Genomic DNA, 72,089 nt, shown 5'->3' with positions numbered 1-72,089 from the left:
TGGCAATAACAAAGACAATGGAAGTTGATAACAACGACAATTAAAGTAGATAAAGAAGACACAAATTTAACGTGGTTCGGTCAAAGTGACCTACGTCCACAAGCGGAGAGGATCAATTTACTATAACAATAAGAGTACAAAAGAGAGTACAAAATTAGAGTAAACACTCTTTTTAATCCCAAATACCCTAAGAGAATAACCTCACAAGATCACTCCAAAGAAAGGGTTCACACAAGTGCTTTCCAACACTAACTCTCATACAAAACACTCTTAATAAAGGAAGAAACAAGAATTGAAGACAAGTCTTGTTGGTGTGTCTACAAATGAGGAGAAACTCCTCTATTTATACCAAGAAATCCTTAGCCTAATAATGGATATTATGTCATGGCAAATGTCATGATCCACAAATTTGTTATAATGGATATTATGTCATGGCAAATGTCATGAACCACAAATTTGTTATAATGGATATTATGTCATGGCAAATGTCATGAAAATTTGGCCATATTACAAATCTCCACCTTGGCCTAATTTTGGTTGATATAGTAAATTTGCTCCACCTTCTCCGCAAAAGCCCCAATGGGCATATGTCAAAATTTAATGCCATCAAAATCAGACAAGTTATCTGATACCGAAACTGTAGTTGGGCCTATAACAGTGGAGCCCAGTAAAGTATACAACGAACCAGATCTGTGTGCTTTCATGATCAAACGGGCACCTTGAAAATTTTTCAGAACTCCACCTTCATCAGTGAATTTGCACCCAAGGGATTCTAAAGTGCCTAAAGATATGAGATTTTTCTTCAACTCAGGAATATATCTAACATCGGTGAGAGTTCTCACCACATCATCGTACATTTTGACCCGAATTGTACCTTTGCCAATAACGTTACAAGTAGCATTGTTACCCAATTGGACAACTCCACCTGCAACTTCACCCATACGAATTGTATAAAGCTTCTGCTTCAGGTAAAATCTATTTTCTACCGTCCTCTTCATATATAAGGTTTTCAATTTTTCTCATATGCCTTTAGCTGTGGTTTCTACAGAAACTTCACGTAAAACCTCATTTGAGAGATTTAAAATGATACCGGCTTTTGCCTTTTTGTCTATGATGGCAAACTCCTCGTCCGTCATTTTATCCGGCTTCTTCTCCTTTCCTTGCAACGCCAAGTCTAAGCCATCCTGAATTAGGATAGCTTCCATCTTTAATTGTCACATTCCGAAGTTTGCACTTCGGTCAAATTTCTCAACATAGGTCTTTGTTAGAGTCATATTGGCTACTGAAACAAATCCGGTTAGATCCGGCTCTAATACTAATTTGTTAAGATCGGGAACCCGGGTAGTGCGGAATATAGCCAAACAACGGTATAATGGCAATAACAAAGACAATGGAAGTTGATAACAACGACAATTAAAGTAGATAAAGAAGACACAAATTTAACGTGGTTCGGTCAAAGTGACTTACGTCCACAAGCGGAGAGGATCAATTTACTATAACAATAAGAGTACAAAAGAGAGTACAAAATTAGAGTAAACACTCTTTTTAATCCCAAATACCCTAAGAGAATAACCTCACAAGATCACTCCAAAGAAAGGGTTCACACAAGTGCTTTCCAACACTAACTCTCATACAAAACACTCTTAATAAAGGAAGAAACAAGAATTGAAGACAAGTCTTGTTGGTGTGTCTACAAATGAGGAGAAACTCCTCTATTTATACCAAGAAATCCTTATCTAATAATGGATATTATGTCATGGCAAATGTCATGATCCACAAATTTGTTATAATGGATATTATGTCATGGCAAATGTCATGAACCACAAATTTGTTATAATGGATATTATGTCATGGCAAATGTCATGAAAATTTGGCCATATTACAAATCTCCACCTTGGCCTAATTTTGGTTGATATAGTAAATTTGCTCCACCTTCTCCGCAAAAGCCCCAATGGGCATATGTCAAAATTTAATGCCATCAAAATCAGACAAGTTATCTGATACCGAAACTGTAGTTGGGCCTATAACAGTGGAGCCCAGTAAAGTATACAACGAACCAGATCTGTGTGCTTTCATGATCAAACGGGCACCTTGAAAATTTTTCAGAACTCCACCTTCATCAGTGAATTTGCACCCAAGGGATTCTAAAGTGCCTAAAGATATGAGATTTTTCTTCAACTCAGGAATATATCTAACATCGGTGAGAGTTCTCACCACATCATCGTACATTTTGACCCGAATTGTACCTTTGCCAATAACGTTACAAGTAGCATTGTTACCCAATTGGACAACTCCACCTGCAACTTCACCCATACGAATTGTATAAAGCTTCTGCTTCAGGTAAAATCTATTTTCTACCGTCCTCTTCATATATAAGGTTTTCAATTTTTCTCATATGCCTTTAGCTGTGGTTTCTACAGAAACTTCACGTAAAACCTCATTTGAGAGATTTAAAATGATACCGGCTTTTGCCTTTTTGTCTATGATGGCAAACTCCTCGTCCGTCATTTTATCCGGCTTCTTCTCCTTTCCTTGCAACGCCAAGTCTAAGCCATCCTGAATTAGGATAGCTTCCATCTTTAATTGTCACATTCCGAAGTTTGCACTTCGGTCAAATTTCTCAACATAGGTCTTTGTTAGAGTCATATTGGCTACTGAAACAAATCCGGTTAGATCCGGCTCTAATACTAATTTGTTAAGATCGGGAACCCGGGTAGTGCGGAATATAGCCAAACAACGGTATAATGGCAATAACAAAGACAATGGAAGTTGATAACAACGACAATTAAAGTAGATAAAGAAGACACAAATTTAACGTGGTTCGGTCAAAGTGACTTACGTCCACAAGCGGAGAGGATCAATTTACTATAACAATAAGAGTACAAAAGAGAGTACAAAATTAGAGTAAACACTCTTTTTAATCCCAAATACCCTAAGAGAATAACCTCACAAGATCACTCCAAAGAAAGGGTTCACACAAGTGCTTTCCAACACTAACTCTCATACAAAACACTCTTAATAAAGGAAGAAACAAGAATTGAAGACAAGTCTTGTTGGTGTGTCTACAAATGAGGAGAAACTCCTCTATTTATACCATGAAATCCTTAGCCTAATAATGGATATTATGTCATGGCAAATGTCATGATCCACAAATTTGTTATAATGGATATTATGTCATGGCAAATGTCATGAACCACAAATTTGTTATAATGGATATTATGTCATGGCAAATGTCATGAAAATTTGGCCATATTACAAATCTCCACCTTGGCCTAATTTTGGTTGATATAGTAAATTTGCTCCACCTTCTCCGCAAAAGCCCCAATGGGCATATGTCAAAATTTAATGCCATCAAAATCAGACAAGTTGTCTGATACCGAAACTGTAGTAGGGCCTATAATAGTGGAGCCCAGTAAAGTATACAACGAACCAGATCTGTGTGCTTTCATGATCAAACGGGCACCTTGAAAATTTTTCAGAACTCCACCTTCATCAGTGAATTTGCACCCAAGGGATTCTAAAGTGCCTAAAGATATGAGATTTTTCTTCAACTCAGGAATATATCTAACATCGGTGAGAGTTCTCACCACATCATCGTACATTTTGACCCGAATTGTACCTTTGCCAATAACGTTACAAGTAGCATTGTTACCCAATTGGACAACTCCACCTGCAACTTCACCCATATGAATTGTATAAAGCTTCTGCTTCAGGTAAAGTCTATTTTCTACCGTCCTCTTCATATATAAGGTTTTCAATTTTTCTCATATGCCTTTAGCTGTGGTTTCTACAGAAACTTCACGTAAAACCTCATTTGAGAGATTTAAAATGATACCGGCTTTTGCCTTTTTGTCTATGATGGCAAACTCCTCGTCCGTCATTTTATCCGGCTTCTTCTCCTTTCCTTGCAACGCCAAGTCTAAGCCATCCTGAATTAGGATAGCTTCCATCTTTAATTGTCACATTCCGAAGTTTGCACTTCGGTCAAATTTCTCAACATAGGTCTTTGTTAGAGTCATATTGGCTACTAAAACAAATCCGGTTAGATCCGGCTCTAATACTAATTTGTTAGGATCGGGAACCCGGGTAGTGCGGAATATAGCCAAACAACGGTATAATGGCAATAACAAAGACAATGGAAGTTGATAACAACGACAATTAAAGTAGATAAAGAAGACACAAATTTAACGTGGTTCGGTCAAAGTGACCTACGTCCACAAGCGGAGAGGATCAATTTACTATAATAATAAGAGTACAAAAGAGAGTACAAAATTAGAGTAAACACTCTTTTTAATCCCAAATACCCTAAGAGAATAACCTCACAAGATCACTCCAAAGAAAGGGTTCACACAAGTGCTTTCCAACACTAACTCTCATACAAAACACTCTTAATAAAGGAAGAAACAAGAATTGAAGACAAGTCTTGTTGGTGTGTCTACAAATGAGGAGAAACTCCTCTATTTATACCAAGAAATCCTTAGCCTAATAATGGATATTATGTCATGGCATCTTTGGCTACCCTGCAAGAGCAGTGTAGAAGCTCTTGAAAATTTGGTTCTGGTTCCTACTATTTTCAGTCAATGGGGTGTTTTGATGGAAGATGGAAGTAAATATATATTCAAGGCCAACTTCGGGTTTCTGTGTCTAGCTCATTCGAAGAGGAGATAAACTGAAGTTTACCGAAGTGATTTACTTTAAGTACTCTAAAGTAATGCAGTTCTAACTTTTTAGAGTGCGATGATTGTTTTTCTCAAATTATTTAGAAGCTTGCATGGGGAAACCCTCGTAATTTTGAAAGTCAAGCTCATCATGGCAACACTATAATGTACTTTTTATAATAATAAAGAACATATTCCACTTTTTATTGTCAAAATCACCTATATAAATATAGTAATAAGTAGCAACTAGAGTTCTTACAAGTGGAAAACCTTGCTGATATAGCCCAATGCCAAGAAGCAACACCATATGCTACAAGAGAAAATATGTAAGCTACTAATCGGTCTAGATTGATACATAAATGAAAAAAGAAAACAACATGCATACTGGTATAAAAGAAGAAAGCCTTTGACTCTCAAAATAGGAACTAGGTGAAAAGTTCTGCTTCAATATACTGATGGTGTGTGTGAGCACCTAATTTTTGACCATGCTTATAGCAATCTCGCAGTAACTTATGATGCATATGGAAAGTCATTTTTATATTTTAAACAGTTTCTATTTTTTCTACATATGAAACAAAGAACCTGTAACAACTCGGCCGGTCGTTTTGAGAATTTAAGTCTCGTTCGGTGGTATAAGGCCTTGAGCAGCTTCATATTATGTGTATTGACTTGCGTGCGTGGTTGAATTCGGTTACCAGTTATTTCGGAGTGATTTGGGACACTTAGTCCCTAAAACGGAAGCTTAAGTCTTAGGATTTTAACCGTAGTCGAAACTATATGAAGACGACTCCGGAATGGAGTTCTGTCAGTTCCATTATCTCTATCGGGTAATTTTGGACTTAGGAGCGTGTCTGGACTGTAAATCCGAGGTCTATAGCTGTTTAGGCTTGAAATGGCGAAAGTCAAATTTTTGGAAATTTTGGACTGGAAGTGGACTTTTTGATATCGGGGTCGGAATGCAATTCCGAGAGTTGGAACAACTCTGTTATGTTATTTGGGACTTGCTTGCAAAATTTGACGTCATTCCGGGTTGATTTGATAGGTTTCAGCATGAATTTTAGAAGTTGAAAGATTTGAAAATTTATAAGTTCGATTCATGGTGCGATTCATAAGTTCAACGTTGTTTGATGTGATTTGAGACCTCGAGCGAGTCCGTATTAGGGTATGGAACTTGTTGGTATGCTTGGACGAGGTCCCGGGGGCCTCGGGTGTGTTTCGGACGAGTTTCAGATGTTTTTCATGGTTTTGAACAGGTTTGGTTCTGGTGTTTTTGCACCTGCGATGCTTGGAGTGCAGGTGCGGCTCCGCTTCTGCTTGAGCCTGGTCGCTTATACGATCCTTGAGGCCTGGGAGCTTGCTAGCTTTTGTTGAGGAAAAGGGTGATTTTTGAAGAAAATTTTCAAAATGAAAAATCATGATTTAAGGGACGAAATGGTATCGGAATTTGATGATTTTAGTATGGTTAGACTCATGAGTGAATGGGTGTTTGTATTTTGTGACTTTTACCCGATTCCGAGATGTGGGTCCGAGTCGATTTTTTAGGGCGGATTTCAAAATTTTTGTTAAAATATTGATTTCGAGTCACCCCAAGAGCAAGGTGGGGAGTTCTTGGAGGGAGGGAGCCGAGGGTCTATTGGAAACAGTCTCTCTACCCCAGGGTAGGGGTAAGGTCTGCGTATACACTACCCTCCCTAGACTCACTAGAGGGATTATACTGGGTTGTTGTTGTTAAAATATTATTTTACTAATTAGATGAGTCTATTGTGGTTGTATTCATGATATGCAATTTGCGTTTGGCTAGATTTGGGCCATTCGGAGTCTGATAATCGAGGAAAGGGCTTTCTTGCGGACTTATTGAGCTTGGTTCGAGGTAAGTATCTTGCCTAACCTTGTGTGGGGGATTCCCCCCTTAGGATTTGAGTCTTCTATGTTGATTGTAGCCGTGTTCACGAGGTGACGAGTGCGTGCACGGATTTATTTGTGGAAAGTTGGCCTTTTAGGGTCCTTAGGTCCTTGTATTCATTGAATATGCAGTTGTTCTTGTTATGATTATATATCTTAATTACTAGATTCACATCTACCTGCTTAATTAGAATAAATTGCTTCATGATCCACTATTATCGTTACTTGATTCATATGTGCCTTAATTGAAACTGTTATCTCTTTTATAGCCACGCTATCTTTTCATAACTGCTTATCTTTATTTGAAATTTATATTATTTCATTCTATAGTTTGTTCAGTCTTAATTGAGGTTATGATTATCGTTCCGTTGCTTATCCTTAATTAAATTGTTGAAAATCCTTAGTAATTTCTCAACCTTAAAAGAAGTTTTAGATATCCTATATCTTCGTCGACTTGTTTTATTTGGAATTATTTGGCTCGTGTTAGTTTCCCTATTATTGAATTGTATATTGTGGAATCGTTGATATACATTAGTTTCCCTTTGTTGAGTTGTTCTCTTTACGCCTAGCATTCTTTACTATGGTTATTCCTTGTAATTTGGTCCCATATTTTCCTGTGATTTAAAAGTTCTTGAGTTGATTTACTTGTCGTACTTTATATTATTGCCATTGTTGTTGTTGTATTTGTTGTGGTGATGCACGAGGTTTCTGCCGTGCGGTTGTTATTATTATGATGCACGAGGTTTCTTCCGTGCGGTTGTTGTTATGGGGTTGCACGAGGTTTCTGCCGTGCTATTGTTACTATTGATATTTGCACATGTGGCGTGACAAGGTGGGATATATATATATGTGGGTTGCGCATCTGGCGAGAAAAGGTGGGAACATTATTATGCACACTATGGCGAGACAAGGCGGGCATTTATGTTACTATTGCACACGTGGCGAGACAAGGTGGGATGTGTGAGGGATTGATTTGTGATGATTTATGGCCTGGGGGCATTCTTGTTGTTGATATTTGTGTAGTGGTATACGTACCTGTGTGAGCTATATCTTGTGAAAGTTGTGAGAAAATATTCTACGTGTTGTCCGTTCTTCTTCTTCCTTATGCTTATTTGCTGGTATGGACTATGTTAGGACACTTGCACAAGCATACACGTAGTTAAGCACTCTTATCGGATAAGAGGTGTTCTTGATATTATTTAGCATAGATGCTCACCCTTGTTTACTTGTCTTCTATGTGAGAATGGCTTTATTGGCACGTGAGTCGTCAGTGTGGTTATGAGGTGTTATGAGGGCACAGGATGCCAAGTGTTAGGGTTCAGGTATTGAGACCCGTGAGTTGTGAATTGTTCGAGGTTCGGTATCTTGTGGAGTTGTTGACTAAAACCTGATGTAAAAGTGGTTGTAATTTTTGTGTTATTACTTGTCCTTGCTGTATTCGTGATTCCGGATCTAGGTTGTGTTCCATTCACTTTGTCTGCGTTATTTTCATGATATTCCGCGAATACTTGTTGTTTCTTGCTTTAATGCCATTACTGTATTGTGAGCCATATTGCATAGTCTTTTTGTAGACATCATACTTCTGTTATTCATGTACTTATATCTGTTCGGTTTATTAGACCAGTGGGTGTCTTGACTATTCCTCGTCACTACTCCACCGAGGTTAGTCTTGATACTTACTGGGCACCGCTGTGGTGTGCTCATGCTACTCTTCTGCACATTTTTGTGCAGATCCAAGTACTTGTTCGTTAGCTAGTTGTGTGGGTTGTTGCTGTGGAGACTCAAGGTAAACCTGCTGCTGCGTTCGTAGGCTTCGGAGTCACCTTCCAGTTTTCGTTTTGCACTGTTTATTCTTATTTCTCGACAGTTGTATTTACAGTTTTCTAGCAAACACTCTGTAGAGCTTATGACTTGTACTACCAGTTTTGGGAATTTTAAGAGATTCTATTTAATTAATATTGCTGTTTTAATTATTGTTAGGCTTACCTAGTCCCTAAGACTAGGTGCCATCACGATACCCAACGGAGGGAAAATTGGGTCGTGACAAGTTGGTATCAGAGCCCTAGGTTCATGGGTGCTACGAGTCATAAGTGAGTTTAGTAGAGTCTTGCGGATCGGTACGAAGACGTCTGTACTTATCTTTGAGAGGCTACGAAACTATTAGGACAATTTCACTTCTTTCATTCCTATCGTGCGAGCTTATTGATCTCGAGTTTGAACTTTTATCATTCCATTCTCTCACATATGGTGAGGACACGAGCTGCAGTTATCGATGACACTGCTCCCGGAGCAGGTATCGCTAGAGGCAGAGGCGGAGGCAGAGGCCAACGAGGAGTAAGTGCCACAGCCAGAGCATCTACCAGGGTAGCAGTTGAGGAGCCGCCAGTAGTTCCAGTTGGGGAGCAGGTACCGGAGGCGCCTGCTGTTACCCCCGGAATTCAGGAGACCTTAGCACAGTTCCTGAGCATGTTTGGTACATTGGCTTAGGCGGGGTTGATTCCGATTGCACTAGGTATTTCACAGACCGGGGGAGGAGCCTAGACTCCCGCCGCCCGCACCCCAGAGCAGCAAGTTCATGTTGGTCAGGTTCCAGGTGTCATGGCGACACAACATGTGGTCCCAGTTCAGCCTGTGGTCAGAGTAGCAGCATCTGAGGAAGAGCAGCTTAGACTTGCAAGGTTCAAGAAATATGACCCTCCTACATTTAGTGGTTGGGCTTCAGAGAGTGCACAGGGTTTTCAAGAGGAGTGTCACTGCATTCTCCGTACTATGGGTATTGTGGAGACAAGCGGGGTTGCTTTTACTACGTTCCATCTCAGGGGAGCGGCTTACCAGTGGTGGCAGGCATATGAGTTGGGTAGCCCAGCCGAGTTAGCTTCACTTACATGGGTTCAGTTTTCAGAGATGTTCCTGAGAGAGTTTGTACCTCAGTCCATTCGAGATGCATGGCGCGCGGAGTTTGAGCAGTTGCGCCAAGGCACTATGTCAGATTCAGTGATTTGGCCACGCATGCACCTGCTTTGGTCGCCACAGTTAGAGAGCGTGTCCGTAGATTCATTGAGGGACTCTGTCACAACCCAAACTAACCTCTGTCGTGATGGCGCCTATCGTGGAATTAGGCAAGCCGACTAATTTCCAAAACAAATCGATATTTTCATTTCAAAGATAATTTCAAGGTTATTTAACATAAAACCTCCATTTAAAGAGTTCAAATCAAAGAAAAACAGAAGTGCGGAAAAGAAATGCCCGACATCGGGGTGTCACTAGTCATGAGCATATACTACAATCTGTCTAACAATATCAAGGCTAACTCAGCCCGAAAAATAGCTAAATACAACTAGAGGAAGATAAGAGGGAGAAGAACAGAGGCTGCAATCGCCAAACAACTACCTTGCTATCTCCAAGAAAATCTGCAACCAGAACACTCAATAACCGCTACCGTGTCCAGCTACACCTGGATCTGCACCTAAGGTGCAGGGAGTAACGTGAGTACACCGCCTCAGTAAGTAACAAAAATAAATAAAGACTGAGCAGTAGTGACGAGCAATAAAGCATATAACGTTCATATCAGGAAATCTCAGTAAAATACCACATGCTCTTAAAAATTAGGATTTGAATCAAATATCTCGTTTAAACCCAGTTCTAGTAAAAATCATTTAAAGACATTTTTCCAACAGTTTTTCAAACAAAGGCTCAATGCAAAGGTGAGCAAAAATAATGAAATCATAAACAGCCCCTCGGGCAAAATATCACTCATATACAGCCCCTCGGGCAAACCTCACAGTCACTCGTGACACTCGGGCATACCTCATAATCACTCTTGGCACTCGGGCATACCTCAGAATCACTCTTGCCTCCCAGTCACTCAGCACTCGCACTCAGTAGGTACCTGCGCTCACTAGGGGTGTGTACAGACTCCGGAGGGGCTCCTTCAGCCCAAGCGCTATAATCTGCACGGACAACTCATGTGCCATAATAATAAAGTATACTGCAGGCGGGCAGCCCCGATCCATACTCATCCTCACAAATCAGGCCCTCGACCTCACTCAGTCATAAAGTATGCTGCAGGCGGGCAGCCCCGATCCACACTCATCCTCACAAATCAAGCCACTCGGGCATTTTAGTAAAACAGGGCATTCGGCCCAAAACATTTATGTGCATCAAAATAGAGTCATAAAACTGAGTTATGCGGTAAACAAGTATAAACATGATTGAGTATTGATTTTCAATCGAAAACAGTGAGAGGATGATAAGAAACAGCCCCTAAGGATCCAAACAGTATTGGCGTAAGGCCCAAACATGGCATTCAGCCCAATTTACAGAAAATCTTTCTAAATCATATAAGTATCAATGGTTTCAACAAAGTATGCAACTTTACAGTTGCTACGGGACAGACCAAGTCAAAAATCCCCAACAGTGCACGCCCACACGCCCGTCACCTAGCATGTTCGTCACTTCAAAATAATAGAATGATACGAAATCCGGGGTTTCATACCCTCAGGACTAGATTTACAATCGTTACTTACCTCAAACCGGTCAAATCTCTATCCCGCAATGATCTTGACTCTAGACTCGGCCTCCAAATGCTCCGAATCTATTCAAAATCAGTACAATACCATCAATACGCGCTAATGGAATGAATTCCACAAGAAAAACTACAAAATTAGACCAAAACCCAAAATTAGTTCAAAAATTGCCTGTGGGGCCCATGTCTCGGAACCCGACGAAAGTTACAAAATCCGAAAGCCCATTCAACCACGAGTCTATCCATACCAATTTTACCAAAATCCAACCTCAACTCGACCCTCAAATCTACAAATCTTATTTCCAAATTTCTAAGTTCCAATCTCCGATTTACACCTCAAAATCATGTAATCTAGTCGGATTATTCAATGATAATTCAATATTATGGAGTAGAAATGATCACAAAGGACTTACCTCAAGTTTTCCTTGAAAATATATCAAAAATCTCCTCTCCTCAAGCTCCAATTTGTCAAAAATGGCAAATGGGACGAAGTCCCTATTTTTATAATTCTGCCCAGACATCCTCAGTTTTGCCTCGATCTTGGCCTTCGATCGAGGTCCTAGATCCTGGTCCTCGGTCTTGTCCCTCGATCCTGGTTCTCGATCTTGGCCCTCGATTATGCCTTCGATCGTGGCCCTCGACTCTGGGCTCGATCATGGCTTCGATCGTGGCCCTCGACTCTGGGCTCGATCATGGCTTCGATCGTGGCCCTCGACTCTGGGCTCGATCATGGCTTCGATCGTGGCCCTCGACTCTGGGCTCGATCATGACTTCGATCGTGGCCCTCGATCCTGAGCTCGATCTGGGCTTCGATCATGTCCCTCGACGCTGAGCTCGATCTGGGCTCACATCTCGGCTCGATTTCTGGACAGAAGCAATTTCCAACAGAAGGAAATTGCAACAGCTGTTCTAGTTTAATTTTTGATCCGTTAACCATCCGAAACTCACCCGAGGCCCTCGAGACCTCAACCAAATATACCAACAAGTCCTAAAACATCATACAAACTTAGTCGAATCCTCAAATCACCTCAAACAACGCTAAAACCATGAATTACATCCCAATTTAAGCCTAATGAACTTTGAAATTTCTAATTTCTACAAACGACTCTGAAACCTATCAAATCACGTCCGATTGACCTCAAATTTTGCACACAAGTCCCAAATGACATAACAGAGGTATTCCAATTTTCAGAATCGAATTCCGACCCCGATATCAATAAGTCAACCACCCGGTTAAACTTCTAAAAAATAAAACTTTTGGCATTTCAAGCCTAATTCCTCTACGGACTTCCAAAAAGTATTCCGGACACGCACCTAAGCCCAAAATCACCATACGGAGCTATTGGAATCATCAAAATTCAAATCTGAGGTCGTTTACACATAGGTCCATATCCGGTCCACTTTTCTAACTCAATTTTTCAATTATGAGACTAAGTGTCTCATTTCACTCCGAGTTCCTTCCGGACTCAAACCCACTAACCCGATATAACATAATATAGCTGAATAACACAAAAAGAAGTAGAAATGGGGAAAACAGGGTTATAACTCTCGAAACGACCGACCGGGTCGTTACATCCTCCCCCTCTTAAATATCCATTCGTCCTAGAACGGGTCTAGAAACATACCTGGAGTCTCGAATTGGCATGGATATCTGCTCCGCATCTCCCGCTCGGTCTCCCAGGTGGCCTCCTCCACAGGCTGACCTCTCCATTGCACCTTCACTGAAGCTATATCCTTTGACCTTAACCTTCGAACCTGCCGATCCAAAATAGCCACCGGCTCTACATCATAAGTCATATCACCCTCCAACTGAACCGTGCTGAAATCCAAAACATGGGACGGATCTCTAATATACTTCCGGAGCATGGAAACATGAAACACTGGATGCACACTCGACAAGCTGGGTGGCAAAGCAAGCTTATAAGCCACCTATCCTATCCTCTGAAGCACCTCAAAAGGCCCAATGAACCGGGGGCTCAACTTGCCCCTCTTCCCAAACCTCATAACACCCTTCATGGGTGATACCTTAAGCAAAACCTTCTCCCCAACCATAAAAGACACATCACAGACCTTCCTATCCGCGAAGCTCTTCTGCCTAGACTGCGCCGTGCGATGTCGCTCCTGAATCAATTTCACCTTATCTAATGCGTCCTGGACCAAGTCTGTACCTAAGAGCCTAGCCTCACCCGACTCAAACCATCCAACCGGAGATCTACACCTCCTCCCATACAAAGCCTCGTACAGAGCCATCTGAATACTCGACTGATAACTGTTGTTATATGCAAACTCCGCGAGTGGCAGAAACTGGTCCCATGAACCCCCAAAGTCAATGACACAAGCACGCAACATGTCCTACAATATTTGAATAGTGCGCTCGGATTGCCCGTCTGTCTGAGGGTGAAAAGTTGTGCTTAACTCAACCTGAATATCCAACTCTCGCTGCACGACCCTCCAAAACTGCGATGTGAACTGAGTACCCCTATCTGAAATGATGGAAACTAGGACACCATGCAGGCGAACGATCTCTCGGATGTAAATTTCAGCCAACCGCTCTGAAGAGTAAGTAGTACCAAATGGAATAAAGTGCGCGGACTTGGTCAGCCGATCCACAATAACCCAAATAGCGTCGAACTTCCTCGAAGTCCGTGGGAGCCCAACTACAAAGTCCATAGTGATCCGCTCCCACTTCCACTCTGGGATCTCTAACCTCTGAAGCAAGCCACCCGGTCTCTGATGCTCATACTTAACCTGATGACAGTTTAGACACCGAGCCACAAACCCAACTATATCCTTCTTCATCCTCCTCCACCAATAGTGCTGCCTCAAATCCTGGTACATCTTCGCGGCACCCGGATGGATGGAATACCGCGAGCTGTGGGCCTCCTCAAGAATCAGCTCTCGAAGCCCATCTACATTAGGCACACATATCCGGCCCTGCAATCTCAGCACCCCGTCATCACCAATAGTCACACCCCTAGCATCACCTCTACGAACCCTGTCCTGAAGAACAAGCAAGTGAGGGTCATCATACTGATGCCCCCTGATACGGTCATAAAAAGAAGACCTGGAGACCACACAAGCCAATACCCGACTAGGCTCCAAAATATCCAATTTGACAAGCTGGCCTGCTAAGCCCTGAACATCTAATGCCAAAGGTCTCTCTGCTACTGGAAGATATGCTAAACTCCCCAAACTCTCTGCCCGGCGACTCAAAGCATCGGCCACCAGGTTGGCCTTCCCCGGATGGTACAAAATAGTGATATCATAGTCCTTAAGAAGCTCCAACCATCTCCGCTGATGAAAATTAAGATCCTTCTGCTTTAACAGATACTGCAGACTCCGGTGATCAGTATAGATCTCACAATGAACCCCATACAAATAATGACGCCAAATCTTCAAGGCATGAACAATGGCTGGTAACTCAAGATCATGGATAGGATAGTTTTTCTCATGGGTCTTCAACTGGCGCGAGGCATAGACAATCACCCTACCCTCCTGCATCATAACACAACCAATGCATATCCTCGAGGCATCACAATACACAGTGTAAGAACCTGAAGCTGATGGCAGAACTAAAACTGGAGCTGTGGTCAAAGCAGTCTTGAGCTTCTGAAAGCTCTCCTCACATTCATCCGACCACCTGAATGGAGCACCCTTTTGGGTCAATTTGGTCAAGGGCGATGCAATAGATGAAAATCCCTCCACAAAGCGACGGTAGTAACCCGCCAAACCAAGAAAGCTCCTAATCTCCGTGGCTGAGGACGATCTGGGCCAACTCTGCATCGCCTCTATCTTCTTCGGATCCACCTGAATACCCTCACTGGACACCACGTGCCCCAAGAATGCTACTGAATCGAGCCAAAACTCACATTTAGAGAACTTTGCATAAAGTTTCTCCTCCCTCAATCTCTACAATACAACCCTCAAATGCTGAGCATGCTCTTCCTGGCTACGAGAGTACACCAGGATGTCGTCAATGAATACAACGACGAATGAGTCCAAATAGGGCTGGAATACACTGTTCATCAGATGCATGAACGCTGCTGGGGCATTGGTCAGCCCAAAGGACATCACCAAGAACTCATAATGGCCATATCGGGTCCTAAAAGCTATCTTGAGAATATCTGAATTTCGAATCTTCAGCTGGTGATAACCGGACCTCAAATCAATCTTGGAGAACACCCTCGCTCCCTGAAGCTGATCGAATAAATCATCAATACGAGGAAAAGGATACTTGTTCTTGACTGTGACCTTGTTCAAGTGCTTATAGTCAATACACATTCTCATGGAACTATCCTTCTTTTTCACAAATAGAACCGGTGCACCCCAAGGTGACACACTAGGCCGAATAAACCCCTTATCAAGGAGTTCCTGAAGCTGTTCTTTCAATTCCTTCAACTTCGCCGGTACCATACGATACGGTGGAATAGAAATGGGCTGAGTGCCCGGCACCAAATCAATACCAAAGTCAATATCCCTGTCAGGCGGCATGCCCGGTAGGTCTGCAGGAAACACATCCGAAAAATCACGTACCACCGGAACATAATCAATGAAAGGAGTCTCTGCACTAACATCCCTCACAAAAGCCAAATAAGATAGGCAACCCTTCTCAACCATGCGCTGAGCCTTCAAATATGAAATCACCCTACTTGGTACATATTCTACAGAACCGCTCCACTCAACCCTCGGAATTCCCGGCATAGCCAACGTCACCGTCTTAGCGTGACAATCTAGAACAATATGACATGGAGATAACCAATCCATACCCAATATCACATCAAAGTCAACCATACTAAGCAACGATAGATCTACTCGGGTCTCCAGACCCCCAATAGTCACCACACATAACCAATATACGCGGTCCACAATAATAGTATCGCCCACAGGAGTAGATACATGTACAGATGAAACTAAGGACTCACGGGGCATATCCAGAAAATGGGCGAAATACGAGGAAACATATGAATACGTGGAACCAGGGTCAAATAATACTGAGGCATCTCTGTGGCAAACTGAGACAATACCTGTAATCACAGCATCTGAAGCAATAACATCTGGTCTAGCAGGAGAGCATAGAAACGGGACTGACCACCCCCTGATCTGCCTCCCCCTCTAGGGCGACCCCTAACTGACTGACCTCCACCCCGAGCTGACTGGGCGGATGGTGAGGTAGCTGGTGCTATAGTCGGAGGCTGACTCCTCTGTTGAGATAGACCTCCATGACGACGAGGACACTGCCTCCACATATGCCCAATCTCCCCACACTCAAAACAACTCCCTGGTGCTGGCGGCGGAAACTGAAGGGAACCCCTAGCACCAGGATGACTGGTAGAAGAACCTGGCATGGAAGAGCCCTGAACAGGTGGAGCACGGGATGAACTCTGATCTAGAAGGGCACTAAGTGATGAGTGGCCCTGATGAGAACTGTGAGAACCATGGCCAGATGATGCACCCCGATGAAATGGACGAGCTGACTGAGCCTGTCTGAAATGACGACCTCTACCCTGACCATGAGGCCTCTTGGCCTCCCGATCAACCCTCTCCTGACCGCGAACCATCTCAATCTGCTGAGCAATGTCGAGTACCTCATCAAAGGTAGTACCCGAAACCCTCTCCCTGGTCATGAGCAACTGTAGCTGATAAGTGAGGCCATCAATAAACCTCATGATCCTCTCTCTGTCCGTGGGAACCAACCAGATAGCATGGCGGGCCAACTCGGAGAACCGCATCTCATACTGTGTCACAGACATATCACCCTGGCGAAGCCGCTCAAACTGTCTATGCAGCTCCTCTCTGCGGGATCGAGCCACGAACTTCTCCAAAAAGACCACAGAGAACTGCTGCCAAGTAAGGGGTGCTGCGCCAACAGGCCTACGCCTCTCGTAAGCCTCCCACCATCTGAGTGCAGCCCCAGAAAGCTAAAAGGTAGTGAATGAGACCCCACAAGTCTCCAAAATACCAGCAGTACGGAGTATCCTCTGACACCTGTCCAAAAAGTCCAGAGCATCCTCTCTCTCTGTGCCACTGAAAGGTGGTGGCTGAATTCTCCCAAACCTCTCCAACCTACGCTGATCATCCTCAGGCATATCAGGAACCACATAAGTATAAGCAACAACAACCGGCTGGGCTGGTGGTGCCTCTGGTGTCTGAAGTCAACCTACTCGGGTGTGCGAGCGACAGGAGTCTGAGTGCCTCCCCTGGCCTGAGAAGTGGTTGCGGCCGTCGAAATAGAGACCGCCTGAGCAAGGCCAGTACACGTTGTCAGAATCTGAACTAGGGCCTCCTGAAGGCCTGGAATCATAATAGGCACATGTGGTGCCTGACCTGGTGCATCAACAACTGGAATTTGGTCCTGGTCTAGGAAAACCGGTGGATCTGTAGGTACTGCCCCAACTGATGTACGGGTTGCACCTCTGCCCCTACCACGGCCCCTACCGCGGCCTCGGCCTCTCGCGGCCCTGGCTGGTGGTACTGGTAGCTGGCCCTCCTGATCGGTAGTACGAGTCCTCACCATCTGTGAGAGAATAAAACAACAGATGTTTAGTTACTAGAATCAACAGATTCGCACGACAAGAATTCAAGAATGTGGAGTTTCCTAAAGGTTCTGCAGCCTCCTGAAGATAAGTACAGACGTCTCCGTACTGATCCGTAAGACTCTACTAAACCCGCTTAAGACTCGTGAGACCTATGTAACCTAGGCTCTAATAACAATCTGTCACGACCCAAACTAACCTCTGTCGTGATGGCGCCTATTGTGGAATTAGGCAAGCCGACTCATTTCCAAAACAAATCGACATTTTCATTTCAAAGATAATATCAAGGTTATTTAACATAAAACCTCCATTTAAAGAGTTCAAATCAAATAAAAACATAAGTGCGGAAAAGAAAAGCCCGACATCGGGGTGTCACTAGTCATGAGCATATACTACAATCTGTCTAACAATATCAAGGCTAACTCGGCCTGGAAAAAAGCTAAATACAACTAGAGGAAGATATGAGGGAGAAAAGCAGGGGCTGCAATCGCCTAACAGCTACCTTGATATCTCCAAGAAAATCTGCAACCGGAACACTTAATAACCGCTACCGTGTCCAGCTATACCTGGATTTGCACACAAGGTGCAGGGAGTAACATGAGTACGCCGCCTCAGTAAGTAACAACAATAAATAAAGACTGAGCAGTAGTGACGAGAAATAAAGCATATAACGTTCATATCAGGAAATCTCAGTAAAATACCACATGCTCTTAAAAATCAAGATTTGAATCAAACATCTCGTTTAAACCTAGTTCTAGTAAGAATCATTTAAAGACATTTTTCCAACAGTTTTTCAAACAAAGGCTCAATGCAAAGGTGAGAAAAAATGATAAAATCCTAAACAGCCCCTCAGGCAAAACATCACTCATATACAGCCCCTCGGGCAAACCTCACAGTCACTCGTGCCATTCGGGAATACCTCACAATCACTCTTGCCACTCGGGCATACCTCACAATCACTCTTGCCTCCCAGTCACTCAGCACTCGGCACTCAGCACTTGGCACTCACACTCAGTAGGTACCTGCGCTCACTGGGGTGTGTACAGACTCCGGAGGGGCTTCTTCAGCCCAAGTGCTATAATCTGCATGGACAACTCATGTGCCATAATAATAAAGTATGTTGCAGGCGGGCAGCCCCGATCCACACTCATCCTCACAAATCAGGCCCTCTGCCTCACTCAGTCATGAAGTATGCTGCATGCGGGCAGCCCCGATCCATACTCATCCTCACAAATCAAGCCACTCGAGCATTTTAGTAAAACAGGGCATTCGGCCCAAAACATTTATATGCATCAAAATAGAGTCATAAAACTGAGTTATGCGGTAAACAAGTATAAACATGACTGAGTATAGATTTTCAATCAAAAACAGTGAGAGGATGATAAGAAACAGCCCCTAAGGATCCAAACAGCATTGGCGCAAGGCCCAAACATGGCATTCAGCCCAATTTACAGAAAATCTTTCTAAATCATATAAGTATCAATGGTTTCAACAAAGTATGCAACTTTACAGTTGCTACGGGACGGACCAAGTCACAAATCCCCAATAGTGCACGCCTACACGCCCGTCACCTAGCATGTGCGTCACTTCAAAATAATAGAATGATACGAAATCCGGGGTTTCATACCCTCAGGACTAGATTTATAATCGTTACTTACCTCAAACTGGTCAAATCTCTATCCCGCAATGATATTGCCTCTAGACTCGGCCTCCAAATGCTCCGAACATCAATATGCGCTAATGGAATGAATTCCATAAGAAAAACTACAAAATTAGACCAAAACCCGAAATTAGTTAAAAAATTGCCTGTGGGGCCCATGTCTCGGAACCCGATGAAAGTTATAAAATCCGAAAGCCCATTCAACCACGAGTCTACCCATACCAATTTTATCAAAATCCGACCTCAACTCGACCCTCAAATCTACAAATTGTATTTCCAAATTTCTAGTTCCAATCTCCAATTTACACCTCAAAATCATGTAATCTAGTCGGATTATTCAATGATAATTCAATATTATGGAGTAGAAATGATCACAAGGGACTTACCTCAAGTTTTACTTGAAAATATATCAAAAATCGCCTCTCCTCAAGCTCCAATTTGTCAAAAATGACAAATGGGACGAAGTCCCTGTTTTTATAATTCTGCCCAGACATCCTCAGTTTTGCCTCGTTCTTGGCCTTCAATCTTGGCCTTCGATCGAGGTCCTCGATCCTGGTTCTCGGTCCTGCCCCTCGATCTTGGTTCTCAATCCTGGCCCTCGGTTATGCCTTCGATCGTGGCCCTCGACTCTGGGCTCGATCATGGCTTCGATCGTGGCCCTCGACTCTGGGCTCGATCATGGATTCGATCTTGGCCCTCGACTCTGGGCTGGATCATGACTTCGATCGTGGCCCTCGATCCTGAGCTCGATCTGGGCTTCAATCGTGTCCCTCGACCATGAGCTCGATCTGGGCTCACATCTGGGCTCGATTTCTAGGCAGAAGCAATTTCCAACAGAAGGAAATTGCAGCAGCTGTTCTAGTTCAATTTTTGATCTGTTAACCATCCGAAACTCACCCGAGGCCCTCGGGATCTCAACCAAATATACCAACAAGTCCTAAAACATCATACGAACTTAGTCGAATCCTCAAATCACCTCAAACAACGCTAAAACCATGAATTACACCCCAATTCAAGCCTAATGTACTTTGAAATTTCTAATTTCTACAAACGACTCTAGAACCTATCAAATCACATCCGATTGACCTCAAATTTTGCACACAAGTCCCAAATGACATAACAGAGGTATTCCAATTTTCAAAATTGGATTCCGACCCCGATATCAAAAAGTCACCCCCCGGTCAAACTTCTTAAAAATAAAACTTTCGGCATTTCAAGCCTTATTCCTCTACGGACTTCCAAAAAATATTACGGACATGCACCTAAGCCCAAAATCACCATACGGAGCTATTAGAATCATCAAAATTCAAATCTGAGGTCGTTTACACATAGGTCCATATCTAGTCCACTTTTCTAACTCAATTTTTTAATTATAAGACTAAGTATCTCATTTCACTCCGAGTTCCTTCCGGACTCGAACCCACTAACCCGATATAATATAATATAGCTGAGTAACACAAAAAGAAGTAGAAATAGGGAAAACAGGGTTATAACTCTCGAAATAACCGACCGGGTCATTACAGACTCAGACATGATATTCGGTTCAGCATGGCTCGTGAGTTAGAGTCAGATGTTTCGTTTCAGCAGGTGGTAGAAATTGCCCTCCGAGTAGAGGTTATGTGGGACCAGAAGAGAGAAGATAGGCGAGGCCACGAGAGAGAGTACATGCGAGATCAAGAGAGAGAGGACATGGAAGTGAGGAGGCCTCGTAGATCGGAGAGATCTACTGGTCCTTATTTTGGAGGCAGCGTACGACATGGTAGAGGTTTTGTGGGTCAGCCAGTTCAGTTTGCACTTCAGGCTTCGCACAGTGTTTCAGGTGCTCATGGGTCTCAGAGTACCCGTACCGCACAGTTCCCATAGCCACGCCAGCAGAGAGGTTGCTTCGAGTGTGGAGATACCAGGAAGAAAAAATAAAGAGTTGTGAATAAAGGGAAGATTAGGTGTAGAATGAAAAGTGAAGAAAGGATGGTAAAAACGATTTTACATACTCATAAGAGTAGGCATAATAATTAGCCCTGCGCCAGATGATGTCGTACAAGTATGCTTTTGATTTGTTACAGAGGGGCACCATTCGTATTTTGATTCGGTCCTGCTTATCGGGGCGAGTTCCCCCACTTGTTGTCCCACCTATGGGTGAGTTTATGACTTAGTATTATGTTTAGGTGTTTACCCCTGTTGGGAGATTCTATGAGTGGTAGCCCGTGTCTATCGTTTGTTTTTATTCATTATTACGAGACTAGAAGTGAATTCATGTTGTCCATTATAGCGGGCTTGATGTGATTCCTGAGTAAATTGGTTGTAATTTGTGATTTGATACTCTACCAGGGTGAAAGTTTAGCAAGTGTTGAGATTTTATTGGCAGAATTGAGTTAGTGGAAGATTTTCATTGGTATGATGTGTATTCGACTTGTGATTCAGAGTTGAGGGTGAGACCCTCGCGATTCCATATGATTTAATATGTTTGAGCCGGGCTGCGTGCCGCGGTGGAGGGTGATACCAGGATGAGATCCTTATGATTTGTTCATGTACTTTGATTTTTCCTTTTGAATTGATTTGTAGTAGGGTATTGTTAGAAAGTTGTCGTGTCGGTCTTGTTTGATATTTATCTTATATGTTTCTCTTTACATATTTAGTCAATTTCGTTATATGCTTCTTGAGTTTTGGCCTGCGGTGTGTGTGCCCGGTAGTGTTAGTTGTGACTTGTCGATTAGGGTGTATAGTTATGAGGTCTTCATGTTTCTTGCATCATTGTCACCATTGTGGAGGTTTGAAATGGGTTGCTAATGGATATGGGTCTAATTACCGGTGCTGGTTTTGATTTCGGGCAGCTATTGTGATCAGAAATGTTATTATGGGCCTATATGTGGTGTGTCTTGTTATGTGGTCGTACTTTGTGGGTGTAGGCATGAGTTGTTACCGCTGGTTCAGACTGATATCGGTTATGGATTTAGAATCGGATCTTTTGAAGATAAATGGAAGGTGAGAATTTTTGACTCTAAAGCTTATCAGTGTTGGCAGAAAGGATAAATTACAGTTGAGATGGTGTCGTCAGGCTTATGTGGATTGGGATGACGTGGGGTCACCCACGGGTGTATGTTGAATATGTGCTTTCAGTGATTTCAAGACTTTGAGGCGATGCTTAGCACATTCGAGGATGAACGTTTGTTTAAGAGGGGAAAGATGTAACGACCCGCCCGGTCATTTTGAGAATTTAAGTCTTGTTAGGCGGCATAAGGCCCTGAGCAGCTTCATATTATGTGTATTGACTTGCGTGCGTGGTTGAATTCGGTTACCGGTTGTTTCGGAGTGATTTGGGACACTTAGTCCCTAAAACGGAAGCTTAAGTCTTAGGATTTTGACCGTAGTCGAAACTATGTGAAGACGACTAGGGAATGGAGTTTCGTTGGTTCCATTATCTCTGTCGGGTGATTTTGTACTTAGGAGCGTGTCCGGACTGTAAATCCGAGGTCTGCATCTGATTAAGGCTTGAAATGGCAAAAGTCAAATTTTTGAAAAATTTGGACCGGAAGTGGACTTTTTGATATCGGGGTCGGAATGCAATTCCGAGAGTTGGAACAGCTCCGTTATGTTATTTGGGACTTGCTTGCAAAATTTGACGTCATTCTGGGTTGATTTGATAGGTTTCGGCATGAATTTTAGAAGTTGAAAGATTTGAAAATTTATAAGTTCGATTCATGGTGCGATTCATAAGTTCAACATTGTTTGATGTGATTTGAGACCTCGAGCGAGTCCGTATTAGGGTATGGAACTTGTTGGTATGCTTGGACGAGGTCCCGGGGGCCTCGGGTGTGTTTCGGACGAGTTTCAGATGTTTTTCATGGTTTTGAACAGGTCTGGTTCTAGTGTTTTCGCACCTGCGATGCTTGGAGCGCAGGTGCGGCTCCGCTTCTGTGTGAGCTTGGCCGCTTCTGCGATCCTTGAGGCCTGGGAGCTTGCTCGCTTCTGCAGAAGTTTGCACGCAGGTGCGAAGGCCGCTTCTGCGGTCCCTCGATCGCATCTGCGAAGAAGCTCGCTTCTGTGTTTCCCCCTTTCGCTTCTGCGGTGCCGCTGGTGCGGCTGTAAATCCATAGATGCGGTGCCAGGCCTGGCTAGCTGAGTTCGCAGATGCGGACTCTTTCTCGCAAATGCGAGTGCGCAGGTGCGTTTCCTAGTCCGCAGATGCGGAAGTCCTGGCAGAAACATTAAGTCGAGGGTTTGGTCATTTTCTTTATATTTTGAGTTTTAGACTTCGGTTTTGGGAGCTTCCTTGTGGGTTTGTCAAGAAAATCGATTGGGTAAGTGTTCTTCAACTAGATTTTATTTATTTCCATGATTCTCTCTTTATTTTTATCATTTAATTTGTGTTTTGAGTTGAGGAAAAAGGTGATTTTTGAAGAAAGTTTTCAAAATGAAAAATCACGATTTGAGGGACGAAATGGTATCAGAATTTGATGATTTTAGTATGGTTAGACTCGTGAGTGAATGGGTGTTTGTATTTTGTGACTTTTACCCGATTCCAAGATGTGGGTCCGGGTCGACTTTTTAGGGCGGATTTCAAAAATTTTGTTAAAATATTGATTTCGAGTCACCCCAAGAGTAAGGTGGGGAGTTCTTGGAGAGAGGGAGCCGAGGGTCTATCGGAAACAGCCTCTCTACCCCAGGGTAGGGGTAAGGTCTGCGCACACACTATCCTCCCAAGACCCCACTAGTGTGAATATACTGGGTTGTTGTTGTTAAAATATTGATTTCACTAAGTAGACGAGTCTATTGTGGTTGTATTCATGATATGCAATTTGCGTTTGGCTAGATTTGGGCCATTCAGAGTCTGATAATCGAGGAAAGGGCTTTCTTACGGACTGATTGAGCTTGGTTCGAGGTAAGTATCTTGTCTAACCTTGTGTGGGGGATTTCCCCCTTAGGATTTGAGTCTTCTATGTTGATTGTAGCCCGTGTGCACGAGGTGACGAGTGCGTGCACGGATTTATTTGTGGAAAGTTGGCCTTTTAGGGTCCTTAGGTCCTTGTATTCATTGAATATGCAGTTGTTCTTGTTATGATTATATATCTTAATTATTAGATTCACATCTACCTGCTTAATTAGAATAAATTGCTTCATGATCCACTATTATTGTTACTTGATTCATATGTGCCTTAATTGAAACTGTTATCTCTTTTATAGCCACGCTATCTTTTTATAACTGCTTATCTTTATTTGGAATTTATATTATTTCATTCTATAATTTGTTCAATCTTAATTAAGGTTATGATTATCATTCCGCTGCTTATCCTTAATTAAATTGTTGAAAATCCTTAGTAATTTCTCGACCTTAAAAGAAGTTTTAGATATCCTATATCTTCGTTGACTTGTTTTATTTGAAATTATTTGGCTCGTGTTAGTTTCCCTGTTATTGAAATGTATATTGTGGGATCATTAATACACATTAGTTTTCCTTTGTTGAGTTGTTCTCTTTACGCCTGGCATTCTTTACTGTGGTTATTCCTTGTGATTTGGTCCCACATTTTCCTATGATTTAAAAGTTCTTGAGTTGATTTTCTTGTCGTACTTTGTATTATTGCCATTGTTGTTGTTGTATTTGTTGTGGTGATGCACGAGGTTTCTGCCGTGCGGTTGTTATTATTATGATGCACGAGGTTTCTTCCGTGCGGTTGATGTTATGGGGTTGCACGAGGTTTCTGCCGTGCTATTGTTACTATTGATATTTGCACATGTGGCGTGACAAGGTGGGATATATATGTGTGGGGGTTGCGCATCTGGCGAGAAAAGGTGGGAACATTATTATGCACACTATGGCGAGACAAGGCGGGCATTTATGTTACTATTGCACACGTGGCGAGACAAGGTGGGATGTGTCAGGGATTGATTTGTGATGATTTATGGCCTGGGGGCATTCTTGTTGTTGATATTTGTGTAGTAGTATACGTACCTATGTGAGCTATATCTTGTGAAAGCTGTGAGAAAATATTCTACGTGTTGTCCGTACTTCTTCTTCCTTATGCTTATTTGCTGGTATGGACTATGTTAGGATACTTGCACAAGCATACACGTAGTTAAGTACTCTTATCGGATAAGAGGTGTTCTTGATATTATTGAGCATAGATGCTCACCCTTGTTTACTTGTCTTCTATGTGAGAATGGCTCTATTGGCACGTGAGTCGTCAGTGTGGTTATGAGGTGTTATGAGGGCATAGGATGCCAAGTGTTAGGGTTTAGGTATTGAGACCCGTGAGTTGTGAATTGTTCGAGGTTCGGTACCTCATGGAGTTGTTGACTAAAACCTGATATAAAAGCAGTTGTAATTTCTGAGTTATTACTTGTCCTTGCTGTATTCGTAATTTCGGATCTAGGTTGTGTTCCATTCACTTTGTCTGCGTCATTATCATGATATTCCGTTGATACTTGTTGTTTCTTGCTTTAATGCCATTACTGTATTGTGAGCCATATTGCATAGTCTTTATGTAGACATCATACTTCTATTATTCATGTACTTATATCTGTTTGGTTTTTTAGACCAGTAGGTGTCTTGACTGTTCCTCGTCACTACTCCACCGAGGTTAGTCTTGATACTTACTGGGCACCGCTGTGGTGTGCTCATGCTACTCTTCTGCATATTTTTGTGCAGATCCAGGTACTTGTTCGTTAGCTAGTTGTGTGGGCTGTTGCTGTGGAGTCTCAAGGTAAACTTGCTGCTGCGTTCGCAGGCTTCGGAGTCACCTTCCAGTTTTCGTTTTGCACTGTTTATTCTTATTTCTGGACAGTTATATTTAGAGTTTTCTAGCAAACACTCTGTAGAGCTTATGACTTGTACTACCAGTTTTGGAAATTTTAAGAGATTCTATTTAATTAATGTTGTTGTTTTAATTATTGTTAGATTTACCTAGTCCCTAAGACTAGGTGCCATCACGATATCCAACGGAGGAAAAATTGGGTATGACAGAACCCATATAGGCAATACCAACTTGAAGAAGATTCAGTCCAAAGCCAACCATTTTTCGGGAAGGCCATATGATCTACAAGATATGCGTAAAAAATAAGGAATTAATAAAGCCTGGTGCTATATATTCAGGTTTCTCCGTATCAATGAGCTAAAATTTAATCGAACTATAGAATTTCATGTGCCACGGTGCAGCTTAGTAGTTAATATATATATATATATATATATATATATATATATATATATATATATATATATATAAAGATAGATAAAGGAATGCCTAAATATTACATAGTTTAGTCTCCTATGTGGAAATATCAATCAACTCTGCCTGAATCTTGAATCAGTTGATTGGCTATTGTTTAAACACCCTTGCATAATACTATACTAATTTACCAAAACTGTTATATGATTTCACTCAACATATTTACAATTACAACAATTAATTTATTTTTGAGTTAGATGAAAATAAGATTGACGAATCCTTCTTCTACAGTGAAAATAAAATTGACGAATCCTTCTCCTACATATCCATTTCTTAATGGAACTTTGTGTGATTTCCATGTAATTTGTTATTTCATAGGTTTTGTGCTGTAATCAATGCAGTATATATATATGATTTCAGTTTTGTTATTCAGTTCTCATCGTCATTTACATTGACAGATGCAAAACGACTTATTGGCAGAAGGTTTAGTGATGCATCTGTATAGGGTGACATAAAATTGTGGCATATTAAGGTTATTCCTGGACCTGGTGATAAGCCAATGATTGTTGTAAACTATAAGAGTGAAGAGAAGCAGTTTCCTACTGAAGAAATCTCTTCTATGGTGCTGAGAATGATGAAGGAAATTGCTGAGGCTTGCCTTGGCTCAACTGTCAAGATTGTCGTGGTCAATTTGACTACATACTTCAATGATTCGCAATGCCAAGCTACTAAGGATGCTGGTATTATTTCTGGGTTGACTGTCATGCGTATTATTGCTGAGCTTACAGTTGTTGCCATTGCCTATGGTCTGGACAAAAAAGCTTCTAGATCCTTTTCTCACTAGATTTTATAAGGGATAAGTCTATTTCCATATGACTTGAATGTATTAATATCCAGTGCATTTACATGTTCATAATATTATAGCATTTATATGTTTTTTGTGTCTACCGTATTTTCTAAATAAAATGTTAAATTTTACATTCTTCGCGCAACGCGCGGATACATATACTAGTTAAAAAAGAAAAAGAAAGTCAAAATTTGGTTGGGATTTGAAAAATAACGACACTTCTACTTTGGAAAGGAAAACGTGGATATGAAGGTTACACTTACATTGCTTCTTGACAATATAATAATATAAAACAAACCAAAAGCTTACATTGAGATTCGAACATACAATCAGTGGAACATTTTGCACACCCTTCACCACTGCACTACCTTACCCGGTTGTGTCAAGGGTATGCAAGCTATTGTATATATTAAAATAGAATAACATTTTACTTATATACGCAGTGCAATTTTCCGGCGAAAGGTGTGCGCCTGACCACCCTTGGAGCACTGTAGCTCCGCCACTGGTCCAGCCTACCAAGCACCACTTAGAGTGCAAGCAACCTTGGTAAAATGTACAATATCAGCATCATGACACAACAACTTATGAACACTAATGAGATTGTATTGGAAACTAGGAATATAAAGCACACCGTGACTTAATAAGATCATGAAATAAAGATAGAGAACCAATATTAGTGACTTTGACTTTATATCCATTAGGAAGGAAAACTAAGTAAGGAACAAGTAAGGTTTATATGTTGAAAAATAGGCTTTTAATGGAAGTCATATGATCAGATGCTCCTGAATCTATTATCCAAACTATTCCATCTACTCTACTCAACATACAGGCTCCATAGAAGGGGAAGAAGCAATTTAGGCCTGCTGCTGAAGTAACATCATCAGTTGGGAATACTGGTCCTTGATAAGGCCAGGCACTGCAGAAGTACTCTAAGACTCAGACACATCAGCACCACACTCTATAGTAGAAATACCAAGCATGGTGTTGGATTCAAGCTCAACATGAGCAGTTAGGCCCCAAATTCTTTGCAGGTCTGAAATTGGGGGGACAACCATGCAACTTATAACACCTGTCAATACTGTGACCAGGTTTTTTGCAATATTTGCATACCACAGAAGACCTAATAGACTCAAAGGAAACCTTAGAAGAGAAGGTAGGCTTTGTCACAACAGTAGTGTTGGAAGTTGATGAAGAGTTCAATACACCAAAAGTGAAAGAGGCAGAATTATAGGGAAACTAAGTGCCAGTAGATACCTGCCTTTGCTTCTCATCAAACAAAAGAATACTGTAGACTGTACCAACAGAAGGAAGATGCTTCATCATTAAAATGTAACTCCTGGTCTGAACATAAGTTTCATTCAAACCCATAAGAAATTGATAAGCTCTTTGCCTCATCCTCAACTGATTTGGCCCCACAAGTACAAACTCTTGCCCTACCAGCAGAGATGGAGGCAATTTCATCCCACAACTGTTTTATTTTATTGAAATAAGATGCTATCCCGAGTGACCCTTGAGAGATATGTGCCAGTTCACTTTTCAACTCAAAAACTCTGGCACCATCAGCCTTACCATATCTCTCTTCTAATTCACTCCGTATGTTTTTACCAAATTCAGAATACTCTACACTTCGAGCAATTTCTTTAGACAATGAATTTATTAACTAAGATATTACGAGATCATTGCATCCCTGCTATTGTCTGGCTAAGGGTGACCCATAAGGAGGTCTCCCAGTTGTACCAGTTATGAAGTTAGTTTTGTTTCTGATAGACAAAGCAACTAAGACAGTGCGTCTCCAACTACCATAACAGGTTCCATCAAAAGTAGTGGAGACCAGAGAGGTCCCAAGCACATCAAAAGGATGAACATATAAGGGGTGACAGGGGTGGGTATAATCTTCCTCGTGAAACACAATACGTGAACTAGTGGAAGATACATGGGTTGACTGAATGGGATCGGAATTACCATTTGTCATACTGACAACAAAATAACAATCAGCTAAGATAATGAAATCAACAACAAAATATCACCAAAATAAGGGAGAAGAGAACACATATACCATCCTCTTTCGCAACCGGAAAGAGAACGACCTTCGATGATAAGAAAAATGAAGCTCAAAATCATAGCTCGAAAATAGTCTAATGCTTGAAGAATATCGATAAATTCTTCACATTAGGGACCGAAAAACTCCATCGCACAGATAAACCCACAGGAAACAGAGAAATCAATCAAAAAAAAACCCACCGAATCGACGAAAACAGTCGAACTTCAAAAACTCTGATGAAAGACGGCGAGGGTACAATCAATCGGAAGCGCAACACTAGACGAGCACAGATCCGTGCTATGATACTATGTTAACAACCAGGATTTTCATAGATTTCTAATAGAATAAGCAAAACCGAATTGTTGTTTTGTTACAACCGGGTCCTTCTCTCTATATATATAGCCCAATGCTGAGTAAAATAAAAGAGACTAAAAATGGACTATACCGGGCTAACTATGTTACAAAAGAAATGGGCCTAAATTAATGTACATAAATAAATAATGAATGTGCCTTAACCCGCATTTGCTTCAGCCCAGATCTAGACTCCCAACAGTTAGTTATAACATTAAGCTGATGGGAATAAATACATCAAATTAGAAAAAAATCTGATGGAAATAAATACATCAAATTAGAAAAATACAAGTATATGAAATCTAAGTTTTAAGTGACATGACATAAGCAAGTATAAATGACCATTATTTTTCTTTTGAGCTTGCACAAAAAAACTTCTATAACTCGGATTAAATTTCATATATGTCAATTTGATATGTCCACTTAATTCAGCAATACAAATATTTTGGGAGATGAAAACAAATATATTTGGAAATATTTTCTAACTTAAAAATATAGCGTGACAATGATAGGTAACAAGTAGTGTCTCCTAAAATCGCATTGAAAATATCACAAAATATATTAAAAGGTAATATATGCTACAATCGTATTTGAAGTAAAAAAAAATCTATAAGTTACCATACTAAATTTGTTTTCAACGTCACACTCTTTTGATAGAGGCTTAAATAACAAATTTACTTTGTGTTTCTTCTGTCCCAATTTATATACTAGTATACTTATTTTTATAGTTTATCATAGAAGAATCTTTTTTTAAAATATTTTTCTTAATAACATTTTATTTCTATATAAATATCTCTAGCATATTTAAAATCACACGAATTCTTTTTTAAACTCATCTAATATAACATCTTTCACATATGCCTCCATTTAGAACTAGAAAGATAATCAAATTGTATCTAGAAAATAGGTAGTGTAGTTTAGCGAGAAATTGGGAAAAAAAAGATGATTGAGACCTTCAGCGCATCGCAAGGGACACGCATCTGCTTAAGTGGCAAGCTGCTATATTCCCGTATCCATGGCGGTGACGCAAAATGCGGATTACAATATAGAGAAGGAGAATTGGCGTCTCAGTTGCCTTAGCAATTTTTCGGCGAAAGGTGTGCGCCTGACCACCCTTGGAGCATTGTAGCTCCGCCACTGGTCCAGCCTACCAAGCACCACTAGCTTCTTCACTGAAGGACCCTGTAGAGTGCAAGCAGCCTTGGTAAACTGTACAATATCAGCATCATGACACAACAACTTATAAACACTAATAAGATTGTATTGGAAACTAGGAATATAAAGCACACCGTGAATATTAAGATCAGGAAATAAGGATAGAGAACCAATATTAGTGACTTTGACTTTATATCCATTAGGAAGGAAAACTAGGTAAGGAACAAGTAAGGTTTGTATGTTGAAAAATAGGCTTTTAATGGAATTCATATGATCAGATGCTCCTGAATCTATTATCCAAACTATTCCATCTACTCTACTCAACATAGAGGCTCCATAGGAGGGGAAGAAGTAATTTGGGCCTGCTGCTGAAGTAACATCATCAGTTGGGAATACTGGTCCTTGGTAAGGCCAGGCACTGCAGAAGTACTCTAAGACTTAGACACATCAGCACCACACTCTATAGTAAAAATACCAAGCATGGTGTTGGATTCAAGCTCAACATGAGCAGTTAGGCCCCAAATTCTTTGCAGGTCTGAAATTGGGGGGACAACCATACAACTTATAACACCTGTCAATACAGTGACCGGGATTGTTTACAATATTTTCATACCACAGAAGACCTAATCGACTCAAAGGAAACCTTAGAAGAGAAGGTAGGCTTTGACACAACAATAGTGTTGGAAGTTGATGAAGAGTTCAATACACCAAAAGTGAAAGAAGCATAATTATAAGGAAACTACGTCCCAGTAGACTGTACCAACAGAAGGAAGATGCTTCTCATCAAACAAAAGAATATTGTAGACTGTACCAAATTTCATCATTAAAATGTTACTCCTGGTCTAAACATAAGTTTCATTCAAACCTATAAGAAATTGATAAGCTCTTTGTTCCTCATCCTCAACTGATTTGGCCCCACAAGTACAAACCCTTGCCCTACCAGTAGAGATGAGGCAATTTTATCCCACAACTATTTTATTTTATTGAAAGAAGATGCTATACCGAGTGACCCTTGAGAGATATGTGCCAGTTCCCTTTTCAACTCAAAAACTCTGGAACCATCGGCCTTATCATATCTCTCTTCTAATTCACTCCATATGTTTTTAGCAAATTCAGAATACTCTACACTTCGAGCAATTTCTTTAGACAATGAATTTATTAACTAAGATATTACGAGATCATTGCATCCCTGCTATTGTCTGGCTAAGGGTGACCCATAAGGAGGTCTCCCAGTTGTACCAGTTATGAAGTTAGTTTTGTTTCTGATAGACAAAGCAACTAAGACAGTGCGTCTCCAACTACCATAACAGGTTCCATCAAAAGTAGTGGAGACCAGATAGGTCCCAAGCACATCAAAAGGATGAACATATAAGGGGTGACAGGGGTGGGTATAATCTTCCTCATGAAACACAATACGTGAACTAGTGGAAGATACATGGATTGACTGAGTGGGATCAGAATTACCATTTGTCATACTGACAACAAAATAACAATCAGCTAAGATAATGAAATCAACAACAAAATATCACCAAAATAAGGGAGAAGAGAACATATATACCATCCTCTTTCGCAACAGGAAAGAGAACGACCTTCGATGATAAGAAAAATGAAGCTCAAAATCATAGCTCGAAAATAGTCTAATGCTTGAAGAATATCGACAAATTCTTCACATTAGGGACCGAAAAACTCCATCGCACAGATAAACCCACAGGAAACAGAGAAATCAATCAAAAAACAAACCCACCGAATCGACGGAAACAGTCGAACTTCAAAAACTCCGATGAAAGACGTTGAGGGTACAATTGATTGGAAGCGCAACATTAGACGAGCACAGATCCGTGCTCTGATACCATGTTAACAACCATCATTTTCATAGTTTCGACGACGAAGAATTTAGGGTTAGACAAAGGTAAGAGAGAAAGTTCGAGATATTTCTAATAGAATAAGCAAAATCGAATTGTTGTTTTGTTACAACCGGGTCCTTCTCTATATATACATAGCCCAATCTTGAGTAAAATAAAAGAGACTAAAAATGGACTATACCGGGCTAACTATGTTACAAAAGAAATGGGCCTAAACTAATGTACATAAATAAACAATGAATGTGCCTTAACCCGCATTCGCTTTGGCCTAGATCTAGACTCCCAACAGTTAGTTATAACATTAAGCTGATGGGAATAAATACATCAAATTAGAAAAATACAAGTATATGAAATCTAAGTTTTAAGTGACATGACATAAGCAATTATAAATGACCATTGTTTTTCTTTTGAGCTTGCACAAAAAAACTTCTATAACTCCGATTAAATTTTATATATGTCAATTTGATATGTCCACTTAATTCAGCAATAAAAATATTTTGGGAGATGAAAACAAATATATTTGGAAATATTTTCTAACTTACAAATATAGCGTGACAATGATAGGTAACAAGTAGTGTCTCCTAAAATCGCATTGAAAATATCACAACATATATTAAAAGGTAATATATGCTACAATCGTATTTGAAGTAAAAAAAAAAATCTATAAGTTATCATGCTAAATTTGTTTTCAACGTCACACTCTTTTGATAAAGGCTTAAATAACAAATTTACTTTGTATTTCTTCTGTCCCAATTTATATACTAGTATACTTATTTTTATAGTTTATCATACAAGATTTTCTTTTGAAAAATAATTTGTTTTTAATTTTTTAATGTTTTTCTTAATAAAATTTTATTTCTATATAAATATCTCTAGCGTATTTAAAATCACACGAATTCTTTTTTAAACTCATCTAATCAAACATCTTTCACTTATGCCTCCATTTAGAACTAGAAAGATAATCAAATTGTATCAAGAAAATAGGTAGTGTAGTTTAGCGAGAAATTGGGGGAAAAAGATGATTGTTGACCTTCAGCGCATCGCAAGGGGCACGCATCTGCTTAAGTGGCAAGGTGCTATATTCCCGTATCCATGGCGGTGACGCAAAATGCGGATTACAATATAGAGAAGGAGAACTGGCGTCTCAGTTGCCTTGGCCCTTGGTTTTGGTCCCTCCCCCAACAACTGTGCGAATAACCCACATGCTATCCTACTCTTGTCATTACCCGTTCGTTATCTTTCCCTCTCAATTTCTTAAATTGTATATAATCTAATATCCAATTCGATACTCTTTTCTCTTCCTTTCTATCTAATCCAAAACCCAAAAGCCAAAAGCCGAAAGAATTCTTTGGGTTCTTCTGCTCTAGGAAATGCGGCCTTCTACCTTTAGATTCTTCCAATGGCATCTGAGTCACAAGTCTTTCAGTTCTGTAAGTTCTTCCCTTTTACCTTACGGTGTTTTGCTCTTTTAATTATTTTTGACGGCTTTGTGATTTGCATTGAATTTTGTCAATATCGAAAACAAACACACACACGTAGAGCCTTTCCCATCATATGTGTACGCTTTTCTGGTAATCAATTGTTGATAGCTGCACGTAAACATATATTCTGCTGTCGAATTAAATTTATCTGATTCTAGGTTACTCCCCTTTTCGTGTTTTGTTTCATGATTCGACCTCAATTCTTGAGTGTGTTACATCGTGGACTTATACTGAGCTTGATATCATCCTGATTGAAAAATAATACTGAGCTTGTTATAATGAAATTCGGAATTTCTGGATAAATTTTCTAGAGGTCTATTTATTTTGGAACTCAAAATCTCTAACTAGATCAACAGTTTTTCCTACGCTACTCTGAAGTTACACTATGTCAATTACTTATGAGTAGACTTCATTCTTGTTGGGTGGTAGAGCCCTTGTTGAGTGACGGAACGTAAAATATACCCATTTTTCTTTTTCCTTACATTGATTGATATGCTTACCGACACATTAAACGAGACACGTGGATCATGTCCGGATACTGCATTTCTCAGAAAGGCGATTGCTTAGTGAATGTTTTATCATATTTTTGTTTTATATAGTGTGCATGTATGTAACTCATTTGATTAAAAAGAATTTACATGTACTTGATGCGTAGACTTCTATTTGTTGTGAATTATTTCTATAGTAAAAGGTGTTTGATTCTGTTGTTCCTGTTCCTTTCCGTTTTCTGTTTTTGGTAATTTATTTAGTTTTTTTCAAATTCAAAAATAGACTGCATATCTTGGTTAATGGAAACAAGAAGAATACCGTGATAAAACATGTGCAACTCTTTCAGACACAATAAGAAGTGAAATTACAAATACTTCTTTACAAACTAGCCCGAAAGACATGGTTGTTGGTATGTCCATGATTTCTTTAATGATTCATCATGTTGACATGGATGCGGCATCCTTTGGAAGTTTTAGAACTCTACGCAACACAGATGACTTGTTGCATGCTAAGAAAGTCTTACGCTAAGGTTATTTACAAGCTAAACCTTAACCTACCTAGGCATGATCAGCTCTTCGAGCCAAAAATCTAAGAGCACGGGTCTTGAAAAAATAAATAGAGCTTGAATCACTCATCATTCAAATGCAGATAAAGAAGATATATGATTGTTCCAAATAGAATTTCAAGGATTTATAATTTTGTTCATAGATAAGATTTTGGTAATTGAAAATTGAATCATGAACGTGAAACCATAAAAAAAGGGTGAAATATCCATATCTTCTTTGGTCCTGGGAAGCAGATGACATCCTGAAAGTTGAAACCATGATATTATATCACAGTGATGGAAAATAAGTCCAATATATTATCGTGTGATATATGTCGTGCCTGGCGGATATGATTGGTAGAGAAGTCACTAGTCAGCATATGTTGCATGAGTAGGTGTCAGTGCCTCGCAGTGGCTCAACTGCTTGTATTAGAGCTTGAGCTCTGTTCTAGGTTGATTAATAATGGACAAGTTGAGTTGTTCAGGCAGCTGTGTGTTTCACATACCTCCTGTTCTTTGGCATTTAGGAAAATAAATAGGACTAGTTGATATATTGTACTTCCACTGCCAGCATCCAGGTCCTCTTGCTTGGTCCTTTCCTTTTCTTCTCCATTTGTTTGTGAAGTTATAACTATTCCTTCGATACTCCTCAACTATTTACTTGCAACTGGCTGATAGTTAATCTACAGGCTAGCTTTTCATCCAGAGCATCATTACTATCTGCAAGCAGCAGTGGTCAAAATATAACGACTAGTCATCTCAATGGATCCTCGTCAAAGATGTATTCAACTTCATGCGAGACATTGTCCGAAGATTCACCGAAAGATAAACCTATTTCTGACATGTTGATCGATTCATTTGGAAGGCTGCACACGTATTTGAGAATATCATTGACTGAACGTTGCAATTTACGGTGCCACTACTGTATGCCAGCTGAGGGTGTAGAACTCACTCCTAGTCCTCAACTTCTATCTCAGGATGAGATTGTTCGCTTGGCAAGTTTGTTTGTTAGCTCTGGAGTGAACAAAATTCGTTTGACTGGTGGGGAACCAACTATTAGGAAGGATATCGAAGAACTTTGCTTACAACTATCAAGCTTGAAGGGTCTTAAAACCCTGGCTATGACTACAAATGGGATTACTCTAGGAAAAAAACTTCCAAAGCTGAAAGACTCTGGACTTAATTTGGTGAACATAAGCTTAGACACATTGGTTCCAGCCAAATTTGAGTTTATGACTAGGCGCAAAGGGCATCAAAGAGTAATGGAGTCAATTGATGCTGCAGTAGAGCTGGGATATAATCCTGTCAAAGTAAGTTCTCTCTAGCATGATTATATTATGTTATTCTCCCTAGAATGATGCTCCCTCCTGTGTCAGCTAACTTAATTTGGGTCTTGAGGATTTGCTTTATCATGTTTTTGGTTTATTGCCAGACTTTGGTAATTTATTTATTTGTTTAAACTTATAGACATGTGGAACAACAAATTACCAATTTAGAATAGAGAAGCAGTTCAGAAGCAATTATGATATCATGGTTAATAGGATTTGTTTGACTTTTTAAATTGTAAAAAACTGAAAAATGGGACTTAGGCAGCACTATCCTGTTTTGCTTCCTGATGATGCTCTTAAAGCTAGTTTATGCATGAAAATCTATAGCTTTAGCTTGAGGTTCGTCATAATTCAGATTGTACCTATGGAAATGGAACATCTTTTTGAGGACTAGATTTGAAGAGCAAGCTTTCTGATGAAAGCAGTTCCTCAACTGGGCCTTGATAGTCTGCTTTGGGTTACACTATTTATGTTATCTTTTGGTGTGTGCTGTACCTCAGGTAAATTGTGTTGTAATGCGTGGATTCAATGATGATGAAATTTGTGATTTTGTTGAGTTGACACGCAAAAGGCCAATCAATGTGCGGTTTATTGAGTTTATGCCGTTTGATGGGAATGTTTGGAATGTCAAGAAGCTAGTACCTTATGCTGAAATGTTGGACAAAGTGGTATGGTAGACTTTGTCAAATGTTTCTCTTATAAGTCAGTTATGTACATTACCTAAGTCACTCAATATTACTGAACAGGGTAAACAATATACAGGGCTTCTGAGAATTCAAGATCATCCCACAGAGACAGCTAAGAATTTCAGGATAGATGGGCATCAAGGCTCGGTTTCATTTATTACATCAATGACTGAGCATTTCTGTGCTGGTTGTAACAGACTGCGACTTTTAGCTGATGGAAACTTTAAAGTTTGCCTTTTTGGTCCTTCGGAGGTGAATAGCTTTATGACTAAAATTTGTGAAAACTTGCATAGGCTGTTAAGTCGTGTTGCACATATCTTCTTTTTCTCAATTAGAGCACGTCACACATTGTATTTTTTCCTTTGGTCATAAGCTCCCGCTTCTTCAATTAACACTTATAGCTCCCTTTTCCTCTCGGACAAGACATGTAACAGTGCGTTTTTCGATCCGCCACTAATGGAGAAATTTACTATATTACACGTTTTTTCCTGTCTTCCTACTCCTCTTTTCTCTTTCACAGTTCTGATGTTTCTACTTTATTACATCTTCTTCAGCTTTAATGCTACATTATCCCGTTATCAGCTCTATCCTTCTGTTTTCTCTTCTGTTCTAGCTGTTCCTATTATGGTCTTCTTTATCAGCCTGATAACTTTGGACTAACATTTTTTCTCATTGGTGAGTTTGCCAAGCAAGGAGGGAAAAAGTAGGAGATAAAGGAGAGAGAAGTTGCAATGAACTCCAACCATTAGATGCAGGAGATGAAAGAGTAGTAGCTGGGAAGAGAAGGGAGAAATTAGTAAAGCAAATAAGAAGAGTAGAGTAATGGAGCTTGGTCTAGCACTTTTACTCTGCTGCTGAAGAAAACGAAGAAAAGAATAGAGGGAAAGAGTCAATAAATAGAAGAAATGAGAAACTAGGGTATATAATATGGTGCTTTTCACTTTTCTGCTACTAGTGGATGAGAAAACTAACGGTCTTTAGGGCAAAACTAGAGGGGAATAAAGTGCCCAGAAAATCTAAAATCCAGAAGGTGTACAGTTCTCACCAAAAGCTCCACCAACGCTCCCAAGTCATATCTCCCCAGCTTAAAGAATAAAAGAACAAAAAAAAAAAGGAAGACAGGAAAGAGAGAGGTGGCAGTGTAGCACTGATGCAAGATGTCCCTTTTGTTCTTTTGCCTATGCTATCCTTTTCTGGATTTCTTCCACTAGAATATCAACTGTAGTTACTTGTTCAATTCCAGTCACTAGGGATATCCTAGGCAGAGAAAAGGAGATAAAACATGAGGATACTGCAACAACAACTACCACCCCTCGGTACTTAACAAGTTGGGGTCCGCTATATGAATCCTTCACTGATCATGTTATTCTATTTAAACTCATCTCACGCCAATATTTTATAAAATACGAATAATAATAAAAATTAAAATAAGAAGTACTAAAAGTTCAATTTCCTTGTAAAACATGTGGATGAAGATCCATATTTGACTATCTTGTATTCTTGTCTCATGAAATTTGTATGCTTTTGTGTGCAATTAAGAGTTGGATAAAAATAAATTGCCGTAAAATTTACCCGTAGGTTCGTCCTATCAACTATATATTGTCATATCTGTAGACCTCATTTCTGATGGTAAAAGCTGCATCGTCGTCCCGCACGACTTACTATTTTGATTATAAGTTAGTGTAATGATTCTTATTTTGTATACAATTCATCAACTATGCAGTACCTTTTCCTCATTCCTGTTCTATCTATCCCGATTGGTTGAAGAGTCTAGAAGAAGGAATTATTTGGTCAGGTGAACCAATGATATTCATATGATGTAAATGCAGCTTCGTGAAATTCCTCTATAAACTTTGTCCCATCAGTGCTTCCTAGATTCCTTTGTTTTAGGCCTTTTATTTTTCAATTCCGGTTAATTCTAGGGGATTCAATTTCATATAGATTAGACTGTAGCTTCATTAATTACTGAATTTTCATTGTCTCTACACCTGCTGTTGTTTGGGATTATTACTATGGCTCGACAAAACTTTATTTTAGAAATCATGAAGTGGGTGTACTTCCTTGTGTTACAACTATTTTTTCTTTTATTTTTGTTTTCTCCAGGTGAGCTTGAGGGATCCTCTTCGTCTTGGTGAAGGTGATGATAAACTTAGGGAGATCATTGGGGCAGCGGTATGTAGCTACTAATGCATTCCAACACTATTTGTTGCTTACATCTTTGCTATTTGTGTCTTTTTCTTTTGTTCCTCATATTTTGCAGGGTCATCCTGTCATCAGGGCAAGATAAACTGCCTTTCATATTGTTTTTAGCATTTAGGATTCATTTGGCATTTACAATATTATCTACATTTGTTTTGATTCATTTGTTCTATTTCAGGTCAAAAGGAAGAAAGCTTCTCATGCTGGGATGTTTGATATTGCAAAAACTCCAAATAGGCCGATGATACATATTGGTGGATGATGGATGGAATATATTGGGTTTCGGTGCTCATCACTGAATTGTACAATGATGTATGTATGCTATTTGTTGGTCAATTTAAGCACCTTCCCGTAATTTCTCTTCAATACTTTATTTAAAGTTTGGGTGGCCTTATCTGTTTCTTGTCACTGCATGTTGAGGAAACACAGTTTGACTACAGTTATAGCATCTCATAAATAGTGAAATTTGCCTGCATAAATTTTTCTGAATCTTAGAGGTTTTGTAGTTATTTGATCCTGAGCTAGATCAGTATATATCTCAACTGGCTCTTAGGAATTTGCTCCTCTTGTGGTTGTAGATATATTTTTGCTTGTAAATTTGATAAGCACTTTCCTTCAGTCAATTGGTCCCAAGTCCCAACTCAATTGGGTTATAAGAGTCTGACATTAAGACAAGAAAAATACAATTCCATATTTCCAATATCACGTTATCATGCTACTGACTAATTTGACCAAATTGTGGTAACTTATTGGAAATATTAGAAATGTCTTTTCCTTTCTTGACCTGAATAGTGAGTCATGAGATGTTTCATTGAGAGCCTTGTAAGCCTGAACCCAAGGTTTTACGTTTGCGTTTATGCTTATCCAAGTCAGATAAAGATAGTTGACCATTTAGGAAATACATCAATCATTGGTTTTGGTGGATTTAATTCTTTGCTTTTGTATAAACATATTTCTTTCAGGGATGGCTGCATAAATAACTAGGTGAAGTATTGGAATTCAGAGGTTCGTTTGGGAACCTTTTGTTTCGAATCTGACCAGACTTCATATTCAATTTTTGTAATAGGTACATTAAGAAGAGCTTGCACAACTTGACTCGAAATATATTCCCCACGGGCTTTGGTCTAGTCGTAAGAGCGCAGTGCGTGATGTGTGGGTTAGACGCACGTCACGAGACAAAAGCCTAGTATTTAAGGGGAGAAAGGTAGAGGGGCGGGCCTGTTATCCACTGAGTTTCGAACCCTCTGACTGGCCCTCGGGGATTTCTCGATTATAAAAAGTGCTTGAAGTGTGTTACTATATATTATATTCGTATTCTGTGTTGATGTACGAGTCAACATTATCTGTCTGCGATAATAGCAATAACTGAACAAACCCGTTTACCTCGTATGTTATTTGCTTTTTGTTGGCTGCAGTGCAGGAAGGTAATGAGTGCTGCGGTGGTTAGTGCTACTGCATAAACGTTTTGGCTATTTTGTGTTTCAGTATTAGGTCCGTATTGAGATGGGAGTAGGCCTATCAAGCTGGTCTTTCGCTTGGGAATTTTGTGTTATTTAAGATGCTGTTGGTAGAGTATCAACCCAATTAGCTAATTGTACATGAAACAGTTTGCAACCTGTTTTAGATTCGACGATTGCTTTGAACTCCACTTAATGTATCTGTTATGATAGTTGTTCAAAAGGAACGAGTGCGACCTTAACCATTGTTGTAGAGTTGAAGATTGCTTTGATCTTCACTTAATGCATCTGTCGTGGTAGTTATGCAAAAGGAACAATTGTGACCTTCTAATACTGTACTTAGATGTTGACAATATGGTAAAAGCATTGGTTTACACATCCGTTGGAAGTGTCTTTAGAAGATAAGAGTTGGTCTTCACAAATGGAAGTCATTATCGTGAGGCTAGAGTATGAAAGTGGGCTACTTGAGTGCTAGTCTTCACTAAGCATAAAACCTGGAGATGAAGTTCATTCGGTAATGGGCATTCTCCTACAATAATAAGTCTGTCAGAATTATTTCATCTCTATTTACTCATTAATACTCTATTTGTTTTACTTAATATGCATCATCCATGTTAAATTTTTCTTTCTCGTATCGAAGATCTTTCAACTTTCAGCAATGATGCAATTTTTCACTTTACTTTGCAGGTATGTAACATCAAAGAAACCAGGAAAAACGAGAAATATAGGAGCAGAAAACAGAGAGGAAGGTGACCCAACAGGTGAAAATGCTCGACTTAAGCAAGTAACCTACAATTTGGATTTTTGAGGCTGTATATGTGCATGTTTTAAAACCACGAAACATAGTGAGGCATATACTTAAAGATCCGTGTATCCCTACATAGTAGTGTTTTTCTTGTGTGAAATTAAGAAATTTATACGTATTACATGTACAACTTCTGAGCAGGCTGTTTTCCTTTTGAACTACATGTTAATTGTGTCTCTGTTGCTACATTTATGTGCTATTACTTAAAGAAAAAGGAAACAAAGACATTTGTTGTACTCTATTTCAGATCTTGCCAGAAAACGAAAACATTGGACGTTTGTACTTTGTAGCCGTTCTTATCAATAGTGCAAAGTTTGGTTAAAAAGAAGGCAACATGATTGATTGTTGCCTCGTTTTGACAAGAATTATGCTTCTTAATATAAATTTGGAAAAATAGTTCAAATTCTTCTCCTTCTGCTTATTTTGTAATTGAACCTCTCTTATGCTTTGCGTCTTTGAAATAAACTCCCTGTCCTTTCTTTAATTTTTTTTTGTAACAGTTGTTTTAATCTACTTATTTATTGCAACATTTTGCAAGTTGACTAGTTAGACCAAAATGGTACTAATTCGTATCGGTGTAATCTTATTGCACATGGGGTCTTCTCACACTTTGCTTCTTGATAAAAGAACAATAGTAGTACCAGATTTTCTCTAGTTCAAGACATGTTACCAGGTAGTATTAAATAGTAAAAACACTAGAATTTAACTAGCATTTCGAGATAAACTTATTCTGATTGAGAACAGGACAGCAGAGAATTTGCACTGTTCTTGGACTACGCAAGTAAATTAGTTATTAATTCTCCAAAATTCAGAATTTCTACTTCCTTGTGGTGAACTTATAAATTTCACTCTTTAACTCGGCAACTTCTAATTGATTTACTCTTTGTGAACGGTTGAGGTAATATATACGCATTATGTCGATCATGTCCTACAAGCTTTTCATGTCAGATGCAGTCAGCGACGAAATTCGGAATTTCTTCAAGGATATTTAAATTTTAAAAAAGTGAAAATTTTTATTGACAAGGGGTGTTCAATGTGTATTATATACTTCTAAAATGTAATATTTTACTTATGTATACAGTGCAATCGCGCAGTGCAAGAATTTCATAAAACATTTTGAACGGACAGATATGTGAAAATCATATCATAGGTAACGTCTTAGATAACATATGCTGCCGTAAGGAAAGTGATATAATACAAAGATACATGGCAGAAGCTTACCATTGGTAGGTATATTGACTTGATGGCAGCCGCCTTTGTAATTAACTGTCATGTTTACTTAATAGATTAGTTAATCTCAAGAGTCAAGTCAACTTATATTAAATCTACTGATTTCCATCTCTATCCCTTTTGTATTATTATTATTTTTATCTTTAAAATACCATGGAACACAAACTTGTGTAATATTTTTAAGTAATAAAGCACCGTCAAGAAGGTGATGGATTCCCTCCTCAAGAGAGTCAGCTTTAAGATGGCATTAGGGAGGAGTTTTAACCTCTTCTTCTCAACTTGTTGCAATTTTTTAGATTTTCTTAATTAGTATTAATTTGATGTTATCACTTGGCTAATGTGGAAGCGTAGTAGGTGGTGTTTCCTAATTTAATCATGCTAATTAAGTTTAGAAGGATTATATTGCAATATCATACTCAGATGCAGTCCCCTTTGTCATGTTTTAACCAACTTACATCTACTAGCTAGCTAGACTAGGATTAAAAAGAAAAAGAAATTAACTTGACTAGGATTATATATACTTATCTCTGGAATTAATTTCTCATACAGTCATACAATAGGGTGGTTGCAATTGTATTCTCATTTTCCCTACTTTTCTAATCTTCTGCCTCCTCCTCCGATATCCACTATGTAATAGTTTTCCTTTTCTTTCAAAAATTAAACGGGCAAAAGATTATTTCTAGCGTCCATTTCTTTTTACCTAAAATATTTTAGACTAATGCAAACATGATACCTATATTTCTTAGTTATGTAATTCTTTGTTAAGACTTTAATTTAAATGGAGATCATGGGGTTCCACAACAAAATAGATATTGTGGACGACAATGTGAAACGACTTTTGGATTTAATTTTAACGCTACAAGTTTTAGGGCTAGCATTTTATAACATAAAGTCAAGTGTTCCCATAAAAAGTAAACTAGAGCAACTTGCAGCTAAGAGCTTAAGTACTTAACCTCTGTTCGAGTGTCAATTTCACTAATTTTTGAAGCTAAATTGGATAAGATTAATTCAATATTTAAAAATTATAATTTAAATATTTAAAATTATACAAAAAGTGTTATGATTTATAATTCTTCTTATATCAATATGGTGAAAAAGTATACGTTAACATATTAGTTATAGTTTATGTAATTTGACTATTGCGAAACTAAACATGATAAATATTTTTTGGGACGGAGGAGTAATATGAAAAACGAAATGAATCCACATTACGTGAAAATGTATCTATGATTGTCATGTCAAAAAATAAAATTAGTAAATATGTATATCTACACGTCAGAAAAAACATACTATCTTCTTAGCCAACACAGCTACAACTTCAAGTTTTGACACCCGATCACCAACCCTATCCTTTCACTTGGTTGTATAAAATAGAAGAGAAAAAAATGAAACTATTATGACTTGACCTATATATCAATATCCATGATAAGTTTCTTTCATTTTTAATATGGATATATAGAGTACTTTCCACATAAGCTTGGAATTACTATAGTCGCTCTAGGCTTCAATGAGAATCATTCTATGTAATGCATTAATGCTTATTTTCGCAAAATTTCAAGGTTCAAAAAAATTAAATGTACAATTTGGATAGTGATATATTAAAAATAATCTCCAAAATAAGGTTCACATAAGTGAAATTTATATAATTTGGACCGTGAAAATCATTCATCGAACAAGCATATTTCCATGTACATTGCCAACCCACGGAATGTGAGGGGATTCCTATAGTTAAAGGTTCTTTAAATAAGAAAACAAGATTTAAAAATAACAAGTTGCTTCTCTCTAAAGATCCACAAAACCTTTACGCTAATAAATACGCAGATACATATAGGTTATTGTATTTTCACCAACATCATTATACATATTGAGTGAAATAAATGCTATGCTCAATATGTTGTTTTAAGTCAATTATCAAAATTTTCATGCTCCAAATAGAGATCAAGCAATTAAAATCCTTTAATTTGCTCATGGTCATGGAAAAAGTGAATACCAACACTAGGGCAACAACAAGAGCTTTCAATGCTTAGAAAAAAATAATAGAGTTAAGAGGAGGTGATGAAAAAGAAAATCAAAGAATAAGAAAAGATGTTAACAATTACAAACACAAATGAAGAAACATTATATTCACATGAATGAATCTCTATACAAAATGGAGAAAACAAGATATGAATCAACATCACTCTATCCCCGCTCCAAATCCAACCCCCAAAAATGAAAAATATATATGATCAAGAAGTCATATAGAGTCACCCAATTCCTGCACACTATTCAGTTAAGATATTAGAAAGCTTTGAATTCCTTTTTCTCAAGAACACATATAAGAAAATTCTTCTTCTTACTTAGCAAAGGGGCACCTCACCAAACATATTAATCGGTGTAGACAGCTTGAAAGGAAACAAAGGAAATTCACTTAAGTCTTGAATAAATCCCTCCATTCCAAAACCACTCAAAAAACCATTTGATGAATTTTCAGCACTTCCATATGATATACCTTCACTTTCTTCCTCTTTCATCCTATAATTAATATCTTGTAACATGTTCATATGTTGATGATGCTGATGATAATGATGATTTTGTGGTGACAATTCTATGTTCTTCCTTTGATTTCTGTCTTTCTTCGTCTTTTTTTCTTTGACTTGTGCAGCATTCTTCCCCGTGAGCCTTTGTACAAGCTCGCGAAAATTCTCTACGTCCGTTTTGATGATCTCTGGTGCTACTATATGAATTATTCGTATTTTTGGCTTCAATTTGGTTATTGTGTGTGAATCTTTATGCATGCTGTGTTTAGAACAACTTGGGCTAATGGTTTCACTTGTGATTTGCTTCATCTTCTCCCTTTCAAGCAACAAAAGTTTGGAATTGAGAGAAGGAAATAAAGAGAGAAAGGATGTTGGTAATGTTGGAGGAACAGTGAGAAGGTATTTAAATAGGAGCAGTACTTGAGGGTTGAAATTAGTTTGGAAAATAATTAAAGATCCAAGTTTTGCCTTTTGGAAGCAAGAATTAGACGGTTTTTTCTCATTCTAAGAGGCTAAAATAATGTACCAAAGTACCAAATAATTTAATAATCCATGTTTTATGTGTAGAATTGGGTTTCTCTTAGTTCATTTTTTTTTTAATTTACCAACTTTTTCTTCTCCTCCTTTTCCTACAAGAAATATAGTATTTTGAGTTTATGTGATGTTAACATACTGTATTAATTTAATCTCAAACACAGTTTAAATAATGCTACTTTTCATACCATTTGTATTATTTATTTTCTTTATACCATCAAAGGCAAACCTCAAGAGCACCGACCGCCTACTGCCTTTGATAGTGATCTATTGTTGGAGGATTTTACCATCTTCTTATCGACTTCTTGTACCTCGTTTTATAATTTTCTTACCACGTAGTTACAATTTTTTAATATGTTACAAATTAATGTTTATCATACAAATTTATCCATACTTACCTTATTAATGATTTAATTTTGTAAATATATCCAAGTATGTTGACAGTGCTATTGGTTAGGATATACTAATGCTATTGGTAAATAAAAAAGGATTCATGTTCAAAGCTTACGGTACCATAAATAGGAAACAATGGAAAAAAAATCATTTTTAACATCTGTACAACGACTTTGCTAGGTGCTACGTTTACCGTTGACAACAATGGATAAAATATCTGAAATATAGGAATTTTTTTTTACTTTCTTGTAGGTAGTAATTAAATTAATTTTATTGGCAAATTGATTTATAGTATCAGTTCCACGTCTTCTGAATTCATTTCTCTTTCCAAAATTAGCAACTTGTAGCATAGCTGTCAGCGAGTATTAGGGTTTAGCACTCAAGCTCTTGGTTGGAAATTGCTTTATTTAACTAATTGACTTTATAATTAGTTCTAAGTTTGTCAAGAAAAATATTATGGGTTTGGGAACTATTGACTTTATGCTATAATATTCTCTAAAACTCCTAGTGTCAAAAATTAAATCCCAAATTTCCTTGTTAACACATTATTGTCCGCACATTATGCTGTTGTGGAACCCCTTGATCCCTAAAGTCTTACAACTGGAAAATTTAAATATCATCTTAACATTCTATACTAGTATACTATATATATATATATATATATATATATATATATATCTAATTCTTTCAAGGAAATATTAGGGATTCCAGCCATCTAATTTCACCATTTTTTGCACCTGTTATTATTGCTTTTTGCCCCAAAATTACATACTTGGTGGAGCTTAGGACCAATCCAACTTAATTACAGATTTTATCTTTTTCTTTAATTTTCCCTTGTAAAATTATTGAATTTAGTTGAAATCCTAGAAGTTAGAATACCTACCTACTGTTGGAATAATACCAACATTGTTGACAAACCATAATTGAGATTTCTAGATTCTCTTTTTAATTAAATTAGAGTGAACAATTTTTTATTTTTTCTTTCTTTATTTCCCCATTTATGTAGCTGGATAAGATGGATTAATATAATCAATATTTTACATGAATAGATGGGAAGTGGGAGACAAGACCTACTCCTACACTTATAAGGCATTTGATATTACTACAACAATAACAAACGAAGTATAGTTTTACAAGTGGGGTCTGGAGAGAGTAGATAGTACGTAGACTTTACCCTTGCTGTAAATGTAGAGTGGTTGTTTTCAGTAGACCCTCGATCGGCATGAGAAAAAATAAGAACATAGCAGTAGCTGTTTGACCCAAAATTTAGATCCGGGTTCAACCAAACTAGATCTAAATAAAGTAGAGTCAATCTTAACTAATATTAATAACCAAACAATATGTTAACCGATTTTGTAGTAGATAATATGTATATTTGATCGAATGACAATAAATGTGGACAACACTAACAATATTCAATGACTCAAACGGAGGAGGATATCATTAAATAATAATAAATAGCAATAAATGATATTTAAGTAAATAAGAACATGCGAGTCACCCGAAAAAGGGTGAGATTTGTGGATATTCCTTTTGACAATGATGAATGATTGATGAGCCTTCGAATATTCAGGTTGTTCTTGGATCAAGTGGAAAAGCTATGCAAGAATCTTAGTAAAAAGGTATTTCTCGTGTGCTTGCAATAAAGCAAGATTCTCTCTATAGAGTCAATGTGTATTCTTACGAGTGAATATCCTCTCCCTACTATCCTTGTGTCTCTTTCTATTTATAGGGAATATATACTTAGAATATCCTAATAGTACAGGTATAAAGAATATCCACTAGAATATTCTCCTCTGATGTCTTATCTTAAAACTAGTCGTTATTCACTCTATTTTCGGTGAGTGTTCGACCTCGACCCTGATCTTCGTTGACTCTTCGATCTCGATCTTTGCCGACTCTTCGACCTTGGTCTTCAATAGCTTCATTGGCCCTGCCCTTCACTTTTTACGAGATCGCTTCGACGTCGGGCAGACCTTTATCGAAGTCGTACTGGCGACACGTGGCAGTCCGCGAGTGCCTCCTTAATGTTAACATGGTTTGATCATGTCAAAGGTGATTTTTGACCCATATAGTTAGTCTCTCCGCTTATTGAGGTCGTCCTCGTAGGTGAGTTCAATGAGCGGATAATGTTGTTCATGGTCGAACTTATCGATTAGGCTACAAGAGTTGTAGTCGTCGTGGAGAACAGGCAACGTGGCCCTCTGTGGGCCGCATATTTCAAATACTTCAGGTTTTCTGGGTAATTTATTCGAGTTATCTTGTCCGAGGGTTAGAGTGACATCATGATATCATGTATAATTATGACGCATGTTCCTGATGCGTTTCTTCGATTCGTGCATGACCTTTGATTGGATCTGCCATTTCGATTCCGGTGCCAATGATGACAAGCCGTTTTCATGTTTAGTGCCATGATTTCTATAAATAAAGGTTCTTGGACCTGAATTTGAAATTTTGTTCTTTTAACTTTTCGAAACACCAGCCTTCTTCTCTGCATCTTTCTTCTCTGAACCTCCTTTCCCAGTTTTGTTGTCCTACATCATCACCCAATCTCTCCCGTTTGTATTATTCATCACCACCTGGAATCATGTCAAACTTGGCCTTAGATGCTGGTGAACTGAGTCGCGTTGCTACCTTGACAGTTGTATTTCCCTCCCATGGGGAGAGTGCTTTTGCTATTGCTGAGGATAAAGCTTTCCCGTCGGCGGAAGAGATAATCCAATGTAACCTCGACGTGAGATCTGATCTCACTCGATCACCGGACGCTGCACACGGGATTTTTTTATCGACGATGATGTCCAAAGAATTGGCCGAATTCAAGTCCAAGTTTGGTCTTCCAAATCACGTCAAATTGATCCCGACCGAAGAGGACATGGTGCAGGTTCATCTCCCTGGATACTGCGCTCTATACGCCTTCACCTTCCTCATCGGTTATTCGTTCCCCCTTCTTCTGTTGGTGGAAGAATTTTGTCGCCACTATGGCGTATGTCCTGCCCAGCTTGCACCATACGTCTACAAGATTATTAGAATGCTGACTAAATTTGCCGAGCTGACCGGGGTCGAACTGATGCTGCAACATTTGGTGCATCTATTCGCCCCTAGCTTCTATAGGGGAACGATGCTGAACCTTCACCAACGTGGAGAAAAATACTAGGTAGTGAAGACTGACGACAAGGCCAGTCGTTAGTTCGAGCTCAACTTCTTCTACGTCAGAACTGAGGACGTTTGGCTAACGTTGACGACATTCCTGAGGCTTGGAACTACACACGTAAGTGCCTTGTTTCTATTTTTATTTTTTTACTTGCTCTGAACTAGTTGAAGTATTTTCCTTCTCTTGAAGCCAATAACCAGCCTCCACATTTAGTCACACGCATTTCTGATTGGGTCGAGCAAGTCCTCCCCCATGTCGTAGGAATCTGCAACTGGCTGAGCTTTTTCAAGAAGTTCAAAACGACTCTTTCTTCGACAGGTAACTTTTTCTCTTTGGCCGCTGTCGTTTCACCTCATGTTGTATGTCGATTCATTCTACTAACTTCAATGTTTGTCTCTTTCCCAGGTAGGGGGTCTTCTCGGAGGAGCCGGGCACCAGTGCCCTCTTTTGGAGGAAAGCTGCTACGCCTTCGGCCTCTGCCCCTGTTGCGCCTACTGTACCTTCTGTACCTGCCCCTACCTTGGCTATCGCAGTCCAAGAGCCTGTCTCCGTTCCGTCTGCTGCTTCTGCTCCTTAACTCTTTTCGCTGGTTGATGAGGACGAAGATGTCTTCCCTAATGATGGGGGTATAATTCCCCGTAAGAGGATAGCAGTAGATGCAGGAGAGGAAAGGCCAATAGCCGTCGACTTAGAGGAGGGAAATTTTGTTCTTCGGGAGACGACCGTAGTGCATGTTAGAGAGAGCGCTGGGATGGACTCCGAGGCCCGTGCCTGGAGGAGATGAATATGGATGCATCGGTGCATCCCGAGGGGGAGACGGTTGAAGGGGCGGTGCCTGACGATGCCCTCACACTTCTGAGGCAAGAGGAAGCTTCGTCCTCTAGTAGTAGATGTCTCCTCGTCTGCTGGTGCAGGAGGGAAGACCATTGCTGAGGAGGACGTCGGGTCTAACTGATATGGATTTGGACGAGTTGAGGATGATTGATGAGGGGCTTACTCAACTTAAGGTAAGGTTGGATGGGGGGCTCTAGAACTATTACGATCCCGATTGATCGTAATCTGCTTGTAAATATCGAGGAGGTAATCCCCACCCTTGGTCCTATTTGTTCTGAGATTGAGGGTACGACCCTCGAGATAATAAACGACGGTACCCTGTCGAATAACATTGCTGGTCTGGCTCTCAAGGTAAGTATGACTATCGTCTGTTCCTTTCCTTATGTCTTTTCTTTGCAAGTTATAACACATTTTCTTCGTTTTGCATACGGTTATTCTAGAGATCAAGAGTGCTCGACGGGAGATGAGGCATAAATAAATTTACATGAAGCTGAAAGATAAGTAGTATACAACGTGTCTTAGAAAGTACCGGGAGCTCCGGGGTCGGTTTTGCGAAGGCGGCTATGTGCGGGTCCTGAGGGAGGACTTGAAGAAAATGGATGAAGAGCTGATGTAGGCCGTAGAGAAGTGTAGCATCCTCGAAGGGACGTTGATGAGCAAAGGGGAGGAGCTCAAGCTTAGTAGAGGCGTAGAGGCCCAATGCAGCAATCTCCAAGCCCAAGTGGTCCAACTGCGATGCCAACTTGAAGAGTGCCAGTTCAAGGCGGAGGCTCTCAGCGACGAGATTGCCGAGAAATAGGAGGAGCTTGATAAGGCGGAGTCTGCTCGATTGGAGGATCGGAGGAGGGTAGAGTTCCTTGAGTTGGATAATCCAACCCTTCGTTCTGAGCGAGAAAATGACCTCTCAACAGCATGGTCTAAGGAGGACCGGCTTGAGGAGAGGATTGGGGAGTTGCAAAAGGAAACCTCTGATCTTTATGATCGAGTTACTGATTTGGAGGCCGATAAGGCACAACTGCTTGCACGACCTTCTTCGTCTACTGCTTCTGGCTTCCCCAACGTCCCATGTGAGCTTTATGAAAAATGGATTCATGCCGAGGCCGGGCTGGATGTGCTTCGTGAGTTGCATGCGATGGGCTCCATTTCTGGGGTGTCCTTTGAGGATGATCGGATCAAGGCTCGTGAGGCTCAGATTGCTTATGGCTACGACTTTGCTACGCCTCATCCTGGTGAAGAAGATGGGAACAGGGAGTATTCTATGGATCATCTTGAGGAGGATGCCAGGTATGATTCTATTTACCCTCAGGGCGAGGATGGAGAAGATGTTGAAGATCGGGACAGTGATGGTGTTGATGGTCAAGGAGGTAACATTGTCGAGGGTCGGGCTGGTGAGGACGTTGTGGGTCGTGATGGTAATGGCCAGTAGTTCTTTAATAATTTTTGTGTATTTTTGCCGGTGTCGTTAAGAGACTTTGTAAAAAACTTTTGTTTGTGACTATCAAAGTTGATATTTGCATTTATTTATGCCTTTCTTATTTGCCGTGATTTGTTTCTGTACTTGTATGATTTGCTCCTTCATATTTTTGTTGTCGTCCTCTAGCTGATCATAGTCCTTAGGCTGGATAGCCATAGGCTGAATCATCCCTTTGTTTATATAGATCGAGTATGTCTCCTTAGTTGAGGATCGATAGGTTAAGTTTGAACTTGGTCGGACTTAACCTTTTATTAAATCGCGGCCGAGTGCCGGTAGGTGTTGTTTGAACTTGGTCGAACTTAACCTTTTATTAAATATTGGCCGAGGGCCGGTAGGAGTTATTTGAACTTGGTCGAACTAAACCTTTTATTAAATTGCGGTCGAGGACCGGTAGGTGTTGTTCAAATTTGATCGAACTTAACCTTTTGTTAAATCACGGCCGAGGGTCGATAGGTGTTATTAGAACATGGTTGAACTTAACCTTTTGTTAAATCACGACCGAGGGTCGATAGTTGTTGTTAGAACTTGGTTGAACTTAACCTTTTATTAAGGCGGTTTTGATAAACGTAAATTTTTATTACTTTGACGTTATTGTTCTGATTACATAATTGGAGAAAGTTACAACTTTGGGCATTGGCTGGCATTCCTAGTCTATATAGTCCCTTTATTATTCGACTTGGAGAGTATTGAGGAGTCGGGCAATGAAAGAGAAACTAGTCCGTTCTTCGCATATTTCGACTCGAGGTGTCCCTTTTGTCGCCTCATTAAAAACCTCCTTGAGAAAAACCGAATGGGACAAAACTCAAGTGAGGGAAAAAGAGTACGATTCGGGGGGAACTTCTTCCTTTTTAGAAGTTGAAGTGTTTGAGGTGACTGGTGTTCCAATTGTTTGGTAATTGTTTTCCTTCCATTGTCTCTAGTTAGAATGAACCCTTGTTTGCTTTGGCTATAATATTGTACAAACCGGCCCAGTTCGTTCCCAGTTTGCCTTCCCGTGGATCTCTGTTTGCTTGGGTTTTTGGCTTTGAGTACGTAGTCTCCGACTTTGAGCGGCCGAGCCTTTGCCTTCTTGTTGTAGTAACATTCCTCTTGCTGATTTTAAGCGTATATATCTTCGTTCGTCGATCTCATCAACCTCTTGCCTTCTACTCTCGTCATCGCTAGTGCCTCTTTCATGGGAGTACCTTAGGGTGGGTTCTCCAAATTTGATTGGTATGACTGCTTCAATTCCGTTAACCAAAGAATAGGGCGTCTCTCCTATGCTTGTCTTCGGGGTGGTTCTATATGCCCACAATACTTCTGGGAGTATCTCCGACTACATTCCCTTGGCGCCTTCGAGTTTTTTCTTCATGATGTTTAATATGGACTTGTTGGAGGATTCTGCATGCCCGTTACCCTCTAGGTGATAAGGGGTTAAAAGTGTCATCTTAATATTCCATTTCTCGATGAATTCAACAGTTTTCTTTCCCATGAACTGGGGTCCGTTGTTGCAGCTGATCTCTTTGGGTAGGCCGAATCGGCAAATGATGTTTTTCCATAGGAAGGCAATTACTTGTTGTTTGCGTATTTGGGCGAACACTCCTGCTTCCACCTATTTAGAGAAATAGTCAGCTAAAACTAAAATAAATTGTGCATTACCTCGCCCTGCTGGGAGGGCCCCCGCGATGTCCATTCCCCACTTGATGAACGACCATGGAGAAGTGACTGAGTGGAGATGTTCGCCTGCTTGGTAAATTATTGGGGCGTATTTCTGACATTGTTCGCATTTTTCATAAATTCTGAGGCGTCTTTTTTCATGGTGGGCCAGTAGTATCCTGCCCATTTGAGACACCTAACGAGCACTCGATTGCCGGAATGAGCGCCGCAATGGTCTTCATGGACTTCTTCTAGGACGCGCTGGGTTTGGTTTGGACCCATACACTTCGCCAGAGGGCCGCCGTATGTTCTCTTGTATAAGTCGTTATGGAAGAGGTTATATCTGGCTGGCTGCATTCTTAGTTTTTTGGCTTCCTTTTTGTCGTTTAGGAGTGTGTCGTTCTACAAGTAGGTGATAATACAATTGCGCTAATCCCAAGTTAAAATTACAGATCTTACATCGATTTGGTCCAACGACGAGTTGGGGAGGTGGACTACACTCTTATCCCCAGTCATGATGCTTTTGGTGGCTGCGACCAATTTGGCGAGGCCGTCCGCTTTGATATTCTGTGCACACGGAATCTAGTCGAGCTGGCATTCGTCGATCTTGGGCAATAACTTACAGATCTCGGTTTTATATTTTTGCAACCTTTGTTCTTTGATTTGGAAAGTCCTGTGACTTGGTTGACTACAAGCTGTGAATCACAATGAAGTTTCAACCGCTTCGTCCCATACTTGAGTGCTAGTTTCAATCTTGCAATTATGTCCTCATACTTGGCCTCGTTGTTAGTCATAACTGGGCATCTTATGGACTGGCGAATTACTTCGCCGGTAGGGACCTCGAGTACGAGTCCTAGTTTGGATCCGAAAGCATTGGATGTGCCGCCGGTGTATAGGACCCAGAGGTCTTGTGTTTTGAGAGAGGCTTGAACGACTTCCTTCTCGACCTCAGGCGTTATCTTTGCGCTGAAGTCTGCGACGAAGTCGGTGAGCACTTGTGACTTTATCATTGTTCTCGCCTGATATGTGATATCGTGCTCGCTTAGCTTGATGTCCCCCTTAGCCAGCCTCCCTGACAATTCAGGTCTATGTAAAATACTTCTTAGAGTAAAGGTGGTAATGACTGAGGTATGGTGGCACTGGAAATAGGGTCTAAGCTTTCGTGAAGCTACGACCAGTGCCAGGGCCATTTTCTCAAGGTGTGGGTACCTCGTCTCGGCATCGACGAGTGTTTTGCTAACGTAATAAATGGGAGATTGCATATCTTTACTTTCTCGGATCAGGATTGCACTTACTGCCACTTCATAGATAGGGAGGTAGATGATAAGGTGTTCCCCGAGTTCGGGCTTGGAGAGCAGAGGTGGTGACGACATTTACGCCTTTAGTTATCGCAGATCTTGTACGCAATCGGGCATCCACTCGAGGCCGCTATCCTTTTTGAGCACGCCAAAAAATCTGTGACATCTATCGGATGACCGCGAGATAAATCTTGATAGGGCGTCGATTCGACCAGTCAACCTTTTGACTTGCTTCTTAGTAGTCAGTTGCTCCGGTATCCCTTCGATATCTTTGATTTAGTCTGGGTTGACTTTGATCCCTCGTTGTGACACTAAGAAACCCAAAAACTTCCACGATGCTATGCTAAATACGCACTTCTCTGGGATTCATTCCGTACCGTCTCAGTATGTCGAAAGCTTCCTTCAAATGGTCGATTAGGTCCTCTGCCCTTATGGATTTGAGCAACATGTCATCGATAAATACCTCTATGGTCTGGCCAAGCTGATCTTTGAACATTTGTGTGAACAATCTTTGATAGGTGGCTCATGCGGTTTTCAACCCGAACGACATGACCCTATGACACTATGTTCCTCAGTGGGTGATGAACGTGATTTTCTCCTGGTCCTCTTCTTCCATAAGTATCTGGTTATAGCCCGAGTACGCATCCAAAAAACTTAGCAGCTCATGTCCGGATAGCGCATCGATGAGTTGGTTGATATATGACAACGGGAATGAATCCTTCGAGCATGCTTTGTTTAAGTCTATGAAGTCTACACACATCCTCCATTTCCCATTTTTATTTTTGACCATCATTACGTTGGCGATCCACTTGGGGTATTTTGAGTCCGTGGTGGAGCCATTTTCTAATAGCTTCTCCACCTCCTCGTGGACGGCATCATTGATGATAGGGTTGAATTATCGTCTAACCTGACTTACCAGGGGATAGAATGGATCGATGTTCAATTTGTATGTGGCGATCTCCTTGGGGATGCCCGACATATATGCGTGGCGGAAGGAAAATAAATCTGCGTTAGTTATTAAAAATTAGCTAAATTTACCTGGTTCTCAGAGTTTGCAGCCGATGGAGGCCTTTTTGGTGGAGTTTCCAGGATGTAATTGAATGGGGTCGAGGTCCTCAATAGTTGAGTATGTGGCATCGACCGTTTCGGGGTCCAAGATGACGTCCCTGGTCTCTTCTTGCGTCGACCTCGACCCTGTTGATTACTATACCTCTTTTCCTTGTCTTTCTTCTGTTGGGTTGTTGTGCTATCCAAGGCGATGCGGTAGCATTCCCGGGATGAGCGTTGTTCTCCCCGTATGCTAAATATTACCCGAAGTGTTGGGAACTTGATCACTTGGTGTAGGCTGGAGGGGACGGTTCTCATGGGATGTATCCATGGTCGTCCTACTATGGCATTGTATGCGGTGGCCTGGTCCATTATGTGGAATGTTGTCTCCAGCGTTATGCCGCCGGCCAAGATGGGGAGTGTAATTTCACCCTATGTCCGTTCAACAACATTATTAAAATCGGTTAGTGTGATGCAGTATTTCACTATCTTGTCCTCGAGTCTCATCTGGGAGAGGACTCGGGGATGGATAATGCACGCTCCACTCCCATCTTCTACCATGATACATTTGACATCAATATCTAAAATTAGTAAAGTATTGACGAGAGTGTCGTTCTGAGGGAAAGTCAAATATTCGGCATCTGACTCGTCGAAGATGATACTTTCTTCGAGTTCGTTATACCGTTTGTGGGTGATAGAACTTTTGAGCTTGTGAGTGACAGTGAACTTAACACCGTTGATGGAAGCATTGTCACTGCCGCCGATAATCATGTTGATGGTACGAGACGGCTTCACCGGCTTCGGCGGACCTTGGCGTTCACGACCTCTGGCGAAGTTGTTCCTCCCCTTGTCGCTCAATATCTCTTTGAGGTGTCCTTGCTGCAACATGTTCACAACCTATTGCCTTAGGGAGATGCAATCTTCTGTCTTGTGTCCGTGTTCCTGGTGGAATTCGCAGAGGGCGTCGGATTTTCTGGTGCTTGGGTCGGACCTCATCTTTGGCGGCCACTTCACCTTCATTTCGAGTTTCTCCAGGGCACAGACTATTTCTGTAGGTGACACATAAAAATTGTGAGCAGAAAACAAGGGGGGCATACCTCTCTCATTCCGGTGAGTCCCCTTCCTCGGCCTAGATGGGCCATCATCATAGTGGAAGGAAGATGGGACGGGGGCCTTGACGTATTGTTGATGTCATTCCCTGTTTGATTGTGAGACCGAGTGATCCCTCCTTATATTATCTCTTCATTCTTTCTTGGGCTCGGCTTGCACCGAGACGAGCCATAGAATCGGTTGGTTGAGGTTGTCATCATCTGCTCGAACTTCGGCATAGTAAGTATTATGGATTTCATTCCACGTGGTTGGAGGGTACTTCATCAACTAGCTCTATAATTTTCTGGTCGCTCTTGAACCCTCTCTACTCAACCCTTTCTGAAAGGTTGCGACTGCCATCCCTTCAGACATATTTGGTAGGGTCATCCGTACCCTATTGAATCGGGCGAAGAAGTCCCTCAGGCCCTCTCTTAAGGACTTCTTGATGGCAAAGATGTCGTTTACTCTTGTTTCGACTTTCTTGGCCCCGACATGCACCGTCACGAACTTATCGGCCATTTCTTCGAAGGTTTTTATGGAGCGAGCTAGTAGCTATGAACACCATGTTAATGCCCCTGTCGTGAGGGTTTTGCCAAATTTCTTCAGCAAAATAGAGGACACTTGTTCCTTGGTGAGGTCGTTTCCCTTCACGGATGCGACGTAATGAGTCACATGATCTTCGGGGTTGGTCGTTTCATCACATATCTTGAGATATGGCGGCATTTTAAAGGTCTTTGGTATGGCATGTGGGGTTGTTTCCTCACAGTACCTCTATGAATCTGCCGGCGTCCCTCTTTGGCAGTAGCTTAGGGGCGCCCGATATCTTGTCAACTCGTTCTTGGTATTCTTTCCTTTTGATCTCTAAGCGTTTTGTTTTCATTCTCCATTTCTTCCATCCTCTTCAGAACATCGGCGATGACGCTGCCACCTGTATTATTAGTAACATTTTGAGTTATACTTGGTGTTGGAGGGCCTGGTTGGTCGCTCTGTTTGTCTGCTCGTTGCACCGTGTGGGCTCTTGTAGTGTCTATGGTCATGCATAGAGCAGGTTTGTTGAGCACACTTACTAATGTATCGGTCAACTATGCTTCGAGGAGCTTTTTCATGGCCAGTGGCATTCCTTCTCCGGTGGGCGTTGAGGCCCCTTTTCCATTTGGTTTTGTTGTGCTACAATGGGAGGAGGCGACCTCTCGCGCCTGGGGGAGGCAGTGGGTGTCACATCATCGCCTAGCATTTCATAGCTCTCGTTGATAGTGTTCATGAGGTTTCCAAGGAAGTCACTTGTCACTTTAGTCCTGTCTTCTTGGTTACTACCATGTAAGTTACCGTACGTGCAGGAAAAGAGAAAAACCTTGTGGTTTGTTAGGTTAGCAACTCACGTGAGTTGTAGATCTAAAGCAAACTAAAAGATTAGCTAAGAATCCCTCACAAACGGTGCCAAACTATTTGACCCAAAATTTAGATCCAGGTTCAACCAATTAGATTTAAATAAAGTAGAGTCAATCTTCGCTAATATTATTATCCAAAGAATATGTTAACCGATTTTGTAGTAGATAATATGTATGTTTGACCAAATGACAATAAATGTGGGTAACACTAACAATATTCAATGACTCAAAAGGAGGAGGATATCATTAAATAATAATAAATAACAATAAATGACATTTAAGTAAATAAGAACATGCGAGCCATCCGAAAAGGGGTGAGATTTGTGGATATTTTTTCTGACAATGATGAATGATTGATGAGCCTTCGAATATTCATGTTGTTCTTGGATCAAGTGGAAAAGTTATGCAAGAATCTTAGTAGAAAGGTATTTCTCGTGTGCTTGCAATAAAACCAGATTCTCTTTATAAAGTCAATGTATTTTCTTACAAGTGAATTTCCTCTCCCCACTATTCTTGTGTCTCTTTCTATTTATAGGGAACATATATATCTAGAATACCCTAATAGTACAAGTACAGAGAATATCCACTAGAATATTCTCCTCTGATGTCTTATCCTAAGACTAGTTGTTATTCACTATATTTACAATGAGTGCTTGATAAGTGGGAATTTTGACGGCTTATTAGCGCCTTTTAACTTTTGTTTTAGTCTAAAAACATTGAATTATGTTCCCGAAACTAATGAAATTGTGCAAAATTGCAGGAATGCTGGAAGTTGGTCTCCCGAGATGAAACCCGACTCAAAATGGAGTAATCCGAAGCACAAGACAGTAAAGGACGCAGAAGCACAAATGTGTGATCCGCAAAAGGAATTCTACGACCGCAGAAGAAATTGCGGACCGCAAAATTCCATCTGCAACCGCAAACCAAGTGGAATAATTTAGTAGACATTTGCGCAAAGTGCGGACCCCACAGGAATTGTATGGCCACAAAGCTGGGCTAAGAGTCGAAGATCCGAGAGTATACAAAAAGACCAAGTCCAGTAGCCTCTATGAATTTCGGACCGCACAAGAATTATACGGCCGTAGAAGAATGCCTTGTAGTCGTAGTCCTAATTGTGCGGACCACAGAAGAGTTGCCTTGCGGCCGCAGTCTAGAAATGTGTGACCGTAGAAGAATGGCTCGTGGCCTCAATTCAAAAGAGTGCGGCCGCATATCTCCAGTTCTTGCTAGATGAAGAAATCTGCGGACCGCACATGGAATTGTGCGGCCACAGAACCTCCCGCGGGATATTTTTATCTGAAATTTTCTGTCTTGTATAAATAGACGAGTTTCACAAAATTTGGTCAAGTTTGAATCTCTGAAGTTTCTGTAGCCGTTTTTCTTTACTACTTTAGGAAGTTTTACAGTGCTCTGGTATATTTATAATATATTTAATCATTTTAAGCTTCCATTATGAGTTTAATTAGTTTTTCTTCCTTATTTTCTTTTAACCCCATTATGAGTAGCTAGACTTTTACTAGGGTTGTGACCCAACCCAGTGTGTAAACTTTATGAGTATCTAATTTAATGTTTGTTTATGATTGAGTGTTGATTATTTAGCTTAGTTCATGCTTTAATTATAGAATTAATTATTGTAAATATTAATTCATGCCTATTTGACTTAGTCTCTACTTAAGAAAGAGGTACCTAGTCTAGGATAACTAGGCTAACAAGGAATTGGGTCAATTGAGAGATTGATTAATACAATTAAAGGGTTCAACCTAGAGATAGTAATTACCCGATTTGAACTCTTATCAACTGTTTTTGGTGATACCCATTTGGTCTTGAGAAAGACAAATGGGGCAAAAACCACTCTCTTACTGAGAGGTATTGAGTGGGTAATTTAGAGTTGAGAGTTATAATATACTTCAATCGACAAAATAAGCATTAAAGTCTTTAGCCCATTAGGCAAACACCTAGGTCATGGTCACATCCCTAGGCTTTTTATCTATTTGGAAAAATCTTAAAAATAATTATCTCTAGTCTTCTTTCTTTATTTTGCAATCATTAGAGTAACATTAGAAATAGAAAATAAATCCTTGTTGTGGAAGTGCAATCTAGATAATCCAATTGCTCAAATTGAAATATATACCCCTAACTCCTATCTTATCTCCTTGTGGATTCGATACCGACTCTTAGTTGGGTTTCTATTATTGCATACGACCGTTTCATATCTCTTTTGAGGTGTGCTTTGGATGTGATCAGTGCTCGACCTCGATCCTGATCTTCGTTGACTCTTCGATCTCGATCTTTGCTGACTCTTCAACCTTAATCTTTAATAGCTTCATCGGCCCTGTCCTTCACTTCGTAAGTGATCGCTTCGATGTCAGGCAAGCCTTTATCGAAGTCATGCTGGCAACACGTGGCAGTCCGCGAGTGCTTCATTAATATTAACGTGATTTGATCATATCAAAGGCAATTTTTGACCCATACAGTAGCAACGAGCAATAACGAGAACAAGATAAAGAAAAAAAAAGACGAAAGGAACAACATGATAGAAATCTATAATATTAAAATACAAGCCTGCCACTAATAATATTGAAAATGTCCGAAAATACAGTCAACTATCTATTAACCTACAATCTTAATCCTCGACCTCCACACCTTCCTATCTAGGGTCATGTACTCGGTCAACTGAAGCAAAGCCATATCTTGCCTAATCACTTTTCCCCAATACCTCTTTGGCCTACCTCTACCTATCCTAAGACCCACCAAGGCCAAGCTCTCACACCTCATTGCTGGGCAATCTGTGCTTTTCTTCTTCACATGCCCAAATCATCTAAGTTTCACTTCCCGCATTTTGTCCTCCATAGGGGCCAGGGGCAGCCCAATGATATTTGGGGCCTAAAGCCATACTTCAACGAGGGGCCTTAAATTTTTGGTATTACAAAAAATAATTTAGTAAAATTTTATTTAAAATTTATTTTTCTAGCTTTTTGAGATACAAAATTATTAATATTTTACTTATAATCAATCTTTTTACTAGGATCATATATGTTCTAGGATATTATTCCATTCTCTTAGAATTTTCTGATTTTCTGAAAGATTTATGATAGATTTCTCACCAACTTCTTCTTTTTCTTGGATTTCATTAACGTCTAGCTCAATTTTATTAGTGATTTATTCATCTACCATAAATTCTTCCATATTTTTTGATTCAAAATTTATATAGTTCGCTAAAAATTTATCAATAACTCTTTTTAGGGAAAGTATTAAAGTTTTAACTCTTCCCTTTTTTTTTTTTGGTGTTTTAAATATGCGAAATCATATTTCCCTTTTTTTTTTTGGTGTTATATATATATATATATATATATATATATATATATATATATATATATATATATATATATATATATATATATATATATATATATATATATATATATATATATATATATATATATATATAAAACTAATAAATAAACAAAAAGATAATATATAATTAAGAACAAAAGATGTAACGTGGGGAAAGCTTGAAAAAAAGAGTGTTGGCAATTGATTTCTGCTATCTTATTTGAGAGAATGATTTACGAGACAATGAACTTGTGAGTGTAGAGAGGCCAAAAGGAATATAAAAGATTGAAGTAAAATATGGTTTGAAAAGAGAGTAATAAAGTGGTAAAATTAATATAGGCCATGTGATAATGATGATGGTGCATAAATGAGGTAAGAATATACACGTAAAGTTTAGAGCCTTTAGACCTCAGTGTGAATCCCAAAAGTAACTATTCCTATTCCCAATATCGGGAGAAATTAAAAAATAACTAGATTTACAAGTGGTAATTGAAAAATGGCCACAGTTTCAAAAGTAATTGAAATTTAGCCACTTTTTATGTAAAGATAAATCTGAACGAAAACATTGTTCAAAATTCGAAAAATATTCCAGCATAATATACTGGAGTTCCAGTATAATATACTCGGCTTCCAGCATAATATAATGGAGTTATAGTATAATATACCGATCCAGTATAATATGATGGAAGTTCATACACATCTGCTTCAATCTCTAGTATATTATGCTGGAGCTTTTCGTGTATTAAAGTTCCAACATAATATGCTGGAAGTTCATACACAAATGCACCAATCTCCAGTATATTATGTTGGAACTTTCCGTGTTGCAGTAAAATAGTGACTATTTTTTAATGACTTTGCAAAGGCTGGCTATTTTTCAATTACCAGTTCGAAAACTGGCTAGCACGCACTATTTTCACCCCAATATCTCTAGCGGTCCCAAATTATTTTTTTTCATGAAAAAATATACTTTTTCTTTGATATACTGAATATTTTTAAAAGAAAAATTATCACATACAATTATTTAATATTAGAAATTTTGGGCCCCCACATATGTGGAGTCTCACGCAATTGCTTGACTTGCTTTACCATTGGGCCGCCCCTGATAGGGGCCACTCCTATCTTGGCCCGGATATATTCATTCTTAATCTTATCTATTCTGGTATATCCGCACATCCATCTCAACATCCTATTTTTGCTACTTTTATTTTCTGAAGACGTGAATATTTGATATTGTATACTGATAATCAATATTTGAATCATGATCAGATCAAAGAAGTGGTTTGCACCTCCAAGTAGCGAATAATAACAGATACTAATTGTAGTATTTAATTATAAGAAGCTGATTCCTTTACAAATCAAATAATTTATCAATTAGTTTTCTAAAGCTAGCTGTAGCTGATGTTAAATTGATGACGTTCTAGCCTCTCTGCATTTAACTAACTCTACATATATTGCAACTGTCGAGAAGTGGAGTGATGGAGGGAATGTCTACACGTTCTAGGAATTGCTTCTAATTTTATATGGGGAAAAATCTTTTCGGGAAAGATGTACTAAAAGAGGCAAATGCATTTAAAAAAAGGAAGATTTTTTTTTTTAATGGTCTAGATCATCAAATTAGTTAAATTGGGGTAAGGGTCGTGATAGGTGAAAGTTAAGATATTCTTAACTGTACGTCGAATTTAGAATTAAAATTTGTTGTCTACAAGAAATGAAAGAACTCTGATTAGATTGACAATTTCCATGAATTAAGCAAAGAATTCGTGAAAACTCTACGGAGAAACTTTGAGAAAAGAGAAAATTATAACAAACTACATGAAAATTTTTTGAGTTTGAAATTTTGATGTTTTTTAAATGTGCTAGTTCAAATTTCAGGAAGAAATGTTGAAGTTTGAACTGCCATAGTTTCTTATCTAAATACATTTATCTAAATATTATTTTGCCTTAAGAAATAATTATTTCATAATGAACATTAACTAAATATTTAGAAGCGGTAAAAACTGGCCATCCGAGCTAATTTTTAGGTAAGCAACTCCTAATTTTCCAAGAATGTTGTGATAGGCTTCTTAAACATGTCATCAAACTGCAAAGCACTAGGAATAAAAGACAAAAAACCCAGTAATTATTCACGCACTAAATGACAATCCACTAAATCGTTAGCAACATAAATTTAGGACTAGTTGTACATCAAAGTGTAACAGTTTCTTTGGCAACCTTCTAAAATCAACTTATTTTGGCCAACCTTCTAAAACCAACTTATTAAGAAAAGTGTTGTCTCAAAAGTGTTCTACAAAAAAATTACTTTTAGTGAGAAGTAATTGGTGTTTGACTAATTAATTTGAAAAATATTTTTAAGCACTAATTAGTGTTTGACCAAACTTTTAAAAAGTATTTTAAGTGTATTTTCTTCAAAAGTATTTTTTGAAAAAGTACTTTTGGGGAGAATTTACTTTTTTCTGCTTCTCAAAAATTATTTCTATTTCTACTCAAAACTCAAAAGCATTATTTTCTTCTAAAAGTTTGGTCGAACACCTTAACTTTAGAAAAAAAATACTTTTAATCCAAAAAAAAAAGTTAGGCTAAACAGACTCTAAGTGTGATAGAAAAGACTTGTAATTTGCGGTAAAAATAGCACGGGCTAGCCAGTTTTAGGATTGGTCATTCAAAAATAGCCAGCGTTTGTCAAGTCATTGAAAAATATTTACTATTTTGCTGCAACAGAGACCGGTCCAGCATAATATACTGGAGTTCGGTGCACCTGTGTATGAACTTCCAGCATATTATGCTGGAACTCCAACACGCGGAAAGTTCCAGCATAATATACTGGAGATTCGAGCTCCTGTGTATGAACTTCTAGTATATTATACAGGACCGGTATACTTTGCTGGAACTCCAGTATATTATGCCGGAGTTCTAGTATAGTTATGCTGGAACTCCATTATATTATGCTGGAGTTCCAGTATACTTATGCTGGAACTCCAGTATAATATACTGAAGTATTTTTCAGATTTTGAATAGTGTTTTCGTTCATATTTATCTTTACATGAAAAATGACTAAATTTTGATTACTTTTGAAAGTGTGGCTATTTTTGAATGACCACTTGTAAATCTGGCTATTTTTGAATTTCTCCCTAATTTGCGAGCAACCTTATCGAGTAAGCCCAATTCAACAACTCTTGGGCCACCCCGTCTCTTCTCCCTGACTAGCCCGGCCCATTTAAGCTCTCAACCCCACAAGGCCACACCGTTTGGTCCACTTCATAATCCTTCCCTAAATTCTTGGATTGAAAGTATTACACGCTCAAAATTACCTCACTGTATTCCAACTCCAAAGACCAAAACATTAAAGTGGGTGAAATAAGACTCAATTTTGGATTTCACAAAAAAAATTTTACCATCGGATTTTATTATGTAAAATAACACAATGACATGCCAATAAGGCACGGTTGATATATATTCTACTGAAGAAGCAAAAGGAAATATTAGGAAAAGGAAATCAAAACGCAAATCTTCGCGTTCTTTTGGTTCAAATAGAATAACAACAAATTTGTATAGAAACATGTCAAATGAGAGTCTGATAGTTGTTACTAGGAAATACGACCTAAAATAAACATAACTTACGATCAATAGTTAATGTTTATGTCAACATAATATGAGTATATAACATATGTCTTTACATAAACTGTTGTTACTAAACTAAAGTTAATAAAGTAGATTTTAAACTCAAATTATCACTTAACTATAATAAATTAATATGATTTATCGCAAAACAAATATATGTAATTTTAATCAAATTAAATCTTGAAAAGCGAAAAAAATGAGATTAAGGGAGTAGAAATCGAAATAGTTTTGGCGCCTGAATATTTATTTCTCATTAGGCTTCAAGTTACTAAATATTCGTATTTGGAATATTTAAGAAGACGTAGACAAATTATTCAATTATTTGCATCCATATTGATAGACTTGCATTTATGAAGAACCCAGCTAGGGTGTGTCAGCTACCACAGGTATGCATTATTTCTTTGTGATCACTATTTTTTTGAGTTGTCAAATTCACAAGTCAACAACCATCTGTTTTGATTATAATAATTTGATCGTACTCATCCTCCTTCGAATACATACTACTATCCTTGTTCTGTACTTGAATTATTTAAAAAAAAAACAAACTTCGGTCTATAATGAAATAATAAAAGAAGAAGAACAATATTACAAAGAAAAGAGAGAGAATTCTTATTGCTTTGCGATGAATTACAATGGAATAAGACCCCTTTATTTATAGGAAAAGAGTGACTTAGCCACAAAGTAAAATCCCTAAAATCTCTCTAAAATATAGACATTCACCTTAAATACAATTCTATTTATAACACTCCCCCTTTAATGTTTATTCAACAGATAATGTGCCTAGTTAAATCCTTAATTAAAATAAAACCCAGCGGGAAAAAATTTCTAGAGAAGGAAAAAGAGTACACATGTTTAGAAATACGCCTCTTGGTTACCTCGTTAAAAACCTTGCAAGGAAAACCTAGTGGGATAAAACCTTGTAAGGGAAAAAGAGTACAAAGCGTATTAACTCCACCTGATAAGAGCATCAATTCACATCCTTGAGCCTTCGTGTCACGACCCAAAATCCACTATAGGTCGTGATGGCGCCTAACGCCACCGTCAGGCAAGCCAACAGTGATTTATCAATTTAATTACCCATTTTATTACTTTCGAAATCATAGATTTTAATAAGGAAAGAGACTTACACTTCTAAATCCACGGGAACATATAACATTTGTCATTTATAAAAGAAATGAAAGGCGATAATAATATACGAAACCGTGAACATCAACTAGTATAACCCCAAAACCCGGTGTCACAAGTGCATGCGCATTTTCTAAGAAGTACAATAATAATACATCTGTCTAGAATGTCAATAAGACAGGATAAAATAAATAATACGATGGAGACTCGGTGGATTGCGATGTGTAGCCTGAAATGCAACTCACATGAAGTCCCCTCAACAGGTGCGCCTACGCGCCAAGATGATCACCAAATGAACCTATCAGATCCTGCACGTTTAGTGCAGAAGTGCAACATGAGTACGTAAATCGACGCGTACCCAGTAAGTATCTAGCCTAACCCCGGAGAAGTAGTGGCGAGTGATCGACATCGACACTTACTAGAAGTCCAATAAAGTAATATAATAAATTATAAGCAGATATGAAACACACAACAATAATGGGATAAATCTGTAAGTCACATAATCTTCCAAATATTTCTTTCAAAGTATGAATTTCTCAACTTTGTATTCTACCTTAACGGCTCAGAAAATGTCAAGTGCCAATATCAAATGCATAAGGAATACCATATAAAATGCCGGGCATCAGTGGAAAGATAATCTCGTGAGCGTTCAGACTACCAACGATATAACGCACGATTATGCCGAGGTCATTAGGCCCGATCCAGAATAATATGTACACTACCGAGGGTCGAGCGGCACGAATCATAGATGCATCTATTATACTGCCGAGGCGTTCGGCCCGCTCCATAAGAAAGGAAGAAAGTTACCGAATTACGAGATATGTGCTTACAATACAGTACATGAGCACAAAGTGAATATAATCTTTACCGTTTCTCAAATAACTCGCCCACAACTCAAAGTGATAAGGCTCGGCCTAGTATACATATATTTATTTCTAGATCAATTTAAATTATAATTTCAATTAATTAAGCCAGCAGAATGAGGTCAAATAATTCAAATATTACATGATAAGGTCCTAAGTCTACCAGACATAAACATGCTTTAGCTACGTACGGACTCTCGTCACTTCGTGCGTACGTAGCACCCACAACTAGTAGCACATAATAATAATTATCACCTAGGGGTAGTTTCCCCCTCTCAAGGTAAGACAGGAGACTTACCTCGCTCCGAAATTTCATAACTGGCTCCAACACCACTCTAACACTCAACTCCAAGCCAAACGTTCCGAAACTAGTCAAACAATGTGCAAATCAATCAAAATATACTCTGATGCTTACAATTTAATAATTTATAACAATTTCTAACTCCGCTAGAAAAGTCAATAAAGTCATCCCTCGGGCCCACATGCCCAGATTCTGAAAATTTTTGAAGATATATATTACCCATAACATTACGAGGTCAAATATATAATTTATTTCCAATTTCAAGCCCAAGTTCGTGGTCAAAAGTCCAAAACACCAAATTCTAGGTTTCTTTCAAAATCCTCCAATTTCTACTAATATTTATGTTAAAAGTCCATATATGTTCATGAAATATAATCAAAAGTGGTTTAGAAACACTTACCCTCAAGAGGTGGATGAAATAGCTCTAAATTGCCCCAAAGTCGACTCCAAGAGAGAAAATGAGATAAAATGAGTAAATCCCGTAGTGGCTAGCATATATATATTTTGCCTAGACGATTTTCCTCATCTGCGGAACTCCTTGTGCTTCTGCGGCTCCGCTTCTGCGGAAGCTACCTCACAGATGCGGATTTCCCCCAGGATGCCATCTTCCGCTTCTGCGGGCCCTCAATCACAGAAGCGCATCTGCTTTTGCGGAAAACACTCGCATCTGCGGACTCCCTAGCTTGAGCAGCCTTCCGCACCTGCATGTCCACGACTACACCTGCGGCTCCGTAGTTGCACTACAACATCCACACCTGCGATCTTTCAGCCCCATACCACTTCCGTATCTGCGCTCCTCCGCCCGCATCTGCGCGGCCGCAGGTGCGGTAAAGTCCTCGCACCTGCGAATCCAACCAACCTCAAACCCAACCGTTTCTGCGGTTTCGCACCTGCGGCTCTTTCCACGCAAGTGCGATTGCACCAGATTACAGCTGCCTTAGCAATTCTTCCAAGCCCAAACTCGATCCGTTTCTAATCCGATTCACACCCGAGGCCCTCGGGACCCCGTCCAAGAATACCAACACATCCCAAGCCATGATACGGACTTAGTCGAAGCCTCTAACTACGTCAAACAACATCAAAATTAGGAACTGATGATCGAAACCTTTCTTTAAACTCTCAAATATTCAAACTTCGCCGAACGCGTCCGAATCACACTTAAACTTTTCGGAATGACGCCAAACTTTGCGCACAAGTCATAAATCACAATACGAACCTATTCCAAGGCTCGAAAACTCAAACGGACATCGATAACACCAAAGTCCACTTCAAATCAAACTTAAAAAATTCTTTCAAAATGTTAACTTTCCATAATGAACGCCGAAATGCTCATGTGCGACCCGATACTCAACCCGAACATACGCCCATGTCCGAAATCATCATACAGACCTATTGGAACCTTCAAATCCCAATTTTGAGGTCGTTTACTCAAAAGTCAAACCTTAGTCAACTCTTCCAACTTAAAGCTTCCGAATTTAGAATTTTCCATGCGAATCAACTCCAAACTTTCCGAAATTTAATTGCGACCACATGTACAAGTCATAATACTTGAAGTGAAGCTACTCAAGGCCTCAAACCACCGGACGATGCGCTAGAGGTCAAAACGATCGGTTGGGTCGTTACATTCTCCACCACTTAAACATACATTCGTCCTGGAACGTGCCAAGAACTGCTCCGGAGTTGCCCCAAAATTATTGTTCAACACCTTGTGCACCTACACGTGCCACCACAACCCGATTGAGCATATTAGCTCGAGCCAGACTAAAGATTCTCCCTTTTATTTAGTCAATAAGCCTTAGAACCAAATTCCAACTTCCTAACTTCTCTACAAGACCTGATTCTAACATACGAACACCGTACAAATCACTGCATACTGTACCAAAACATGATCGTACACTTGTGCTGAAATCACACCATGCACCAAATAAGTCGGTTGCCCATAATAACATCCTCCTACCACAATAGCTGAAATTTTACAAATCTGATGCCCGCAATACACATCATAATGCATATAAGCCATGTTCCAATTCTCGCAATACTGCCACGATGAAAGAGATGTGTAGAAGCTCATAACCATCTGCCGAATCAACAAATCATGGAGTCTCTCCTCCTGACAAGGACCATTAACTCATTCTAAACTGAATAACGATATTTGCTCTTTAAAATACCCTGCATAACTCCAATCACACTAATCCTAGGTCCAATAACATCGTCTCACCCAGTACAAGCTGCTCAGGCAATAAGCCATCTTAGACACTGCCAAAAATCTCATATGACGCCCATAATGCACCAACAAGCTACAAACTCGAATGTGATACATAAGGAAAAAATAAACTTTGGAAAAGGACTACCCAGCCCGCATAACGAATAAAATGACCGAACAGATGCTATGAACCCTTCTCAGAGAATGAGAAACCAAATACGCAGGAATAGATATAGGGAACCGTACTCATCATCTCACTGTTATGGCGTGCAACCCGATCCACACATGATACCATTGCGGCGTGCAACCCGATCCGAATATGATACCGTTGCGGCGTGCAACCCGATCCAAACGACGTACCCATGGACGCTTGTCACCCGATCCACACATAACAATAAAAAAGGAAATACCCATCAAGCCATAATGCTCATACCTACGAAATACCGAATACCGATCACAAGCACGCCAAGTGAGAAAATACCATCATGGGGAGACGGATAGAGCCATACGCTACAAAACCCAAGCACGACTAAGGTGCAATAAATGACCTGCATCTCGAGAGCCATCCTGCTCATATAATACCACAAGCTACACGAGACCACAACACATGTGCGAATAACAAGCCGTCTCAATCCGGAACAAACTCTCACAGTTCAGAACCAAAGGACTAAAGCGCTTTCCGGGCATAAACTGTCACATTAGTGACAGTACCGGAATCTCCATACTTGGTTTCAAGTTTTAACAAGAAAGTGACTAACATGTCACACTTATACAAATCTCCCCGTGGGGTGCGCTCTCACGACCTTCCGCACCAGGTAGCAAAGTCTGCACCTTCATACCACCAACCGTACTAATCTATAAAGCAATTCAAGAACTTGCAAATCAATACACAATGCTCCTTCCACAAAACACCATTCCTAGGCGACACTAGGATAATGTCAGCTTACTCTGAACATCTAAATTCTTCCCGGTTCATCCAAGCTTGTGACATTCTTGTCAACACCGAACCGCAACCTTGATCCTCAACTTTCAAATTCCCATGCCGTAGAAAATACAAACCTCAAGCCGTGATCTAAATCGCCATGACTCTTCTGTAATCCATTTACACCATAAGGCCATTGAATTGAATACCTCCCAATTCAATCAAGTTGTGGTGGCTGTCGAGCCCGCACGTACAACCACGTGTATAACTTCACACGCCGAAGGAACTGATCATTGCCACAATCATGCTAATTCAACCATTACCAACCGAACCAACTTCTTCCAATTCACTCTTGACTTGCCTTACAAATAATATTAGCTCCATTCAAGAATTATAACGAAACTCAACAACACTCCTCCCGAGTGACCCACTTCACGAGACCACATCATCTCAATACCCATGAACCGTCTCGTACCTTCCTCATGCGTACAATAACATCTCTAACTGGTACACCCATTCTGAAAGACCTTCTGCGAATCCGAAGCTATTTCTCCCTTTCCTCTAATACTGCCCCGCATGCCCGATGATAACACAGAGCACTTCTAGCCCCCCTTTCATAATCCACTGCAACAACTCGATCCTTAGCCACACAACAAACCCGAAATCCTTAGGCACTGCACTTTAATTTTTGAACCCACTAGGACTGTTGTCGAGAGTCACCCACTCTAACCTGGTCCCGAATATAACCAAACTCCAACGCTCTAACAACACATGAACATCCTCTCAAAGAAGCAACCAGCTGAACTCTTTTCCTTGTACATCACATCCACAAAAAACATAAACTCTGAGTCTTCCCAAAAACCTGAACATGAATCGATAAAGCCAAATATAGCACATATCCATCAAGTTCTTTGCCCGAATTACCCTTGATGTTTTTATTCCTCAGTCATAATAACCCACCAATACACCGATAACCAGAAACCACACAAGCAGACAACTACGTGATCCAATCGTAGATGGTGGGGCTCCCCCACTTAGCTTTAAGCTACCATTACATAAACCCAGAACCCACGAGGATTCCTCCTTCTCAATTACCATGATCTCACGCCTTTAACCGGCCAAATTTCTCTAAATCTTTCATCAAAATTCTCATGAACATTCTGAATTATCCGCCACAATCGCATATTCGACCTTCTGCCGGGTAGTAAGTAGAACTTTTCGTAGAAACTTCATCAGAATCACGCAACCGCTAATCTGCTCACAGGAGATCACCCACATGTGGAAGTCCTTACCGACATTTTCCAACGATGCTGCACTTGGTACAACTACCACTAAATCAGTAAACTCTCCTGAGCCCATGCTCTCCCACCAGCTGTACAAGTCTATTCATCCCCTATTGACATCAACCGACAGTCCGACAATACATTTCCAAACTCGAAGTCACGTTTC

General features: G+C 39.6%; 3 protein-coding genes across 4 annotated transcripts; 1 reads left to right on the top strand and 2 right to left on the bottom strand.

Annotated features, from left to right (window-relative positions):
* Positions 1–33,585: 33,585 nt before the first annotated feature.
* LOC107780849 (GTP 3',8-cyclase, mitochondrial) lies at positions 33,586–41,919 on the top strand. Of its 2 annotated transcripts, none has more exons than XM_016601451.2 (7): positions 33,586–34,124; positions 35,898–36,518; positions 37,037–37,204; positions 37,283–37,474; positions 39,326–39,394; positions 39,600–39,733; positions 41,566–41,919. In XM_016601451.2, the coding sequence occupies exons 1-6, from the start codon at positions 34,065–34,067 to the stop codon at positions 39,681–39,683; spliced, it is 1,194 nt and encodes a 397-aa protein (XP_016456937.2). In that variant the 5' UTR covers positions 33,586–34,064; the 3' UTR covers positions 39,684–39,733; positions 41,566–41,919. The 2 variants fall into 2 exon arrangements, with proteins under 2 accessions (XP_016456937.2, XP_016456938.2); XM_016601452.2 differs by having other exon boundaries at positions 33,719–34,124; positions 35,887–36,518.
* Positions 41,920–45,008: 3,089 nt separating this feature from the next.
* Positions 45,009–45,940, bottom strand: LOC142173891 (VQ motif-containing protein 17-like). Its single transcript, XM_075239808.1, has one exon. The coding sequence runs from the start codon at positions 45,739–45,741 to the stop codon at positions 45,253–45,255; it is 489 nt and encodes a 162-aa protein (XP_075095909.1). The 5' UTR covers positions 45,742–45,940; the 3' UTR covers positions 45,009–45,252.
* Positions 45,941–56,230: 10,290 nt separating this feature from the next.
* On the bottom strand, positions 56,231–56,686 carry LOC142173780 (uncharacterized). The gene has a single exon (XM_075239430.1). The coding sequence runs from the start codon at positions 56,684–56,686 to the stop codon at positions 56,231–56,233; it is 456 nt and encodes a 151-aa protein (XP_075095531.1).
* Positions 56,687–72,089: the final 15,403 nt, after the last annotated feature.

The sequence above is a fragment of the Nicotiana tabacum genome, chromosome 19 (assembly GCF_000715075.1).
Source record: "Nicotiana tabacum cultivar K326 chromosome 19, ASM71507v2, whole genome shotgun sequence".
NCBI lineage: Eukaryota > Viridiplantae > Streptophyta > Magnoliopsida > Solanales > Solanaceae > Nicotiana > Nicotiana tabacum.
Note: the sequence above shows the minus strand (reverse complement) of the source record. Positions and strands in the feature narration are given on the sequence as shown.

Excerpts from the sequence above, each read along its gene's own strand:
- LOC107780849 (XM_016601451.2), top strand. The coding sequence starts at position 34,065 with ATGCGGCCTTCTACCTTTAGATTCTTCCAATGGCATCTGAGTCACAAG. Across the intron at positions 34,125-35,897 it reads GTCACAAGTCTTTCAGTTCT|GCTAGCTTTTCATCCAGAGC; the intron begins GTAAGTTCTTCC and ends GTTAATCTACAG. Across the intron at positions 39,395-39,599 it reads GGGAGATCATTGGGGCAGCG|GTCAAAAGGAAGAAAGCTTC; the intron begins GTATGTAGCTAC and ends GTTCTATTTCAG.
- LOC142173891 (XM_075239808.1), bottom strand. The coding sequence starts at position 45,741 with ATGAAGCAAATCACAAGTGAAACCATTAGCCCAAGTTGTTCTAAACAC.
- LOC142173780 (XM_075239430.1), bottom strand. The coding sequence starts at position 56,686 with ATGTTGCAGCAAGGACACCTCAAAGAGATATTGAGCGACAAGGGGAGG.